The sequence below is a fragment of the Crinia signifera genome, chromosome 6 (assembly GCF_055691185.1).
Source record: "Crinia signifera chromosome 6, ASM5569118v1, whole genome shotgun sequence".
NCBI lineage: Eukaryota > Metazoa > Chordata > Amphibia > Anura > Myobatrachidae > Crinia > Crinia signifera.
Genome location: NC_139222.1, coordinates 136,457,120 through 136,525,933, shown reverse-complemented (window position 1 = coordinate 136,525,933; position 68,814 = coordinate 136,457,120). Strand labels below are relative to the sequence as shown.

Genomic DNA, 68,814 nt, shown 5'->3' with positions numbered 1-68,814 from the left:
TGACATGGACAATCTTTTCTCTTTTTTTTGACTACATTTCTATTGTCCCTAGGCAGCACACCCCACAACCAATTTTGTCTTTGACTATAACAAAGGGGTTCTACAAATATATATAATTCCTACCGTCCAGTGCGATTGGCAAAACCCCCCTTTTCTGTTGCTCGTCAGAACTTGTCCTAAACATAGTAGAATCAGATATATGTGATCACTCACATATATCTAGAGAGCGCCACACCAATGGATGAAATCAATATAAATTTATCACTTTTAAAATTAATATAAATCTCTCAATAAAACGTACAATTCAATAGGTACTCACAAAAATATATATAAAAACACAATGAAATAACAATAGATTTGCATACACTCCTGATAAAGTCAATTTAAGGACTGTGTTTTAGACAGTAGAATGTCCTTTGATTATCCCTTGATAGGGACTTAGAGCTTTTTATACAATTATAGTTTCATTAGGAGTGATAGGGCAGACCTCAATTTCTTTTTATATAAAGCCGATGGAATGTGTTGTTGGCAATCTCTATTCTGTGTGATTAACAGACAGCTCAAGCTCCCCTGTCAGCGGTCGCCGCCTGTTGACGATACCGCTGATGTGATGTTTGTATAGGGGGCGAGCCGTCCGTCTCCAGCAGGCTATACAAATTAGCTGTGTGCCGGGAATCACAATTAATGACACGGTGCGGGACTCACCCAGGTTGGTGGAATTACCAGTCGGACGCTGGCTGTTGGTATATGCTGGAAACACTGGGGAGATCACCGCAGGAAGGCAGAAGGAAAAGCGGCTTAAAGAGTTTTGGAGGCAGGTGGTTGCATCTATCACTCAGTAGTAGCTGTAGGAGATGTATAGCAATCCTTTACGCGTTTCTCCGCTATAACAGGGCAGCGGTTTCTTCAGAAGAAGATTCCCGGCACACAGCTAATTTGTATAGCCTGCTGGAGACGGACGGCTCGCCCCCTATACAAACATCACATCAGCGGTATCGTCAACAGGCGGCGACCGCTGACAGGGGAGCTTGAGCTGTCTGTTAATCACACAGAATAGAGATTGCCAACAACACATTCCATCGGCTTTATATAAAAAGAAATTGAGGTCTGCCCTATCACTCCTAATGAAACTATAATTGTATAAAAAGCTCTAAGTCCCTATCAAGGGATAATCAAAGGACATTCTACTGTCTAAAACACAGTCCTTAAATTGACTTTATCAGGAGTGTATGCAAATCTATTGTTATTTCATTGTGTTTTTATATATTTTTTTTTTTGTGAGTACCTATTGAATTGTACGTTTTATTGAGAGATTTATATTAATTTTAAAAGTAATACATTTATATTGATTACATCCATTGGGGTGGCGCTCTCTAGATATATGTGAGTGATCACATATATCTGATTCTACTATATTTGTCCCCCTACAAACCATCCAATTTGTAATTGGGAGCAGCCAACTACGCTTCTATATACATTGTTATTGGTATCAATACCATTTAAGAATCTATTAAAGTTGTGTGCAATTTCCCTATTTCCATTACCATCCCTATTTCTCCTCCCCTTTTTCTATAAAAGGTGAGGTCACTCATTGCGCCCGATTGGTTTGGTTTCTCCAACCATAGTTGTTAGTTCTTGTCCTAAACATAGGCGTCCCTTAAGGGTGTGTTCTGAGCCCTTTTTTTAACTCTTTGTACACCTCAGATTGTTTCTCAAATTCAGAGTCCAACCTCATTGTCAAATTTGCTGATTATACCACAGTGGTGGGTTTGATCAGTGGGGGAAAGGAAGATCGCTATAGGTCAGAGGTGCAGCAATTAATTGAATGGGGTGAAGGTAATAACCTACTCCTAAATGGTAAAAAGACTAAGGGCAGTATTCAATGAGAAAGTTCTCCGTGTTTTATGGAGAATTTTTGCTTTTTTCGCCTTGGACGGAGCATTTTGCTCTCCAAAAGCGAGCAACCCTATTCAATGTGAAATATTCTCCGTCTTTCTAAGTGATTTTCTCCGTGTCTCTCCGTGTAGCAATTCTCCATCTTTTGATGGGGAGCTGGAATGTGAACTTTTAAACTAAAAGGTTTTTTTTTTAATTTTGGTGTAAAAAAATCAGGTTTTTTTTTCTGTGAAGGGGCATGTTATTTTTATTCATGTGCTTATAGCACATGAATATATATTTAATTTAAAAAAAAATATTTTTTAAAATTTTTTTTTTTTTTTACACAGTGCAGCCAGCAGGGGGCCGGAGCACTCAAGCCGCTCATTAGATATTCATATATTCACTGCACCCGATCGTTAATATGCACGATCGGGTGCAGTGAATACTGGGTCCCCCGCTGGCTATAGGGGGTGGCAGCCTGTGCTGCCTGGGTCCTGGGGAGCCCCCCTCCCCACCACATTCCTCTGGAGCAGCCAGGGAGACTTTAATCTCTCTGGCTGCTTCCGTCCCCCGGCTCCCTGAAAGCTCCCTGCCGCGGACGCTCGTCCGCTGCAGGGGTTAAGACTCGCCGCGAGTGGCGGCGAGCATCAGCCACATTGAATAGTGGGTAAAGTGCCGTGACGGAGAATCTCCAAACATGGAGAATCTCCGCTTAAACACGGAGAGTGCATGGAGAGCGAAATAAAACGCTCTCCATGCACGGAGAACTTTCTCATTGAATACTGCCCTAAGAAGGTGGTTATTGACTTTAGAAGATCAAGAAGGTCGACTATCAACCAGTTGATTTTAAATGGTGAAGAGGGTTACTAATACTACATTTTTGGGTATTACGTTCTCGGAAGATCTGTCCTGGTCCACACATACCGCAATGGCAGTTAGAAAGGCTCAGCAATGCCTTTTTTTTCTGTGAAGATTGTGGGCAGCTGGCCTATGCTTAGGAACTTTTACTGCTGCGTAATAGAGAGTGTTGACTTATACCATTGCGGTATGGTATGGAAATTCAGAGTGCTTTGATCGTTGATTCCTAGACAGGATAGTTAGGACTGCTGAAAAGGTCATGGCCAACCTCTGCCTAGGATGGCAGATATTGTTTTTAAGAAGGGGGAAAGCGAAGGCTAAAAAAATTATTGTAGACCCCCTGCCATTATTTTCTCCCTGTTGCCCTCTGAGAAACGTTACAGGTGCTTGAGTTGCCGTACTAGTCGGTTGTGGAACGTTTTTTTTCCCATCTGTTATTTTGTGTTTGAATTGTGATATATGAATTGTTAGTATTTCTTTCTTCTCTTCCTTGTGAATTTCACTTTAGATTTTTTAATGTTGTACTGACAATAAATTATTATTATTATTAGTGTGCCTTGAGCGGTTCTCAAGTGTGCCCCCAGATCCATAGATGCCGAAACCAGTTTACAGCCACCACCAGTTTAACTGTCATTTACTGGTCTCTCCATGTCATGTAAAGGCCAATGTATTTTATTTTTGATAAATGTGGGGACCAGTGTGATTGTTTTTTATATAGGGGCCAATGTGTTTTGCCCTTTGGGGGCCAATGTGTTTTGCCCTGTGGGGAACTCATGGTGTGCCTTGACAATTTTAAAATCTTATTTAGGGTGCTGCAAGGTAAAACGGTTTAAATTCACTGGTCTAGAGGTTATATCCCCATTTGAGTTGTTCATTTTATTTTGGAACAACTTTGGACAAATTATGATTATTGGTAGATCCCTGGATGTTTTTTTTCCAACAAATGTTTGTCCAACCTTATATTGAAGAATTCATTGTGTCTGCCAACACCACCACTTCTGGAAGAGATTTCCATACTTTTTCTGGTCTAACCGTAAAAAATGTTTTCCTTGCAAAGGTAAGAATTCTTCTCTCCTCCAGTCTGAGTGCATGCCTGCATGTCCTAGTCTCTATCTTCAAAGTAAATAATGTGCCTTAGTACATGCCAAAGCCACCGCTATTCCTCCTATTATCTCTGATCACATTTTGTAAACTAGTCAAATTTTACAAAGGTATGTTGACCTGACCAAGTTGCAGCTCTGCAGAGCTGTAAGGTTGAAACACCCAGAGCAGTTGCCCAGGATGCGCCCAGTGGAATGCACCTTCAATCCTGAAGGTGTAGGCAACCCTGCCACTACGGTTGTACTACGTAAGCCTGTTGAACCGTTGCACGAATCTAACGTGCAATGGACTGTTTTGAGGCCGGACATCTCTTCTTTGCGTCATACAGCACAAAGGGGCAGATGTATTAAGCCTTAACAAGAGATAAATGCATGGGTGATAAGGAGAGATAAACGTCCAGCCAATCAGCTCCTTACTGACTTTTTTCAAACACAGCCTGTAACATGGCAGTTAGCAGGTGATTGGCTGGATGTTTATCTCTTTATCACCCTTGGATTTATCTCTTGTTAAAGCTTAATACATCTGCCCCAATGAGTCTTTCGAACTCTTGCCGTTCTCTGGACCTTGTACACACAGAGCCTGAACCACATCCAGAGACTCTGGAATATCTGGAGAATTGGAACTGGAAGGGACCACAAGAGGTTGGTTCAGGTGAAATGAAAAAAAAATCACCTTAGGGAGAAATGGCTGGTTTGTCCTCAACTCCTCTCTGTCCTCGTGAAAAAGCAAGTAGGGGCTCTTACAGGACAGGTCCCTAGTTCGGAAACTCTACTCCCTCACACCACCCTACGTATTTTCTCCAAATATTATGGTAGTGAGCCGCTGTTACCGGCTTGAGTCATCGTGAATATGACTGAGGCGTGAAGGCCCTTATGAGCTGGAATCTGCAGCTCAACCTCCAGGCCATTAAACAAAGCCGCCCTAAGTCCTGGTAGATGCAGGGGCCTTGAGTGTGCAGATTGCTTCCAAGAGGTAGACGCCATGGGTCCTCCACCAACAAGGCCTGAAGATCTGCATACCATGCCCGTCTTGGCTAATCTGACGCCACTAGAATGGCTTCCACCCTTTGACTTCATACTCGCTTGAGCACCTTCACCAGCAATGGAAGTGGTGGGAACAGATACACTAGGTCGAATGACCACACTGTTGTCAGGCCATCCATGGCCTCTGACCGAGGATCTCTGGTTCTTGAGCAGTACCTGGAAACCTTGTTGTTAAACTTGGATGCCATGAGGTCGATTTGTGGCCAACCCCGTCGATCCACAATGCTCGCAAACACTTAGGGGTTGAGACTCCACTTCGCGGGGTGGAGATGGTGGCAATTAAGAAAATTCGCCTCCCAGTTGTCCGCCCCCGAGATTAAAATGGCTGTGATTGCCGTCACATACAGTTCTGCCCAGGACAGAATCTTGGCAACCTCCCGCATGCACAACCTGCTCTTTGTTCCTCCTTGGCGGTTGACGTACGCCACCGTTGTAGCATTGTTGGATTGTATCTGGACAGCTCGATTTTGGAGGAGTGACCGAGTCTATAGGATCACATAATATACTGCCCTCAATTCCAGGATATTGATATGCAGTCTTGACTCCCACAAGGTCCAACAGCCCTGAAAGGACCTGCCCTGTGTCACTGCTCCCCATACTAACAGACTGGCATCCGTTGTTAGGAGGATCCAATACCTCCTTCCTGCCAACAGGTTTGGGGCATAGGTCCACCACAGGAGCGATTGGCGGGTTTGATGCGACAGGAATATCCTCTTGTGCATCAGGAGGTGTGACCCTGGCCATTTGCTCAGTAAGTCCAGTTGGAATGTTCTGGAGTGGAACCTCCCGAACTGGATTGCCTCAAAAGGTAGCCACCAATTTCCCCAGAAGCTGGATACATTGGTGAACCGACACCTGAGTCTTGGCCAGAATCTCCTCCGAGTCCAGATTCCGAATGGCAATCATTTTCTCTTGGGGAAGAAACACCCTTTGGATTTCGGTGTGCAAGATCATTGCCAAAAAGAGAAGACAGCGTGTTGGCATCAAGGAGGATTTGGGGATATCAAGAATCCATCCATGGTTGGACAGAACCTGTCTGGTTATGACTATGTCCTGTAATAGGACCTATTCTTATCTTGCTTTGATCAGCAGATCGTCTAGGTAAGGGATGATGTTGATCCCTTTCCTTCTGAGTAGCAGCATCATTACTTTGGTAAAAATGTGCGGAGCAGTCGAAATTGCAAGGCTCTGAATTGAAAATGCTCGTCTTTCAGAGCAAGTCTCAGAAATGCGTGATGTGGGCCACAGATAGGGAGGTGGAGGTAGGCGTCCTTTACGTTGAACAACGCCAGGAATTCTCCCTCCTCCAGACTTGCTATTACTGCCCTTAAAGACTCCATTCTGAACTTGCCCACCTTTAAGTAAGGGTTCAGAGTTTTTAGGTTCAGGATAGGTCGTACCGAACCATCCGGTTTCGGTACTATGAACAGGTTGGAGTAATAACCCCTGCCCTGTTCCGCCACTGGGACTGTTAAAATGACCATTGATTTTACCAGTCTGTGTACTGCTTGATGCAGGATCACCTGGTCCTCCACAGCTGCTGGTAATCCTGATTGGAAGAACCTGTGAGGGCGATCCAGGGAACTTCAGTCTGTAGCCGTTGGAAATAAGATCCCTCACCCAGGAATCCAGGTGAGAGGCATCCCACACTTGGCCAAAGTGCACTAACCGACCCCCCACCTCGAGAAGCTCTCTAGGGGGGGACCCCGAGTCACACTGTGGGCTTTGAAGTGGTTGTACCAGGGTTTCGGTCTTGTGGCACTGGGGCTGCAGCCTTTCTGAACTTGCCCTGGCAGCAGAGGAAGCTCCTCTTGCCCTCTGCTTAGGCCTTGTAGCCCAAAAGGACTGAGAAGACGGCCCTGAGAAAAGGCATCTGGTTTGCGGAGATGAGGTCAGAAGAAATGTCGATTTCCCCGCCGTTGCTTTGGAAATGAGCTCATCTAACTCACTGCAAAACAGCTTTTCCCCTTTAAAAGGTAAGATTTTCCACACTATGCTTGGAGTCAGCTACCCACTGGCATAACAAGACCCTCCGACCCAACACCGCCATGGCTGAGGTGCGGGCGTTAATAGCCCCTAGCTCCTTTTGAGCCTCACAAAGCACTTTTGCAGTGTCCTGGATATGGCAGCTTTTCGGTCACTTGTGCCAATGGCATATCTGCCAACATGCCCTCCTGTATTTGAGACGCCCAGGTGTGAATAGACTTTGCCATCCAGTAGCTGGCGAGGACTGGCCTCTGAAACGCCCAGCTTGCCGTATATATGGCTTTTAGGGTGGTATCCAGCTTTTTATCTGAATTATCCTTCAGAGTGGCAGAACTAGGGACTGGGAGTACCACCTTCTTTGACAACCTGGATACTGAAGAATCAACCACAGGAAACTCCTCCCACACCTTCCTACTGACCTGGTCAAAGGGAAATGTGGATTTGAACCTTTTGGACAGCTGAAACAACTTTTCCGGACGTTTCCAGGCTTCCTTAAACATGTCCTCCAAGCCAGCCTTCTCAGGAAAGCCAATATTTGAGAGACAAAAAAGGGGTCACCCTCCTCTGATTCAGCCAGAGGAAGATCTAACACCTCTCTAAGCAATAATGAGAGGCTCAGGGCAACAAAGGGAAGTATGAGTCATTTGATGGCTTCTCATCCTTAGTTTTCCTGTAAATCCTCTTCAGAATCAGGCAAAATGGCGGCTGAGGCAGGCTCGACTTACCCAGGGTAGGGGTGATATTATCCACCCTTGCCGACAGGACGGATAAATCCTACTGCACCTGCTTGGTCTGCAGTGTTTGTAGCCAATTGTGAGGACAGTTTGCATCATGGCTTTTATACCAGTTGCCCACTCAGGCTCCTGGGAGTCTAATTGCAGCGTTCCACTAAGTTGGGGTGACACCCCACTAAGTTGTCGAGACATGCATTGATCACAAGTAATTTGTGAAGTAGACCCAGGAACAAACTTTGTACTGCAGATCACACAGGTTATCTTTCTCACCATGCTGTAGAACTGTAACCTTCCCACAACACACAGAACAACACCATGAAAAATAACACCAGTGTGAAGTGTATAGAAACTATGTGTAAGCATCCAACACTGATGTGTGTACAGCTTTAAACAAGCGTGTGAGGGAGTACTCAGAGAAAACTGAGGGGACCAGCACACCCTTAACCTGAACTCCCAGAATGAGGAGTTGGTTTAGGAGCATACATATCTCAAGTAATATGCATACATATATTGAGCGCAGTGTAACAATCATTTAAGCGCTGAAAACACTTGCTTATCTGCTGCAGATGTCCCTCTTCAATACCTCACCGCTGAGGAGTGTTTGCCAGACAGTAATGGCGCAGCAGGAAGCAATGTTGGCGCCCAGAGCTCTCTAGTCCCGATCTGAGCAAGCCCCACCCCCTGTAATGGTGCTGGGCTTATACTAATGTTTATACTAGCGCTGGCAGTATTTCACAGAGCTTTTATGGGGAACTGCCCTGGTGGTCGTGGCTAGCCCCTAGCATCCAGTCTGTAACCGGGGGCCTGCGTGGTCCCTGTGCAGGGACACAGTGCCTGCCGCCGCCATCTTACCACGCAATAAACCAGGGTACCCAACTGAGGGGACCCTGGTTTGTACTCACCACTGACATCTTCGGACTGAGTCAGGAGTGTGCGGAATGCTGGGGGTGTGTAACACTGCAGCACAATGCCCGCGATGACATCACCCTCTCAGGACAGTGGTCCTGCAGCAGGGACAGCTCGGTACCTTAAGAGGCCACCAACTTAACCCTTCTCCTGACTTCCCACGAAGCAAGTGCAACACAGCAAACCCAAAATAATAAAATAATGTAAACTGAAGACAAACTCTCTGGAGCTCCAGCAGTGTACATCCTCTCTGAGGACACATTTTTCTAAACTGGTTCGTTGGTGGCGAATCAGAGGGGAGGAGCCAGAACACCCAGTTCAAAGTTATATATGTGCCTGTCTCCTGCGGATACTCTCTAATACCCAATGTCTTGAGACCATCCCAGTATCCCATAGGACAATAGTGAAAATGGAAATGCTAATCGTTATTTCACAACAAGACATTGAATTACAAAGCTTTTGAAATTGGCTAGTGTACTCACTACAGATGGTGTGCTTTGACTTGCAGCTTTGTGGGGAAGGTATTAATGAAAGAAACTTTATGTGCATCTACTGTATGTTTCCTATTTAGGTACTTGAATGGCTGGAGAAATTCAATTTGTTTACCTTCAAATTTCTTTCCTGTACCATTTGATCGTTTAGGAAGTCAAATACAAACTGCATTGCTGTATAAACTATACTTTGAATATGTGTGATAAATATTTAAAAGGAATGTAAAATTACCAGTTCCTTTGTAATGGGAGCTGTGTTGTGTTTGTGTTTTCTGCTTACATATAAAGGCTGTGAGCCCTGAGTTGAGATCTCTTCCAACTGAAGAGCGTATGCTGTATCCTGAGGATTGCTTGTAAAGGGGAAAAACTTTTTTTTTTTGTTAATACAGTATAGAATTCTTGACCAAACAAATATCTTGGGCCAGCTTCAAAAAGTGATCAAGTGGAGAGTGATTAACAACCAGCTCCCAACTGTCATGTTAAAATATGTTTTGAAAAATGCCAGTTAGTAGCCAATTGGCTGTTGCTTATCACTCTGCACTTAATCACTTTTTGAAGCTTGGTGCATCAGAACCCTTGTCTTTAAGATAAGTTTTTTTTCCATCCTGCGACTAATAGGAAGTTTTTTTCCATCCTGCGACTAATAGGAATACAACAAAAAACACAGTTCCACCATACGGCCCTGACCCATGACAAGTGGAGATCAACAGTCACCAGTCAGGTAGTTTGTCAGCCACATGTCCACACATACACAGCTGCCAGCAAGTAGGAGCCAGAGTAGAAATGTGGTTCCACATTTCCTGGTGCAGGCAGTGAGGCACATGCGGTCACAGCCTTCATTCTATTACTGAATTTCATTGTTTGCATACTGTATAGATTGTTAAAATACGTTATTCTTTATATTGTATTTTTTTGCTGATTCATTTATGGTGTTCTCCCCCTAAAACTATTTTAGGGGGGCATACACGGGGCAATTTTGGGCTGTTTTCTAAGAGTTCTGTCTAGATAGCTAAGAAATTAAGCACAGACGACCATACCTCAGGTAGGAGCTTGCTTTAGCACACCACTGATTTCTGTTGAAAATATCACGTCAATGACCTTCTTACTTAACCCAACCAAAAATACAAAAACAGCCTTAAAAACCATTCTTGTCCTACAGAATGAATATTTTTTTGATTAACACATTTAACATTGAAGAAATGGTTATAATAATGTGCAGAATTATAACTAAGGAGACATAGAATGTGCTGGCCATTAATGTGTTCACTGAAAGTATTATAATGTACATCATTTACTTGAATAGAACATACACATTATGGCAGGGGGGGGGGGGGGAATAAAAAAAGATACCACCAACATTAATGTAAACCTTTTTATTTTAACTTAGGATCCACAAAATGTTCCCCCATCCATCTCAAAAATAAAAAAAGAAGTTCATGGATTCCCCCAAAACTATTTTTTGTAAACGTGGAATCCTGTCAGCAGAAGGTAAATCCATAATTTCTATTTGTGTCCAAGTCAAATTATTTTTTATTTAAAAAAAAAAAAAAAAAAAAAAAGTTAACATATTGCTTTGTCCATGCTGCTTTTCTAGTAAAAGCTGAATCGAATTCAAAATATTCCTGGAATTTGGCGCATCCGGAAAACGTTTTACACATTTCAAAACAGTAACTTCATCTCTATATATATATAATTTTATATTTCATATATATAAAAAACAGGGCCGGTGAGATAAATTGCAGATATCTTGTACAGTTGCAAGTTCTGATTATCTTAACAAACACATTGCATTGCTGTAGTGTATAAATAGACCATAAACAGTACATACAAAGGGACATTATGAAATTACACAGGCAAATCATAATTGTAAAAGGCAATAATACTTCCAAGTCTATTTTCAAAGTTTGTTTTCTAATGAATACTTTTACCCCCAACAATTTGTTACAGAGCAGTTTCCACAGCAGATTGTTCGGACATAAAAAACAAAAAAATACATAAAATAGGGACCATACTCGATATTTGTAACCAAAATCTGTTTGAACCCAAGCCATCTGATAAACAACTGAGTTGCATTGGAAATAATCAAACCTGCATAACTGTCATTGTTGTTGCAGCAGCAATAATTAAAAAGGACAAACTCTTGCATCTTTACATTAAAATGGCTTTACACTGTGGCATTTTTCTCTTTTGTACATAACTGGAAATCAAGAACCATGATTTAAAAATGTGCATACTGTTGCATGGAGTTGAAAAAAAAAAAAAAAAGTAATTTTTATTGCACAACCAACCCATATGTACACAGACATCTCACACATACAAGAAGAAAAAAAAAATCACCATAATACTGATTTCAAAGCATGTACCCGTTTGAAATGGACAATGCATGTAGTGTACACGTTGTCTACATAGTGGAGCAAGCTATTTGGGCTTTTATTCATCTATTTGTAGAACACATCTTAACTTCTTAGGAACCATCAACCTCACAGAGGCATCACTGTGGTCACTGGCTCCTAGGGAATTGCTAATTGCATTATGTAGGCAACAAACACACTTTAAACACAGAACACACAAAAACATGAGATACATGAATATATTGAAACCCTCTGGATAAAAAAAAAAGAAAAAAAAAAAGTATCCAGATTAAAAATGTAACAAGGTGGAGGTGAAAGTTTCCAACTCACATTTAGGCCTCAATATCCGAAGCATTTATTTTCCCCTCCAAAACATCAATAAAATCACATTAACATTGTATCAAAACATGTGCAACCTTGCTGCATCACCACTATCTCAACTTTCCTTTACTGTATATTTAATGAAGCAAACCATCTCATTTATATTTCATTTAAAAGTGAACCAGTCACCTGCACAAAGTAGATGCAGACATTTAAGAGCTAAACCAATCACAATGCAGCTAATTGACTACAATGGTATCACTAAATAGTTCCTAATGGATGGAAAGTGATTGGTTCAGCCCATAAATGAGGTACACTTTACATCTAAAGGCAACCTGTGTTGCTGCAGCTTTTGTCAATACTTATGTGCAGCATGTCAATTTACAGAAAAAGCCCACCTGTGTAAAAAGCCCTATAGATTTCCCCCCCCTATTGGCTAGTGCATAAACATAAATGACAGAAAAAAAAAAAATGGTTCTTACTTGGACATAACACTATCGTTAACAAAATCGATAACCGACATGTACTGAAAAGTCAGACAAAAAGTATTGTGAATGGATCGCTTAACTTGATTTGCTTATTTTACGAATAAGCATTTTAGATATCACATTTTAGTTTTACTGAATAATAAGTAGTAATGTACCGTTTCATTTCCCTCTTCAACTAATTTTAAACATGAAACTGTCAAACCGTCTAAAAAGTGAAGACCTGGATAAGTGGAGAAGATACCCATAGCAGTCAACTTCTTGCTAGCATTTATCAAACTGCTTAGAAGCTGGTTGCCACGGGCAACTTCTGCAATCATCTTTCTCTCCACTTTTACACATTGTGCCCTATGTTGCTGTTCAGAAGACAAAAAACCCATAAATATTTTTATTTTACAAAAATCCAATGTGGGATAATATAGGGATAAAATAGTCAACAAAATATATGCACTCTACTGTTGTTTACACCCCCCTACCCCACACACAATGGAATAATTAGTCCTAACAGATCAGGGTCAGGGTTCTCCATTTAAAAGATACTTGTACAGTTGTACAGTTAAGTCTTCACAAGTGTGTGTGTGAGTCAAACTAGTTTGTCTAGTCAACTAGATTAAATTGGTTGCTTTTTGCAGCACCTGATCATCAGCTATCTGTAGAACAGTTCACAAATGCTGATTATATATATATATATATATATATATATATATATATATAAAACATTTTTTCTTTTTTTTCTTTAAAGCCAACTACTATCTAAAACAAAGTAGCAAGCCAGGGGGGGTAGAGAAAAACAGAGGTAAAATACAAAGAATGTGCACAATGAACGCAAGGCAACAAAATCAGCTTTACAATACTTTGCCTCTTATATTTTACTTTGCGAAGATTTACTGAGAAATATTGCCAAGCATTCTCTCATAATAAATGATGGAACATGCTACTGACTAGAGCCATTATTTAGAAGGCATCATAATTAATGGCTACACACACTTGTTTGTAGTCACTTCCTATACACTATTCAATTAGCAAATGCTACAAACTGAATCTCCTCTGTGTACAATATTTGCTTAACATGCTTTTAAGATTACATAAATGTAAAAAGGAAACATGAAAGCCAATGAACCCACTGGAACAGCTGAGTACTTTTTTACCTTAAGACATTATGCAAGAAAAGAATTGAGAGGGGTATTTGTATATAAAATAATCCTAATTGTTACAATATGGGTGTGGCACAAGGATGATCAGTCAACAATTTATGCTGAAACGCAAGTCCCTACATTAATAAAGAGTGAAAGTTTGACACAAAAAAAAAAAAAAAAAAGGTACAATGTCAACTTGGCTATTGTATTTGCTCTTAGACCATGAAAGTGTCCACAGGGTTCCACTCTTCTCTATTTATAGAGAAGCAGTATGCTTACTGACGTGGATATACATGTATATTCTTATCTCCATGTGATTGAGCCAATGTGGTTTGCTTGTCTAATACAGAGACAACATAATGAATACTATGCTGCTTACTGGTATACAGGCTGTATTCATTTTATAACATTCTACACATCTATAAAATAATTTGAACACAATGTTTTCTTTTATTATTTTGAACGATATTGCAAAATACATATGTTCCTGAATGCTGCATGAACAGTAAAAATATGAGGTATATCAAAGGAAAAAATAAAGAGAACACTGTACATACATAATTTGTCAAAAATCTTGATAGTAATTTAAGTTTGTTAATTTAAAGCTATTGCCGAGAATATTAAATATATAATGGAATACAGGTTACAGGCATGAACTAGTTTGAAGATAGTTCATGGGACAGCAAGTTTCACGGTTTAAAAGGAATTTTCATATTTTATGTGCCTCAGCTCAAAATTCCATTCCTGAGTCCAATCATTTTTATTCTGCTCTTTTTAATGGTATGACAATGGGCATTTTATCTGTCCATAAAGACATTTGCAATTAAGAGGAAAAATGACTGCCAAGCAGTTCTCTCTGAAATAATGTTTTAGCTACCCTGTTCCCCCATCCCTCCCCCCAACTAACTAATTCCAATTTAAAAAATTAGGTACAGGCTGAACTATCACAACACTTTCATAATATTAATTTAAAAAAAATGGAAAAAAAAATTGCATTGACAGGGCATAGATTACATAATTCTTATTACGATTGTGTAGAAACATTCTAATGGCAGTGTTATCAAAATAAAAAATACACCATGTTTTAAAAGACCTCAAATGCCTGGGCAAACTTACAGCATCACCTGAAGCCTTGACTACTTGATGTCTTGACTCTTGTACTACCTGTTTCATTTACATCAGATAGCAAATTTGTGTACCCTGAGAATTCTGAATTTGAAGTCCTCAACCTATGATCCACACCACCATCAGTGCTATTGTTATATGACATTGGCACCCTGTTACCAGATTTAAATTGGGAACCAAATGCTTGTGCAAAGTTCTCTATCTGGCATGTAACTTGTGGTCTGAGGTCCTTTCGCTGTTCTAAAGGACTGGCCAAATCCTGAGGTTGCAGGTGAAAACCTGAAGTGGACTCCATGCCTTTTTGTTGATCTTTCTGCCCATTCAATTCCTGAGATGAAATCTGGTAGCTAGAGGACGTATCTAAGGTTTTCTGTGACTCTATTTGTTCAGCCAACTCTTGTGAAGGAGTCAACTGCTGATGTGTCGTCTCCAGCGACAATGCAAATCCAGTTTGGGGACTCACCACCATGCCAAAATGTGACTTTGGGAAAGTGGACGGTAATACTGAAGTTACCGACTGACTGAACCCACACTCGAGAGGAGATGTAGTGTAAATTTGTTTGTCGGGAAAGAGAGAATGGTTTGCAAGAGATGAAGACAGGCTTACGAATTGTAAACTTGGCCCCAGTGGGAATGAAGTTGTATGGCTTGTTCTCTCCAAAGCTTGCTGAAGATATTTTGAATACTCCTGAAACATATTGGCCTTATCATTTTGTGTAGACTGAGAATCTGAACAGACATCTTCGTGTACTAAATCATTTCCATCTGCAGTTTGAAGCTCTACATGGTGCTCAGCGATGTTGAACGATACATCAGGATGCCCAACCGATTTATGACTGTAGTGATCCAATATACTCTGAAGAATCTCATCAGGAATGACAGACTTGTCATGACAGTTCTTTATTTCAACATTCAGTGCCTGGGAATCTATAAGTGTTAACGGGCTGTCCCCATCGACACTGGAAACTGCAGACTGAATTACAGACTGTTGTGCCACCATATGCCCTACATTCACAGCATAAGCATTGTTGTTGCCAGCAGCCTGTAAATATCTTCTTTTCTTCAGGAACTGCATTGCATCATCATAATTGCTACTTGTAGAACCTTTGTTACCTGAACCCTGGAGGAGATTCATGGTGTCTACATTGGTATTTCCCACCATGTCAAGAGGGCCATTATTTTTGTTTGAAAGTTTATGAATAACCATGTTGGCAGATACAGACTCCAAGGATAGGTCATGCTTTTCTGCCTGTTTCCGGCTTACTTTCTTGAACACTAATTTTGGCATCTTTGTGTCCAAATCATCCATACCAATTCCAGATGAACCACTACCGGAAGACACATTAGGAACATCCACTGCATAAGCCTGAATGTCTAAACCAGCTGCCATATGTGCCTCATTCAGTTTGTTGCCTTGCTTATGGTCCTTATGTGAGGAACCATTTCTGGATTTGCTTTTCTTGCGACCAGAAAAATTGGAATTTCCCTGAGATAGATCAAAGTTACCAGATAAATTATCCATATTAGGATTTGATGACCCAGGCTCCAAGGCTCCTTTATTCATGGTTTCACCACATGTCCTTTTGTGCTTCAGCAACCTATCTGTTCTTGAGAAGTACTGTCAAAACAAAGAAAAAAAAAAAGGAGAGGGGATTAAACTAAATATAGATTTCCCATTGGGATAGCTTTACTTTGCTTAGTACACAGAGTTTCATTTAAACAGTATATATATATATATATATATATATATATATATATATATATATATATATATATATATATATATATATATATATATATATATATATATATATATATATATATATATATATATATATATTAGCTTTTACTATACCAGTGGTGCCTCTGATAATATTCTGAATGTAATTATTCAAACACATTCTAAAAAGTACATCTCTGAATGCAGAGTTCTTACACCTTTCTGGGGATTAACAGTATATACATAATGGTACTGTCATTTTGGGGATGATTCAGCAGGAGTCTTGTGTAAATACACACCATAAATCTCAAAACTGCATAGATCTCTGCTGCATCTGATGAGGCATCGTCAGATCATTTGCACGAACTTCGGACATAACCCTTAAGTTACTCAGGAGGTCCGTTGCAATCATGCAGCAGAGGCCATGAAATATGCATTGGAAGAAGCAGACATTGGCACGAATACAAAACTGGATGAAACATCCCTGTTGTGTAAACCGTTGACTGAGCCTGCCGCAAACAGCAGCAGCATGTCAACCATACTGTGGCTTAGGAGCACTATCATTGTAGCATCCACTGATCTGTACATTTGCATACAATTCCTAAGGTTATTGTGCACTCGAACCACCACCATGCATCACATTGTGAAGCAGACAGGGGCACCCTGAGTAAGACTGCTGTGAGCAGTTGAAACGGCTGTTGGGCCGTGCGTGCACATTTCTCATATGTTTATGTTAAACCATCCTTAAAACCAAACATAAGGCAAGACATATACGAGAGCACAATGGAGTCAGTAGAATCGCTATGGGGAGAAATCCCAGGTAACATTAAAGGGGCTAAAAAACTTATAGTAGGAACAAGTTATAAGCCACCCAACATAAATACGGAGGAGGTGGGAAAAGCGGCCAGCTTAGTGGACATAATTATGGGTGACTTTAACTACCCAGAAATAAATTGGAAGGTACTTGTTTCCTAGCACGGCGCCCGTCGTGGTACATCGCATGCCTAAGGTTCAGGTACTTAAGGCATGCGATGGACGCGATGGACCCGATTTTCTGTCTTTAACTGGCTCAATTGCCGGTAAAAGTGAAAATCCCCATAGGGAACAATCTTAAAGTGAAAATCACCCGATTTCACATAGGTGACAATGTGAAATGGGCCAATATGGCCCATTTCACATTGAATATGTGTAAAAAGCATGGTAAATGCCCCCCCCCCCCCAATTTTAACGCCACCCCGCTATTGACGCCAACCCGTCCTCCGACCTTTTCATACCCCTACTATCCACGTTGGCGTGGAGTTGAGAATAGAAAGTGTGGAGAGCGCAGCGAGCCACCGAGTCCGAAGCGTGACGAGCGCAGCGAGCCCCGCGAGGGGACGCGGATACCTGTGAAGCCCGCGAGGGGACGCGATACCTGTGAAGGTATCCGCGTCCGCTTGCCATGCTTCGGGCTCGGTGGCTCGCCGCACTTTCTATGCTCAACTGGTGCCAGGGACCATTTTGCATTGATTACAATGTTAAAAATCGGGAAAAATCGCGTCGATCGCATCGCATGCGATTTGGTTGGCATGCGATGGACGCGATTTTTTCCAACGCGATGGTCACAATCAAAATCGGTGGCGCCGTGCTAGGAAACAAGTACCATTTGGAAAGATAGGTCAAGTAGTACCGCTAAGGGAAATGTTTTATTGGATGCCCTAAATGACCACTATTTGTATCAATGTATTGGAAGTTCAACCAGAAATAACAATATCATGGATCTCTTGATAAGCAACAATGAGGACATTCTTACCAACAACCATAAGGTAGACATTGGGGAACAGTGATCACAATAGGATTTAAATTTTAACAAAGATAATTATATTGGAGCAACTAGGTCCTTCAATTTCAGAAAAGCAAACTTTGGTAAGTATATAAAACTGGAAGGAAATATTTAGAGGTATGGATACTACGAAAAGGTGGCAATCTTTAAAAAAAAAAAAATACTGCTGGAGGGCACTTAAATTATTCCTAGGGTAAATAAAAAGAAAAAATTTCAAAAGGAAACCTGTGTGGCTTAATAGCAAAGTCAATTTGAAATAGCTAAAAAAAGGAGGGCATTCAAAGTGTTTAAACAAGATGGGACACCCAAATCATTTTCCCCATATAAAGAATGTAATAAGAAATGTAAAAATACAATCAAGATGGCTAAATTAGAGACTGAACATAAAATAGCCGCAGATAGCAAATCTAATCCCAAGAGGCATTTACAGGTAGGTTGCGCAGCCAGTAATGTGCGAACGCATTGCTGTGTACCGCTATATAAATGAAACTTACTTACTGAAACGCTAGCACTTTAGCAATGTGTCTGTAAAATTTTGAGGGCACTTCGCAGGGAGGGACTCTATTCAAGAGTCCCCTAAGAGTTTTTTATTTTTTAAGAAGCACATAAATTAATGTACACTATTAAATTACTAAAGGGGTACTGATATTTGGAAAAGAATCCCTAACTTGGATAAACTGGACAACAATATAACAATAACTGGATACTGGCTAAAGTCCTGTAAGACCCAACAAGTTTTAATTATATGTACCTGCTGACATGTATCACACTTGTATGGCTTTTCTCCACTGTGTGTTCTCTTGTGTCGCTCCATGTGGTACTTCTGTATAAACTTCATGTTGCATTGATCACAGTTAAAAGGTTTTTCTCCTAAAATACGAACCAAAAAGTCAATTTAAAATTTGTCACTACCACAGAATGCACTAAACCTGTAGTTCCCGAGGACGGTCCTCAAAGTCCCCTAACAGTCTAGGTTTTATGGATACTATGCATGTGCAAAGATGGCATAATTAAACTGATTGAGGTATCAAGTTAGTCACCTATGCTTTAGCATGGATATCTTTAACACCTGGACTGTTAGGGTGCCTTGAGAACCGTGTTTGGGAACCACTGCACTAAAGAGGAGCAGCTGCTACTCTAAATGACTGGATCTGTTCTGAGCTGGCATTCTGGGGCAGATGTATGATGTGTCGATATGGGGGAGAAGGGTATCAGCGCACGTTATGTGCACTGATACCGCTTCTCCCCCATGTATGAAGCGGTCGGGATGCGGTAATGGACAGGGGCGCTATGCGCCCCTGTCCATATCGGCGCTGCTATCAAAATGATAGCAGGCCGAATGTATGAACGGTCAGCATCGCTGACCGTTCCGCACGAAGCCGGGTTTGGCTTCGCCAGCATTAGGCTGACGAAGCCCTATCTAAACAGCAGGGACAGCGCTGTCCCTGTTAGGTCTGGGCTGCGCTGGGGATCTCGCGTGAACAGCGAGATCCCGCGAATGCCCAGTGCGGCCGGCCGGGGGACAGGAGATAGCGCATCAGTATTAACTGATGCGCTATCTCCAGAAAGGGGGAGTTAACGCTTCCCCGCTTCAGCAGACAAGATGTTAATACATCTTGTCGATGTCCCTTCCTGCTTCGCCTCGCTATTGAGGCGAAGCAGGAAGTATCATAGTGGCGCGATAAGCGCTGCTATGATACATTTGCCCCATTATACTTTAATCTTTACTACATATGCCACATCAGCACATCTCATGTCATTGAGAAGGGCAGCCATCTCTGTTAAAGTGCATCACAACCACAGACTATTATAAAAAAAGAGTTGTATCACAAATATTGACAAACAGTCTACAAAAGCAGAAACAGGTCACTGAAGTAATCTACTCTGATGAGCTACATGTGAAATGAATGACCATCTATCCATGCTACTTTGCAAAGAAAACCCAATAAGTTCAAGTTGAAGATGTGACGAAGACTCTTCAATGGTAAGGACCTAAACCAAAAAAGCTTAAAATGTGATAAACCAGAACAAAAAGCAAGCATCCACATACATACCACTATGTATTTTTTCATGCCGTTGCAGCAAATACTTCTGAATGAAACTCATATTGCATTGACTGCACTGAAACGGTCTTTCACCTACAAATAGATAAAAAAAAAAAAAAAACATAGTAGGATGTGAAACAGATTAAGATGCTAGCAAAATTCAGAAAATGTTCATGATTAACATGGAAGTTCACAGGCAAATTGTTAACTGAGCCTACGGCCACACCACCCTGAACACGCCCGATCTTGTCTGATCTCAGAAGCTAAGCAGGGTCAGGCCTGGTTAGTACTTGGATGGGAGACCGCCTGGGAATACCAGGTGCTGTAGGCTAAAAAATAAATAAAAAATAAATAAATAAAAATTTGTTAACTGAAATGCTGCATAACAGCCAAACCAGCCCAGCTCTTACGCATTATTTTTTATTTTTCCAAAACTTGAGAAAAAATTATGCACTACATTAAATATTTAAGTATATTAGTCGGATTTGATAAACCTCACATTAACGCTCTAATGGGCAGTGTTAATTGTGCTTAGCTCTGAAAACGGAATGACCCATGATAGTTGGAAAGACTTTGCTCTATCTTACAACCATTTTATCTCCTCTCATGTCTACTATTGCACTCTTTAGAGAAAAGCTCTTTGATGGACTGGATTGAGGTGCGGGTTGAAAAATTTGGGAAAAGATATTAAAGCTATTACACACTCGCTATCACTGAAGATGCCAACCCCAGAATCCTGACAGCCGGCATCCCAATAATAAGAATGCCAGGGTGACAAAACTTTAGGCTAGGGGCAGTGGGGTGTTACAGTTTAGGCACTAGGAGGAACTTAAGGTTAGATTAGGGAGGATAAGGGTAGGTTTAGGTTCCGCTCTTTCTTCCTCTTTCTATTGGATGGTCCTTTGGATTGCCTTTTGGAAATTGGACGCTGATATCCTGCAGCATTTACTGAACATTCTCACATAAGATTATGCATTGTTATAATTGCTATGCCTTAATGAGGTTATCCATATTGCTATCGGGCAAATATTGTAGTTTTGATGAACTATTTTGCCATTAGCCATTTCTTTACTAAATACAATTTTGAAATATAAATAAAAGTCTACATTTTTATATAAGCAAAAGACCTGTTTAGTCTTTTTACTCTGCTTGGATCGTTAAAAAACGTTCAGTTTCCAAGTGGGCATTTAATAGGCAATGGAAAGAACTTTGTACTTCTTGCTTTGTTCACGCCATTAAACTTGCTTTTAAAATTGTTATCTACTCTAATGACATGATCTACTAATTTGTCGCAATACTGCTGTTGTTGTATAGCAATGTGATCACAATATGCTAGACATTTCTGCAGAATGATCAAGCATTCAAGCACTAGAACGATTTTTTGGCCGATTGTCCGATAGAGCGGCCAATTTTTTTTTATCAATAATCGGATGGTTATTGCTGATTATCGGTAAAAATCGTCCGGTCGGAAATCGGACCAAAAAAAATCTTTCTAGTGTGTGGGGACCTTTACAACTACAAAAGGTGACAAACATGTACAGAAGGGCATTGACATTAAGTGACTGCACCCATGATCAATATAGCCAAACAGTTTGCATATCAATGTACAATCCAACCTCTTTGCCATATAATTCTGTTTTTGTACAGAACCCAATAATGTCACAAGCAAACAAGATGTCACATCAGATCAAATCCATTTGGCCACCGATCATAGGGCGAGTTGATGAAAGGGATCAAGTTGACTGGTGCAAAGTTATTAGGTACTTATGCAAGCATATTCTTAATAGGTAGATTGTCAGGACTTTGAGAACCCTGCTCTAATCTAAAATCAATGGCACTGCTTTAGGATAGGTTTGAAAACAGTTTGCATCTTCCATAATACAGGAAAGTTGATTCCAGTATAAGCTGCTGAGAGAAGTGTGTAACATGCAAGCTTTCAACTACATGTACAGTAGGATAAGATTTCTATAAAAAAATAAAATATACATACAATTATTTTCCAAGCAGGCGGGTGGCATTCATGGGACGATCACTAAGAAAATAAATGGAAACAAGAGTCTCCTTAGCAGTCAAGGTTTTGGTTAGATTAACCTTCCTTAGGAGACTCATGTCCATTTGTTTACCGAGTGATCATCCCATGGTGCCACCCGCCTGCTTCATATACACTTAGAGGTAGACAGACATACCTGTATGTATAAGCACATGCCTGCGAAGATGGTAGGAACTCCTAAAAGCAGCAGTGCAGTGCTCACATATATGTGGTTTCTGATTTGGAGACAGATTAGCAGCTTCACCTTCACCACCTAATGACTGTAGAGAAAACATAAATACCAGTCAGCCCAGCTCCCAGAAAACTGTAATCCTTTAACAATGTAAAAGGAAAGATAAAAAAGTATCTAGACAGTTTGAAGAAAATTCGTTTCCAGGGCAACAGTCACAATACATTTATATATAATTAGCAGCCGCTAACAGAAACAGAAAGCAAGGTCCAGATTATGCTCAATGTTTTTTTGGAAGCATGCTCTTATCATAAGATTTAAGAATTTTTGGCTCTCTGAACCAGATAAATTAATGACAGAACAGTTATAGCATGGACCAAAATGTACAAAAAGGAAAGGGGGGGGGGGGGGGGGGGGGGAGAGACTGTGATACTACAGCGGGCACTTATAAACAAAAGGATCAGCTGCAGCTTGAAGGAGGTGATCAGATCCCATCTCACGGCATGCCAGAGGGGCACAATTTGCACTATATAGTGCAGATCTGCCGCAACAGCATGGCTATCTTTAACGAGGAACTCCCTCACCTAAACATGCTGGAGAGAGTGGATCATTAATGATATGGAGTTTACACACTAGAAGATAAAGTGAAAGATATCTTTTAGAAAGTCCTTTCTGAAAGATATTTCATTTTATCTCCCAGTGTGTATGGGGCTTTAAGGGGTGTACACACGGTGCAATGTACTTGCTATTCAATCCCGATCGAATCGCACAGCGCCATGTACACATTCGATTTAGACTTTATAGTACAGATCTGTAATCCATAGTATTGCCTGCAGAGTCTATTTTTCCATTTGATTTCAATGCCCTGTATCGGGATCGAAACAAGAGTTACATTTAAATTCGATATTGCTTATATAAGCAAAAATCGAACCATATGTACAACTTATTCGAGATAAATATAGGATTTATATAAAAGTAAAACAAATCTAAAAACACAATCCGCAAAGTGCCAATACCAGTGAATATATTTTTTGGTAAACATCAAATGCACCATAGAATGAAGGATCAAAAACATAATTGAGACATGTACTAAAATATTTTTTTCTTTTTGCAATATAGATATATATATATATATATTTTGATACAAATTCACGTGCTTTGTTGGGAATTGTCTCAACTTTAAAAGCCATAAAAAGGTATTTGGCAGGTGAGCTCTAAACCAGAAAAAAAATACATGTTCATTTTAGCTATGATGTGTGTCAGCAGTTGCCAGGTTTCTAAGAGACCAGTTGTTAGTGTAGGACAGTGGTTCCCAAACTGTGTGCCGTGGCTCCCTGGGACACATGCAGGGGTGCCCTTGGTTGGTGGTCCAGGACCAATTCAAATTATTAATGGTTAATTATTTATGAGCAAAACCAGTGCAGGTGGCTGTCAATAATAAAATATGTACAAACAGAAGTAAATCCTGCCCTTTACCACATAACTGACCCTAAGAATCACATATAAACCCAATCTAATATTTTTTTTGGGGCCTAGGGGTGCCATGATAAAAATTCTGATACTCTAGGGTGCCGTGGATCAAAAAACATTGGAAACCTCTGGTGTAGGACTTGCAGTGAAATGGGGTCCCTTGGCAATGGGCTGCAAGCTTAAATGCATTGATCAATTCATGAACTAAAACCCCATTGATTATTTGTATATTAAGGTGAGTTAGTTAATTATGCCGAGTGCTGAGCCCCCTGTATTTGTATTTACTAGAGTGTGTGGTCACAGGTCACTGCAACCATACCTGGGAAGTGTGGGTGCTGTTTGCATCGCATTTGTAGGAATGGCGAGTGTGTGGTACATCTCTATATCTATTTATATACATTTTTGTATATTGATAAGTTTATAGGATGTATGTCCAGGCGTGGATATATACTTTGGTATAGTTACATTCTCACTGTCCTTTTAGACCATGATGATATGATGTAGGTATACATACACAGTATTTTCCATTTAACACATCTCATCAGAAATGTAATTTACTCGACTTCATCATATTTGATTATAGTGTCTCATTAGATATATTAAATAGTTAAGTACCATGTGTAAGGTACTGCCAATTTAATATTTATATAAAATGGACACATGCAAAACCGTACATGACAAACTAATCCTTCCTCTGCCAAAACTGCTGCAGCAGGTAAGCTCTTTAGAACAGGGCTGACCTTTCCTCAGCTGACCTATCCTAAAGCAACCATGTTCCATAGATTATAAAGTCTCCAAAGGGCCTTTTACAGCAACATACACTAGCCACTTTGAAAAGGGCCATACACAGCCACCTTAAAAAAAAAAAAAAACACCTTTGCTTCTAATAGTAGTAGAACTTTCATGTTGGTTTCGTTTTGAAGTTAAGGGACCATAGTTTGCATTAAAAAAAGTTTTAGGTTTAAATAGTAAATAGGGCAGCACGAATGGTGTAATGGTTAGCATTACTGCCTCATAGCATATGTATGCGAGATATAAGAAACTGTTATTAAATATTGACTTCTTCATTTCAAGGTCACATGATTATCTTTAATAAAAAAACCTTTTAAATTTTGTGTATATAAAGTATGTTATACAGTTAAACACAAAAATGTTTTGGTACTTATGTAGTAACTGGGCTGCCGATTTTGAAATCGGGTCCATCGCATCGCATCGCACCCGACCATATCGCATGCGATGCGATGCGATGCGATGGACCCGATTTTTCCATAGGATTCAATGTTAAAATGGACTGAGTCCATTTTAACATAGAATTCAATGGGAAAAGGGGTCCTTTTCATACCCCTACTATCCAAGTGGGCATGGAGTTGGATATAAACCTGTGGCGAGCGTAGCGAGCCACCGAGCCCGAAGCGTGGCGAGCGTAGCGAGCCCCGCGAGGGGACACAGAATACCGTCCCCTCGCGGGGCTCGCTTCGCTCGCCACGCTTCGGGCTCGGTGGCTCACTACGCTCGCCACAGGTTTATATCCAACTCCATGCCCACTTGGATAGTAGGGGTATGAAAAGGACCCCTTTTCCCATTGAATTCCATGTTAAAATGGACTCAGTCCATTTTAACATTGAATCCTATGGAAAAATCGGGTCATCGCATCGCATCGCATGGTCGTATGCGATGCGATGCGATATCGCATCGCATCTGATTGTATGCCTTAACTTAAGGCATACAATCAAAAAATCGGCAGACCAGATACTACATAAGTACCAATGTTTTATATATTACAGCATTTGAACAATTCATGAAGTAGCTGGCAATTTCAGACTTGTCTTGTACTGGTAATAAATAAATAATGGTGTCTCTCTAATAGAGCATACACACTGAGATATGCACTATTTTTCTATTCGATTTTGCTTATATAAGCAAAATCAAATAGAAAAATCAAATGGACATCGAATGGTTTTTCTAGTCTATGCAGATTAGATCCCAATGTGCGCTCCAGGGTAGTGTAAATCGAATAGAAAAATAGTCTTGGCAGCCATGACTATATAGTGGAAATCTAATAGTAGATAGCGCAAATATAATTATAATAGCAAATCGAAAATAAAATAGTGGAAACCGAAAAGGAGTAGAAAAATAAACGTCAGAGCAGATCAAACAGTCCATATCTAACAGAAATAGAATACGGAATCAAACAGTGTGTACGCACCTTCTCTGTGTTGAGCTCAGTCTGGCTAAAGCCTCTACAAGAGAACTAGTGATGAATAGGACTAAAGGGGAGTACACGAGGCGATTCTTCTAAGTCATTTTTTGCTACACTGTGTATTTGCCAGTGGCTCCCAGGGCTGGCAGGATGTTAGCCATCTCTCTGATTGCTAAACTATGTCTTGATAATCACAGGGCTCAGTCCCATGTGTATATGGCTTAAGAATTTTTACTCCTGTTTCGAAAGTCAACTTATAACAAAGATATTTTATTTACCTGTATAACATACTTTAAGCACAAAAAATTTGCACTTTTTTTTTCAGATATTCAAAGGTCACATCATGTGAACTTGAAATGTAGAAGTCAATATTTAAACCCAAAATCTATTTTTTATGAAAACTATGGAACCTTAGCCACAAAAGACCAACATGAAAGTTCTACCACAATTAGAAGCAAAGTTAGGATTCTTTTCAGTTGACATTGCAAGCAATGCATAAATGTAACAATTTTAGTCAGATTTGCAACCATATTCCATGAACTCTGAGGGCTAATCTTTTACATATCAAAATAAGTGATCATCCTATGGAGACTCTCGGGTTGAAAAATTACTTGGTAATCGGGCATGTAGTTGCGTGCCACAGATGCTGCCCATGTGGTGGTGCTTTTCCACCAGCTGATCTCCTGCTGCCATGTATGGATGTCCATGACCTGTGGATTCTATGCTGGTTCCACCTGGCATTATACTCTTGGAATCTGCAACCGGATGCTATTAATTTAGTCTTCAGGTGATGCATAAGGTGGCTACTCATAGCCTGGTACACAACCTTATATTCTGCTTTGTTCAAATGCACCATTTGCTGCATACCGAGCTGAATTTAACCTTTGTTGTATCTGTGTCCTCCATGTTGATGCGACCTTCTGCTGTTCTGCTGTCTCTCTCTAATGCCACTATATGATCTCTACTTCATCTGTTTCTTTCCGGTCTCTAACTTCCCAGGCTCATTTTGACTGTAGCTTATTTACTGCTGTATTACTCAAATCTTCTATACAAATCGTATTTTGTTGTATGTAAAGTACCTTCCGTTCTGCTGGAGAATGGGTGCTACATAAATAAAATCATCATCATAATGAATGCAATTGCATCTATTTTAAACCATAAGCATCTTGGCTTAGGACAAAGTAATTATTGATGTAATATACACTGTAATGTTGAGTCACGGGATAGGTGCCTAGCATAATGTAGAAACCTCCTTTAGCCCGGCAAAGTGCAGCAACTCAACATGACAGATATACAGCTGGTACCCTACTGCATTGAATGTGGATGGGATTCGATCCAATGTCACATGTTTGTTACCACCGATTAATCTGGTTTGACGCTGATGGTCACGGTCATCAAACCCCTGTGATCAAACATTGCAATGTCCAAGGTGCATGGTAAAACTTTCCATTAGGTATTCTCGGCACAAACAACACTGAAGATCAAGAAATGCTGAAAGTGCAAACAACTTCAAAAACAGAATGGAATGTCCCACCAGTTGGGCACCCAATATCATGCCTATTAGAACTCTGGTAATTGACGCCACTTTGCCATGAGTAACCTAGACGGTATGCAAACTGACTCAAAAATATGTCAGACAACGGATGCATGTCTGGGCATTTCTAAAATATCACAGGACCAAGACGTAACCAAGCATTATATACTACTACCCCATAACTTGTCACTACAATGAAAGGTTGGCTTTGGATTCCGACTCAGACGATTGAAGGCAGACTGCCAAATTGTAGATGGAAATGGACAATATTCCGACCATTTGACGGAGCTGAACCAATGTAGATTCAAAGGCTTCACTGAATCTGTGTTTTTCTGGGACAAAATGTAATCTTTATGGGCGCTCTGATTCAACAATATTACAGTGATCTCATAGTGGAAGGCTAAAAAAAGTTGGGTAGCAGCTTTTATGCCAAGTGACCTTTAAAACTGTGCAGCATTGCACATACTGGACAGCCAGTGTACTTAACTGTATGAGTCGTTTTAGGCAAGGATTTCTATTGGTCAAACCCTAATCAGTTTTGTTAACCCAAATTAGATTACATTCTTTGAGAAATTATGTTTTATTCTTAAAAAGGCTATTTACAACATTTGCCGCCATTACATTTAATGAGCTTTTGCAAATCTAATTGATGTAAAGTTCATACGACGCAGCTAAAGAAAAGTATCATGGAGATACCAGGACATGTTTTGGAGCACAATAAATTGTTTCATTATTTGATTCAATTATTGCAATATTACATAACGTAAACTTAAGAGAAAGGGATGTACTTATGCTGGATACTGATAATCGCTGCTTCATAGGACGTGAAAAGGAGTTCTCACAGCTTCAGGCAATTTATAAACAGAAATCAATGATTTCCCATGTGGGCCTGTGATTTCCAGAGTTGATCATGTCACCATAGTACATTATGTGGACTGTGACAAAACGCACTGTAGAAAGCTGTAATAAGTTAGGATCAGTTTTTGATGTAAACAATTTTATGATGGCATAGGTTAATTCTTACTCCTGGTGGTATATTTAATGAACCAAATTTTACTTATTTATTCTGCACCTTCTTCACTTCCATAAACCCCCGCAATTTAGTACTAGATCTCCATTGCAATGTACTGCACAGCATAGTATACAGGGCGCATTATTTGCTTTAACTGCCCAGTTTGTAGTATTGGGGAAATATTTACTGCACATTTGTGGTCTCCACAGCCTGCATAGTATACTCTTAAAGTGACACTTACACAAAGCATTACAACAACTGGCCAGGGCTTGTGTTGGGTGAGGTTTCAGGATTGATTTAGTGTTCATTCTAGCACTCGCCATCTTTGAAAACCCATGCAAACCCAGATCTAAAATTTACTATAGCAATGCATTTTTAGTAGAATTTAGCATTCAGAATACACTAAGCGGGTATCCTGTTTGTTTCATACATCAAATACCCCTATTCCTCCGAAACACACAGGCAGAGACTCAATTGTCTGCAAGGCAGCCACAAGTTGGCGCTTAACAGAGCTATTAAATGGTTTCTCCGTCCTGGCTAAACTCTCTGGACACAAGTGCAATAAAGAAAGCACAATTATAGCACCTAAACAATTGAATTTCGCCCATAGGGTCCACCAGAAGCCACATAGCTATCGAGGCTAATAGGATAGCCTGTCGGCAGTAATTAGCTGCAGTAAATTAAAGCTATTAGGGTACCGCTCTAAGCATTACATACCTAGTAACAGAAAAACATAACATTTGATGGCACATAAACACTTGGACCTTCAAGTGAGTCCCAGGTTTTAAACATAGTATCCTCAAACCTTATTTGAACATTAGTTATTTGTAAGGATATTCTTATGTCTATCCAAAGAATGTTTAAATTGCTCTACTGAAAAATATTTTAAATTACTCTAGCGGGAGGCTTTTCCACTAACCTTTTTGTGAAATAATTTATCTCCAAAATTCCCCTAAACCTACCTACCTTCCAGTTTCAACGCATGTCAACGTGTTCTAATACTTCTCTTCCAGCAGTATAACCAGCAGTACTAATAGTGATAGTAGCAGGACCGATAATGGCTATATAACGTTTAACTACATCTAAATTAGCCTTTCCCATATACAATTTCTGGGAACCAACAAAAACATTTAATCAATTACAGGGAGAGCATGTGTGCTCTAAACTGGCATGTGTTTAAAATCTGGAATGAAATGTTATATTGGATGCCCCAAAAGAGTAATATAGGCTTCTTACATACATGTGTCGCCAATCGGTAACTCATTCAGCGATCCTGTACTCACACATGACTGGGAACCACTATTAGTGGGAAATAAGCTAAACTACATTTTTGGGTTAAATTTTAAAACAATGAACATATATACCAATCGACTGAAAAGCTAGTCTGTTTTGTTTTGTCCCTGGAAGTACAGCATACAATTTTGATCAGATTAGAATATTAAAATAGTTGAAAAGTTAAAAATAAATAAATAATAATAATAATAATGTTCCCTAAAATGTTGGTTATGTTTTCATTGGGCACGGATGGTGTAATGGCATCACCCTTACCACCTTATAGCACTGAGGACATGTGTTCGAATCTCAACATGGCCCTAACTGCAGAATTTTTATATTCTTCCCATGTTTGCGTTCGTACTACCCGGAGGAAACTGTTTCCTCCCACAATCCAAAAATATGCTGATAGATTAATTAGCACCCAACACTTCGGCAGGGACTGATGTGAATGTCCAAATACTCTCTGTAAAGTGCTGCGGAATATGTGGGCGCTAAACTGGTAATAAACCACTGTGTAAAAGTAGTATTTATCGCTTTTCAAAAATGGAAAAAAGTACCATTGTTTTCAGATTATCAATATTTTCCCACTGCAAGTTATCCCTCTGTATTGGCACCTTCGCATTAAGGCCCTGATTAATAGGTGAAAACTATGGGCTGAATACAATTGACATATGGCACATGATCTCCCGCCTAAAGTGCCAGGAGATTGCAGTGTGACATGCAAGTGATCTTTTTCTGCGCTGATCATGCTCATTATGGTCAGGGTTAGCTCAAACAAACCAATGGGTGTGCTGCAAAAAGTTCAGCTTAGCAGCTGGAATGCTGGCACCGGCTGCAGGGGTAGAAAACATTGAACATGGCCTTATGTAAATGTTTTGGGCAATTGCGCATCGATTGGTTACCAATGACTGACTTAACAATAAATTGGATAAAGAGGGATTGATAGTCTATGTGCATTTATGGGAGGTAACAGGGGTTGGATAGTCAAATGCAGGCATGTTGCATCCAATACTTTGGCATGTCGAAGCTGCACTGGACCCAGAAGCTCAGTTCCAATGGACATTGCGAGCAACCATAGAGCTACTGAGAGCTTCGTTTGTGTACTTTGTACGCAAACACATAAGAGATGCAGAAACATTCATCTCTGCACACATTCCAGCGGCTGCAGCATTAGCATATATTCACATTACTGCTACACATGAACACGCAGTTGCAAATGCAATGGCGTGTACCACTGAACCAGGCACTAAATAGGGAATTACATAGAAGATAGACATAGAAACAATGTTTTCAGAACGAATTGCATGCAGTGTCGAACACACATAAGCAAAACCTGATCATAAAGCAAAGTACCTTAGGCTATAGAAAAGACAAACTATTCCAGAACGGGAAACTACTTGAAAAATTAAGGGGCCAAAAAAATAAAAATTAATTAAAGTTAATATACCAAATGCTCCATGAGTAAGTAAGAGAAGCCCACGCGAGCACAGTAAGGCTCTTACTTTAGAAGAGTCAGTCCGCCTGCGTTTGGATTTTGATTCCTGAGCTTCTGAGCTTGGACGCCTGGTCTTCTTCATGGATGGACTCTGTTTTGGAACGCAGCCATTTTTTTCGGTTCTTATTAACAGCTGTGAGAAGATATGTGTAGGATTAGGCTTAAAAACACTGATTGAGCCATTAGCACTCTTAACCCAATATATAGTGAATAACCCAGTATATCTATATGTAGGAAGACCATAATTAACTAGTTAAACATTGTAAATAAAGTGCTAGATTAAGGATTTTAGTAACATTATTAAAAAAAAAAAATAATCTTGAGCCTTTCAAAATCTGTATTTCTTGCAGAGTAATGTGAACCTTAAATAGCATGTTCTAGCAAGGCGCCAAAGCCGGACAGATTTTTAGAATGACAAAACGCACCCTGCCCCTTTAGCAGTGCCCTGCTAAAACAGCCGGCCCCTGGGTCCCAGCCGCCATGTGAATAGATGCTGTGTGCATGCATACGGCATCTATACACATTGACAAGAATTAATATGGTGCTGGACACCCATCAGTGATGGCGGTGGCTGACAGCGATGTCAGCAGGCCCAAGCTGCCCGCTTTCCCCTCGCCCTGATCCTTGAGGAATCACAAAAAAAAAAGTGCCCATTTGTCTTATAGAGAGCTTCATATATTCCCAGGGTACCTAATATTCACTTAATACAGAAATACACAACACACACACATATATCTATCTATCCACACACAGTATCTCAAATTGAAATGAAAAATTATTATATATCTATAGATATATATCTATAGAGATAGATAGATAGATAGATAGATAGATAGATATCTATAGATCTATCTATCTATAGATCTATCTATCTATCTATCTATAGATCTATCTATCTATCTATCTATAGATCTATCTATCTATCTATAGATCTATCTATCTATCTATAGATCTATCTATCTATCTATAGATCTATCTATCTATCTATAGATCTATCTATCTATCTATCTATAGATCTATCTATAGATCTATATATCTATATATCTATCTATAGATCTATCTATCTATAGATCTATATCTATATATATCTATATATCTATATATATACAGAGAGAGAGAGAGAGAAAGATACAGATACACAGAGAGAGAGAGAGATACAGAGAGAGAGAGAGATACAGAGAGAGAGAGAGAGAGAGACAGATACACAGAGAGAGATACAGACAGATACAGAGAGAGAGAGATACAGACAGATACAGAGAGAGAGGGAGAGAGAGAGAGAGAGAGAGAGAGAGAGAGAGAGAGAGAGAGAGAGAGAGAGAGAGAGAGAGAGACAGAGAGAGAGAGACAGAGAGAGAGAGACAGAGAGAGAGAGACAGAGAGAGAGACAGAGAGAGAGAGAGAGAGAGAGATACAGATACAGAGAGAGATACAGATACAGAGAGATACAGATACAGAGAGAGAGAGATACAGAGAGAGAGAGATACAGAGAGAGAGAGAGATACAGAGAGATACAGAGAGAGAGAGAGAGAGAGAGAGAGATACAGAGAGAGAGAGAGAGATACACAGAGAGAGAGAGATACAGAGAGAGAGAGAGAGAGAGAGAGATACAGAAACAGAGAGAGAGACAGAGACAGATACAGAGAGACAGAGAGTTTAAATCAATAGATCGACAAGCATTAAAAAAAAGGTGTGTACACACGGCTAGCTTTGATGGCACGGCATGCTGTCAGTGGCAAAATTTACACTATATAGTGCAGATCTGCACTATATAGTGTTGCCTGCCCTCTCTATCTGACTGCCGACTTGCACTCACACGGGAGCGCGCATCGGGCTCGCAAGCCCTAAAAAATAATGCGATCTGGCTTCACAATATCGGCAACATCGGAAGCCATATCGCCCCGCATGTACACACTATAAGTCTACAGGTACAAGAGGTTGGCATTACACTGCTCAGCACTACTTTGTCATCCTTAACCATCCACATAGACTACACCTTGGAATAGTAGCCTGTGCCGAGCGCAGCTATATAGCCAGACACCTTGCCCAAAGTGTAGTGAACAAATGTGATTAACCAATTGGGTTACATGTTATTTAACATGTGCTTTACGCAGCTAAAGCTGGTATGTTTGGGCGTGACAAATGCAAAAAAAAAATAAGCTGCATGTGAATTGCATCCCCTCATCTCATTAAATGGGAGATTGGGGGCGTAGAAACATTTAAATGACCCATTTTAGAAAGGGGCTTGTCATATTATTTCATTAATGCTAGGGACTATTTATGCAGAAATAATTCATATACAAAAATACTGTATAATTATCTTACTTATTTCTTCAAAACGCAAAGAAAATCTGCCCTCAAGGTCCATATACACCAAGCAATTTTGAGCTGAAAGCAGCTCAGTTCTGTTTGAGCTCAAAAGCCGCCTAGCATGTATGGACAGACAAAGCGCGCTATTGCATGCTCCAGCATAATTTCCAGAGCATTACTGTGGACAGCCGTTAACAGCTGTGACAACAGTGATGTTGGCTGGCCCAGTCAGTCCCCCTTATGCTGCCCCTGTGCAGCAGTGACCTGCCCGCTACAGTTCCTAGAAGGAACAATGGGGCAGATGCCTTAACAAGAGATAAATGCAAGGGTGATAAACAGAGATAAACGTCCAGCCAATCACCTGCTAACTGCCATGTTACATGCTGTTTGAAAAGAGTCAGTAAGGAGCTGATTGGCTGGATGTTTATCTCTTTATCACCCTTACATTTATCTCTTGCTAAGGCTTAATACATCTGCCCCACTATAAGTATTTACCACACCTAAAAAAATAAATATAATAATAAATAAATATATATATATATATATATATATATATATATATATATATATATATATATATATATATATATATATATATATATATATATATATATATATATATATATATATATATATCAAAAGCACCTAACCATGCAGTCTATATTTGCAATCATTTGTGATACTAAACGGGTCGCTCTGAGCTTAATGACTTCAAGCATTGTGCTGTGATAGGATGCCACCATTGCAATAAGACTATTTATGAAATTTAATCCCTGCCTCAAATTTCACAATCAACTGGAAGTGATTATTAGAAAGTGGGAACGTTTAGGAACAGCAGCAACTCAGCCACAAAGCGATATACAGTATAACGTAATATCACAAAGTGAGGCAAGACTGCTAAGGTGCGTAAAATTTACCAGCACTCTGCTGTTTACATAGCTGGAGTTCTGAAATTCCACTGGCATTAATGTAAGCAAAAAAATAAAATAAATGCAGTGAGTGCTTAATAGGATGTGTTTCTAATGCAAAGCATCGGATAGAATGGTGTAAAGCTCAACACTGGACTATGAGTGAAAACGTGTTATGTGGAGTAATGAATTACGCTACTAACAGGAGTTAAGCATGAGTTTTGCGGATGTCGGGAGAACATTACATGCCTTACTGCATTATGCCAACTGTGAAGTTTGTTGGAGGGATGATGGTATGGTATCCGGATCATAGATCTATAATTTACAGGTCAACAGTCAATATGTTGATATTTTCAAGTATCGAGCGATTTTTTTTTTATACTTTAGCATCTAACTGGACTTCAGGTGGGAAAAGAAAGCGTGCCAATCACAGTGAGTCACTGAGTCACAGTGAGTGGCCTGAAGCACGCCGAGTGACGCAAGCCATACTAATTAGGGGTCCATGTGCTCAGGTGCCGACATGGATACCTAAAAGCTGTGAGAAAAATTTTTCCTTGACCTTTTACATGATGATCTTTTCCAATATGACCTATACCTTAATAGTATGGGGCTGTTTTTCAGAGTTTGGGCTAGGCCCTTTAACTTCTGCAAACCAATACATTTTGAACAATGCTATGCTTCCAACTTTCTGGCAACAGTTTAGGGGAAGGCCCTTTTCTATTCCAAAATGACTTCGCCCAGTGCACAAAGCAAAGACTATAATGGTTTGAGGAGTTTGGTTTGAAAAAGAAAAACTTGACTGGCCCACACAGAGCTTTGACCTAAACACCATCTAGCACCTTTGGAATGAAATGGAACAAAGACTGCGAGCCAGGCCTCCTCGTCCAACATCAGTGTCTGATCTCAGATGCTGTACAGAATCAGAGGGCGCAAGTTCTCACAGAAACACTCCAAACTCTTCCGAGATGAATGGAATCTTATATAGCTGCAATAGTGGGACCAAGTCCATAATAAAGTACATGTATTTGAATACAATGTCATTACAGTCCCTGTTGGCATAATGGTGAGGTACTGAATACATTTGTCTATGTATAGTGTGTGTGTATATAGATAAAGTTTTAAAACGGCAATAAGAATTAACATCAAACAAGTCTGGTTAGCATTCATTATAACCATTTCAAAACAAAAACGGCCAAATGTTTGGCAAACCACAGCACAGTATAAATATACTCCTATGTAGAATACTTAGGGCAGGCATGTCCAAACTGTGGCCCTCCAGCTGTTGTGAAACTACACATCCCAGCATGACTTGCCATAGTTTTAGCATTCCCCAATAGCAAAACTACAGCAAGGCATGATGGGACTTGTAGTTTCACAACATCTGGAGGGCCATAGTTTGGCCATGCCTGACTTAGGGCATACCCAACTGGGCACAAGGTTTGCCTGCAAAAAAAAAACCTCTGCCACCTCTATTCCAATTTTGGATATCTGCTGATATGGCCACTCCTGATACATACTGTAGTATCCAATTTTTTTTAAACTGCAGTTTTCTGATTTGAAAAGCCAGTAGTGAAAAAAATGTAAGAAAAAAATAAAAGCCTGATACTTACCTCTCTCTGTTCCACTTGCCATCTTTCCAAACTGAGAGTGTGTGCGGTTTAAAAACCATTTTAGGAAAAATCAAACTTGCTCTGAGGCGGTAAAGAAGAAAAATCACTGCGGCTCATTTTTTCACCTTTAATTGTGCCACAGGGTTTTTAAATGAGTACACATTTAAATATGCCCCCTAATGTTACAAAATAGCTATTCTGTGATCGAATACATGCATGTTTCATGGAATTTTCTATATACCTGTAGTAGAAATCCAGAATTTGAGCCTAAATTACAAACATCATGGCATTTTACTTAGAAATTTCATAAGAACATTTCAATCTCTTACACACTAGAATTTACCACCACGCTACTGAAACACGATCAAAACCAAAAACTGCGTAAAAAAAAAAAAAGGGGGGGGGGGGGGGGTGAACCTCTTTTAAAGTAATACAAAATAAAGCGGTTGACTTTGCTTTTAACAAATCTGCATATGCAGGGTCTTTGCCTGCATTGAAACTTCATTCTGTTAGCAGCACAGTGGGAGACTGCCAACTGATTCAAATCCAATTGAAAAAGATTTATTGATGAACAGGGCTTTACAATGGCTGGTTTTAGGTCACTATTCAAGTCTTTGTTTTAATTGCCTAATACTAAAGTTTATATAAGAAAAAGATGAAGATAAAATTTCAGTGGTTTCTGCTATATGTACATGTTCCTAAAATAAATAAATAAAAATTGGTACTTATATGTTAGTTGGGCACCCATTAAGCTATTTGCTTAGTTTTCCACATCCCCTCGCGGGGCTCGCCACGCTATATAAAATCAACTCCATGCCGACATGGATAGTGGGGGTATTAGCGTACTTACCATAGTGGGTGCCCAACTAACATATAAGTACCTAAAAATTAAACACACACAGGTCGAGTCTCCAATATCCATAGATCTCTTATCTGAAATAGTCCAAAAAACGTGGGGTGTTTTTTGTCGTCCCCCCCCCCCCCCTTTTTATCACTTATCAAGTCCCCTGATGTCCACACTGACCTTCCGGATCTTCTTCAGCGGTGCCAGGAGCGCATTGCGTGAGTTCGCGGGCACGTTGCTGACGTCACTGGTGCATCCGCGCAATGCACTCCTGGGACCGCTGAAGAAGTTCCGGAAGGCCGGTGTGGACATCAGGGGACTTGATAAGTGAGAAAAAGGGGCAAGGGGGGCGGGGGGGGGAAAATAAAGAATTCCGAAATATTCTTAAAAAAAAAAAAAAAAAATTAGAAAAACACCACGGTTTTTGGAATTTTTCAGGTAAGAAATCTATGGATATGGGAGACTCGGCCTGTAAAATTATATATAGATATTTTTTTAAGCAACATAAATTACAACCACCACAGCTTGTACTCTTTCATTCACTGTTACAGAAATGTGTCCCTGTAGTCTACTAGTTAATAATTTACCAGACTATGTTTGGAGATTAGGGTAAAACTACCAAGATGTACACATCAAAGTTACAGAACACATGTGTAACCATTACGATCACTCACCTTAAAAAGGGTGAAGTCCATTACAAATGTATTGCTAACAAAATTTGGTAACAACTTTTTGGTTTCTTTAAAGCTTTTAGGAGGGTAAAGTCTACATAGAGATAAAACACTTACCAATCTGCTTTTAAATCCCCGTACACATTGGGCGACGAGACCCGGAAGTGCTTAAGCAAGATCGCTCAGCACACATCGCGAGACACCCACGATGTGTGCTGAGAAATCTGCATTCAGCTGTGCTTTGCCTATGCTTATTTTAGCATGAAAGACACAAACACACTTTCACTGCGGGAGATGGAGACGCGCTGGACTATGCATAGTCATTGCTGGGGGCATACACACAGAGCAATCAGTGCTAAATTTCTCCATCTAGTCAGATCACTTAAAAAATGGGGCTGAAATTTCCCTGTGTACATGGGGCACTAATATACCAAATAGCTTTTCTTCTGGACTTACAACTTGGTGGGACTGCTATACTATTACTGGTGCCTGTCCTTGTGTTTCCCTTATATTATCCCTATAGATTGTAAGCTTGCAGCAGGGCCCTCTTACCTCCAAGTCTGTCTGTTACCCAGTTTGTTTTATCACTGTCTACAATTGTAAAGCACAACGGAATCTGCTGCACTATTTAAGAAACTGTATATAAAATAAAAATGATTACAATTGTACTACTATATACATAGTGAAACAGGCAAGCACAGTAGGAGTAATAACCACTGGGCCTACAAAGTTACTGCCCCAGCAATTTGTACGATGTTTTCATATGTGCACAGCATCAGTTTCCAGACTCAGGCTGGTGCTGGACAGAGGCTGCGGTAGGGGAATTCAAAGAGCTCTCTCCTGCTACTGTACATCCATAGGCTTAAAGCTTCTCTTTACAGGGTTTACTTCATTGGTGGTCAGATCGTAGTCCCCATTGATAATACAGGGGACTACGATCTGTAGTGCTAATTAGTATTTCTGAGAAATCTGTTAAATTATGCGATTAGTACATAATCAAAACTATAAAATGATGCAGAAGCTTAATAAATAGGTTCCTTTGTATGGGATAGGCTTATGGGGCATTTTCTAAGCGATCTCACTAGATTGCTCCATGTATAGGGACATAGACGGTGATGAGCGTCCCTGTGCGACGCTATCACCCCATCGATTAATATCTAGCACACTGGATAACGCTATAATAGCTGATGTCTGTGACAACACTGGCCCTGACAGATCACTCAGCGTCAGATCACTGTGCGCTAAGCGATATAGCATCGCTCAGCTCCCCTTACCACTACGTGTGTAGTTTCTGCACCATATTGGCACCTTTTAATACGAAAAAGACAGATTTCTTGGTTTTGACAGCATGCATACATTCAAATGGAACAGTGGCAATACACTATGGCACAATGTACACATTACATAAACATAAAACTGTTCATATTTTATTCAAAAACAGTTATAGATCATTTGAAATAAAAAATAAAATAAAAAAAGTTTACTATTCTTATCAAAACAGGAACTAATGAAAAAGCACCATACACTCATGCCCAGAAGGGAACAGCTCATGAAATTCCCCAGTGGTGTCTCAGGCTCCTACTGAGATTCCCTAGTAATGGCTCAGGCTTCTACTGAATACATAAGGCTGCATTCTCATGAATATTGGTTCATCTTACAAAATGGCTGTTCAATGAGGTCAGTAGTTGCAGGGAATCAATTCACTAGGAATCTCATGAATATAGATTTGGACTACAAAATGGTTGCTTCCACTGTATTTGGATGGTAGGAACACTTAAAAAAAACAATGTTAAAAGAAAAATGCATGAAGCCGACAACTGATTTCTTAAAAAAAAAAAAAAAACACAAGTAAACATGCATCTATCCATAAGACATTGTATGCATGTTATTTACAAACTGCAAGGTGGCTAGCTTCTTTGTTCAGGACTTTTTTTTTTTGTAAAGTCCTAAATTGGGAATACAAAATGAACATCTATTGAGCAAAGGAGAAATCCATAGAGCATAACCTTTTCAAATTTTACCCACAATTCTAATAGATATGAATGACATTAGCAGCAATTGTATTTCAGGTTCTGTGATCCTTTGTCCTTAAATATCACAGATTATCTACCTTAATTTCAAAATAGTGTTTTTATATATTTTAGAAAGGAGAACTGCAAAGTCTTCATTTGTGGAGTTTTTTCAGGCTGAAAAAGGTGACAACTGTACGTGCATAGAACTTGTATAGAATTCTCTAAATCACTCACGCATAACAACTATTTCTGTGTCTCCTGGACCAATATGTGAACGTTAACAAAAATTTTGGTACTCGTTTCCTAGCACAGCGCCCCCGATTTTGATCGTAGTACATCTTATACAATCACATCGCATGCAATATAGCGGCATGCGATGCGATTTTTAATTGTACAAGCACCCATATGGGTGCACCCCCATTGTCAACGCCACCCCCACTATCAACGCCAACCTGAAGCGTGGCGAGTGCAGCGAGCCTGCGAGGGGCGGCGGTACGCATCCTCCGACCTTTTCATACCCCCACTATCCACGTCGGCGTGGAGTTGATTTTAGATAGTGTGGCAAGCGCACGCGGATTACTTTACATGTATTCCGCGTCCCCTCGCCACGCTTCAGGCTTGTATTACGCGTGCGCTCACCACACTATCTAAAATAAACACGCCGACATGGATAGTGGGGGTATGAAAAGGTCGGAGAACGCATACCGCTGTACTCGCCACGCTTCGGGTTGGCGTTGACAATGGGGGTGCATTTAACATTGTAAGCACCCATCAGGGTGCTTGTACAATTAAAAATTGCATCGCATGCCATTTGCTCGCATGCAATGCTATGCGATATTTCATTGTACAAGCACTCCTGTTAATTTAATGGGAATATCGCATCGCACACCACTAAGTACGGTATGCGATGGGCGCCGTGCTAGGAAACAAGTATCAAATTATTTTTTTTATAAATCTATTTTCATATGTCAACTGTTCAGATGAAGGAAAAAGAAACAAGCCTACCTACAAATGAGTGACACGATTTTCATGACAAATAATACAATTAAAAAGTGATGAGTCTATACAACGGAGATATGAGTGTCAAAATAAAGGCAGACAGAAATTGGGCAGCAGGTACATGCATGTAGCAATAACTTGAAGCCTACTCCCTGACACAGCAGCATGGGGAACATGATGAATGTCTCTGCACTAGTCTGGGAGGGTGAGAACAAAGAATGAATAAGACAAACAGAACTTTGGACAATGCTTTTCCCAGCCACAATACAGACTCAGGAGTAGCATTGGCTCTGGTTACAGGCCTTGTCCTATGCTGCACATGGTCACAAAAGCGGACAACAAAGCCCAGCAGTAACTCCCGCTTAAGGCCCCTGTGTGCAGGTGAGGATTCTGCCCTCAGCCCTGTGTGCCCGGGGAGGCCACACTACGGCCTGCTCACGGAACTCCCTCCATTTTGTGTTTACAAACAGCCAGTGCCCGGCATGTACTCACCTCCCCCCGCCATGTTGTGCCCGGGGAGGATGCGGCGGCGCTGCCGCTGCCATAGCTCACCTCTCTGTTCAGGCCCAGCTCTGGGATGAGTCCCGGGCTTCCCACCGTCACCTCCAAGATCTCGGCCTGCCTCTCCCCGTAGTAGTGATGGTGGTGGTGGTGGTACTGCTCGTGCTCGCCCATCTTCTCCTGCTTGATGCCCGTCAGCCCCTGCAAGAAGTCCCCCGGTTGAGGCGGGGAGCCCGGCTCCTTCTTAAGGATCATGTCACCCGGGCCCGGTAACATCGGGGGCTGCGGCGGGGGCAGCAGGTCTGAGCCCAGGCGGGCGAAGGTGGTGACCGGCGGGAGGTGACTGAACATGAGCATGCCGGGGGGGAACGTGGGCTCCATTGTGCGCCCCGGAACCCCCGTGAAGGTGAAAGCGAAGAGATGAGAGCGGGTGGTGCTGAGGTAACGGGCCGGGGCCGGCCGCTACCTGGGATCGGGGGAAGCAGCCGACTAGGTCTTCACACGCTCGCACATCCTCACAGTACCGCTTCTCCCCCTTCCACCGACCCCGCCACCGATCGCCGGGGGCCCTCGGTGGGAAACAATACCGTCATTGACCACAGGCCTACGGAGAAACACGACGCCCGAAAGGTCCACAATAGAAGCTGTTGAAAATTTAGTCTGCGCAGGCGCATAGATCAGAAAGTCTTACACTGCGCATGCGCTATTGCTACGGCGGCGGCTACGCTTGTACTCTGCTTCTTTGTGCATGTTACGTATGCGCGCCCAGGCATTTCCCTGCAACCCGCTCCTGCGCCTGCGTTTGATTCCGATTTCCGACAGCTTGTTGTCACTAGTGCGCATGCATCTTGGGTGATGCTGCAGGGCTCTGTTTATGTAACAATAGCATGCATTTATGGCTGTGAAACAAGTTCTGATACCCAGTAATGCCAGGATTTAAAAAACTTTTTAAATTCTAAAAAGGACTCACAAACCTCCAGCGGCTTCCAAAAGAAACTCCCAATCGGTTTACCCCAGGACTGTATCCCTAAGGACTCATGCCCGTTCCAGTGCAGGTTATATCATACAAATATTGATATTCCACCACACCTTGATTTTAACCCCTTACCGCCGCAGCCTGTTTTTGCCTTCCTGACAGAGCCCTTTTTTTCAAATCTGACATGTATCACTTTATGTGGGGATAACTTTTTTTTGCTTTTACTTATCCCAGTGATTTTGAGATTGTTTTCTCGTGACACATTGTACTTCAAGTTAGTGGTAAATTTTGGTCGATACAGTCTGTGTTTTTTTGTGAAAAATACCAAAATGTCGTAAAAAAATTGAAAATTTTGCAATTTGCAAAATGTTAAATTTTCTGCTTCTGAGACAAATAATCATACCACTCAAAATAGTTAATAACTAACAAAGACCATATGTCTACTTTATGTTGCCATCATTATTTCAACCTCCTTTTAATTTTTTTGGACACTAGGAGGCTTAAAATATGAATAGCAAATTCTCAAATTTTCAAGAAAATTTCAAACACTGATTTTTTTAGGGACCAGTTCAGTTCTGATGTGACTTTGAGGGACTTGTATGTGAGACACCCTCATAAATGATGCCATTTCAAAAATTGCACCCCTCACAGTATTCAAAACAGCATTTTGGAAGTTTGTTAACCCTTTAGGTGTTTCACAGGAATTAAAACAAAGTGTAGGTGAAATTTCAAAATTTCATTTTTTTTTGCAGATTTTCAATTTTAATACATTTTTCTAAGGAACACAGTAGATTTTACTAGAGAAATGTGACTAAAAATTTATTCCCCCAATTCTTTTGTTTTCATAAATATCCTATATGTGGCCCTAGTGTGCACGTTGACCAAACCACAGGCTTCATAATAGAAGGAGCACCTACTTGATTTTGGAGCCTCCTTTTTATGAGATAATTTTTTAGGCACCATGTAGGTTTCTAGGCACCATAAGATGCTAAAAGTTAGGAACCCCCCCACAAGTGACCCCATTTTGCAAACTACACCCCTCAGGGAATTCATCTAGGGGTATAGTGTACATTTCAAACCCCCAGGGGTTTCACCAATTTTGGTACAACTGGGCTGTGAAAATGAAAAATTACATTTATTTACACAAAAATGCAGTTCTGGCTCAAAATTTTTCATTTTCACAAGGAATGAAGGAGACAAAGCACCCCAAAATCTGTGCCGCAATTTCTCCCGAATACGGCAATGCCTCATATGTGACCAAAAAATACCATTTGGGGTGCATGGCAGGACTCAGAAGGGAAGGAGTGATATTTGGATTTTGCAGCACAGATTCTGGTGGAATGAATGGTGGGTGCTATGTCGCATTAGCAAGACCCCCGAAGCACCAATACAGTGGAACCCCCCACAAGTGACCCCATTTTGCAAACTACACCCCTCAGGGAATTCATCTAGGGGTATAGTGTACATTTCAAACCCCCAGGGGTTTCACCAATTTTGGTACAACTGGGCTCTAAAAATGAAAAATTACATTTTTTTACACAAAAATGCAGTTCTGGCTCAAAATTTTTCATTTTCACAAGGAATGAAGGAGACAAAGCACCCCAAAATCTGTGCCGCAATTTCTCCCGAGTACGGCAATGCCTCATATATGACCAAAAAATACCATTTGGGTGCATGGCAGGACTCAGAAGGGAAGGAGTGATATTTGGATTTTGCAGCACAGATTCTGGTGAAATGAATGGTGGGTGCTATGTCGCATTAGCAAGACCCCCGAAGCACCAATACAGTGGAACCCCCCCACAAGTGACCCCATTTTGCAAACTACACCCCTCAGGGAATTCATCTAGGGGTATAGTGTACATTTCAAACCCCCAGGGGTTTCACCAATTTTGGTACAACTGGGCTGTGAAAATGAAAAATTACATTTTTTTACACAAAAATGCAGTTCTGGCTCAAAATTTTTCATTTTCACAAGGAATGAAGGAGACAAAGCACCCCAAAATCTGTGCCGCAATTTCTCCCGAGTATGGCAATGCCTCTTATGTGACCAAAAAATACCATTTGGGTGCATGGCAGGACTCAGAAGGGAAGGAGTGATATTTGGATTTTGCAGCACAGATTCTGGTAGAATGAATGGTGGGTGCTATGTCGCATTAGCAAGACCCCCGAAGCACCAATACAGTGGAACCCCCCCACAAGTGACCCCATTTTGCAAACTACACCCCTCAGGGAATTCATCTATGGGTATAGTGTACATTTCAAACCCCCAGGGGTTTCACCAATTTTGGTACAACTGGGCTGTGAAAATGAAAAATTAATTTTTTTTACACAAAAATGCAGTTCTGGCTCCAAATTTGTCATTTTCACAAGGAATGAAGGAGACAAAGCACCCCAAAATCTGTGCCGCAATTTCTCCCGAGTACGGCAATGCCTCATATGTGACCAAAAAATACCATTTGGGTGCATGGCAGGACTCAGAAGGGAAGGAGTGATATTTGGATTTTGCAGCACAGATTCTGGTGGAATGAATGGTGGGTGCTATGTCGCATTAGCAAGACCCCCGAAGCACCAATACAGTGGAACCCCCCCACAAGTGACCCCATTTTGCAAACTACACCCCTCAGGGAATTCATCTAGGGGTATAGTGTACATTTCAAACCCCCAGGGGTTTCACCAATTTTGGTACAACTGGGCTGTGAAAATGAAAAATTACATTTTTTTACACAAAAATGCAGTTCTGGCTCAAAATTTTTCATTTTCACTTGGAATGAAGGAGACAAAGCACCCCAAAATCTGTGCCGCAATTTCTCCCGAGTACGGCAATGCCTCATATGTGACCAAAAAATACCATTTGGGTGCATGGCAGGACTCAGAAGGGAAGGAGTGATATTTGGATTTTGCAGCACAGATTCTGGTGGAATGAATGGTGGGTGCTATGTCGCATTAGCAAGACCCCTGAAGCACGGTTAAATGATGAACCTAATAATCCATAGATGTGTGGTATATTTTAAAACACTCCTTCATACATAGGCCGGGTTTGTCGGGGCAAGTTTCACAGTGGAAAATAGTTTGCTTTCTTATTCCCTTTTTATAGCAAACTTTGCACCTTTTTTGTGTCCTGCCCTTTTTTCCAGTGGAGGGGATTTCGTTAGGAAAATGCTGCCCTGATACAATACGGGGGCCAGTACTAGAAGTACTGGGGCCAGTACTAGAAGTACTGGGGCCCTCTGCCTGCTGGTTCCCAAATATTAGGCCCTTTATGACTTCCTCTTGAAAGTGCATAAATGTCCCCGTCTGGCTGGTAGAACGGAATAGTACGTAAGCGTTATACAGTGCCATCTGGATGATATACACGGCAAGCTTCTTATACCATATTTTTGTTTTCCGCAGGGCACTGTACGGCTTCAGTACCTGATCTGAAAGATCCACTCTGCCCATGTACTTTTTGTAATCTAGGATACAAATAGGTTTTGAGGTGTGGGTACTGGTACCTCGTACAGGGACGGAGGTGGTACTGTCTCTGTGAATTGTTGTCAGTATAAGGACATCCCTCTTATCCTTATATTTGACCAACAACATATTTTCGGTGGATTGTGCCCTGCTTTCACCCTTTCTCAGTAATTGGGCAACGTGCGTTTTTGGGGGGCCTCTTTGGTTCTTGCGCACAGTACCGCAAGCTGCTGTACCTCTTGAACCAAGGGCCTTAAACAGGGGGATGCTGGTGTAAAAGTTATCCACATAGAGGTGATAACCCTTATCCAGGAAGGGGTGCACTAAATCCCAGACAATCTTTCCACTAACACCTACGAGGGAGGGGGGGCATTCTGGCGGTTCAATTCTTGTGTCCTTCCCTTCATATACACTAAACCTGTGGGTGTACCCTGAGGTACTTTCGCACAGCTTATACATTTTTATGCCATACCTTGCCCTCTTATTGGGAAGGTACTGGCGGAATTTAACACTTCCTTTAAAATGTATAAGTGACTCGTCTACACAAATGAATTTTTCGGGGATGTACATCTCAGCAAATTTGGCGCTGAGATGATCAATGACCGGCCTGACTTTGAATAGCCGGTCAAAGGTGGGATCATCTCTGGGTGGGCACTGTGCATTATCGTTGTAATGCAAAAATTTAAGGATCGTCTCAAAACGAGTCCGGGTCATGGCCATACGATGAAGTGGGGTGCTGTACAGAACATCTGTACTCCAATATTGCCTAATTTCTGGCTTTTTAACTATTACCATATGTAACACCAGACCCCAAAACGTCATCATCTCTACTGCATCTACAGGGGTCCACCTAGCAAATGATGATGTGGGGTTTTGGGCAATAAACTGCTGGGCATATAAATTACTTTGGTCCACCATTAAATTTATAAAATCATCAGAGAAAAAGACTTTGAAAAAGTCAATTTCTTTGAGGCCTGTAGTATCAAATTGGATTCCTGGGTTGGCCAAAAACATAGGAACCTGGGGCTCAAAATTGTCTGGTGGTGGGGTCCATACGAGATCAATCATTGGGGGGGGGTCTCAGCTGCTCTACGGGGGCGTCTTTGAGGGGGTCCCTCATCACTAGAGGAGGAAGAGGAGCTTAAGACGAATACAAATTCATCGCTTACTTCACTGGCTGTGTCAGTGTCAGAGGCAATAAGGGCATATGCCTCCTCCGCTGAAAACAGTCTTTGCGATGATTGGGACATTTTTATTATTTTTGTGTTTGTGTAAGTGTAGTGTTTCAACACGTTTATAGTGTAGGGGGGGGGGGTACAAACTTTATTTCAACACGTGGGGTATGTAGTGTGTATGTAGTGCTTTAACACGTGTAAGTTAAAAGAAAAAAAAAAAGCTCCTGCGCCAAAAATTGAGCACAGATGTTGGTCAGTAACGTCCGTCACTGATCAGCGCTCAGCGGCCACAGGACACCAACAAAATCACCGTGGGTGTAAAAAAAATAAAAAAAAAAAACCCCCACAGCACCCTCCAAAAAAAATTTTTTTTTAAAAAACTGCTGATGAGTCAAAGGCAACAGGAATTTGATCCAAAAAAAAAAATTAGATCAACCCTGTGCCAAAAATGCTGATCAGTGATGTACGTCACTGATCAGCGCTCAGCGGCCACAGGACACCCACAAAATCACCGTGGGTGTAAAAATTTTTTTTTTTTAAAACCCCACAGCACCCTCCAAAATAAAAAAATAAAAAAAAACTGCTGATGAGTCAAAGGCAACAGGAATTTGATCCCAAAAAAAAAAAAATTAGATCAACCCTGTGCCAAAAATGCTGATCAGTGATGTACGTCACTGATCAGCGCTCAGCGGCCACAGGACACCCACAAAATCACCGTGGGTGTAAAAATTTTTTTAAAAAAACCTCACAACACCCTCAAAAAAAATAACACTGATGCAACACTGATTAGCAGTGAGGGGCAGCAGGCACACAACTTTTGGTGCAACCTGACGGGGTATATATAAAAAAAAAAAACCTGCACCCCAAAAAAGTTGCTGATCAGTTCATTTATACTGATCAGCACAAAAGGGGGGCAGCAGGGGGCAGCAGAGACAAAATTATATTATACAATATTATGTTCTATGACACAATGACGCTGCAGCAGCAGCAGCACAAGCACCAGGAAGCAACAGCAACCAGGAAGCACCAGCAGCTGGCAGCACGGATGCCACCAACGCTGATCAGGTCAGTATAAGGGGACAGATGGGCACGGAGACCGCTCTGCACGCTGTTCCTGACCGGAATGGCGGCTGCAGGGCTGTCTCCGTTATTTTCTGTGAGGTGTAATGGCTGTGATTGGTCCGTCGGTCCGACGGACCAATCACAGCCTTGGGGGCAGGTGGGGTGAGGTGGGGTGACCACCAGTGACCCCTTTACACCCGGTGGTGATTGGTGCTGTACTTAACAGCACCAATCACCACCGATCCCTGTGTTACTGAGCGACGTTATTCGCCGGTACACAGAAAACGCTGTAATTGGCTGTTCACATTTGAACAGCCAATCACAGCGATCGCCGATGGGGGGGGGGGGGCATCGCTGCCCCCCCTGGGCCACGAGGGAAGATGGCTGCTGGGCATATAAATTACTTTGGTCCACCATTAAATTTATAAAATCATCAGAGAAAAAGACTTTGAAAAAGTCAATTTCTTTGAGGCCTGTAGTATCAAATTGGATTCCTGGGTTGGCCAAAAACATAGGAACCTGGGGCTCAAAATTGTCTGGTGGTGGGGTCCATACGAGATCAATCATTGGGGGGGGGGGTCTCAGCTGCTCTACGGGGGCGTCTTTGAGGGGGTCCCTCATCACTAGAGGAGGAAGAGGAGCTTAAGACGAATACAAATTCATCGCTTACTTCTCTGGCTGTGTCAGTGTCAGAGGCAATAAGGGCATATGCCTCCTCCGCTGAAAACAGTCTTTGCGATGATTGGGACATTTTTATTATTTTTGTGTTTGTGTAAGTGTAGTGTTTCAACACGTTTATAGTGTAGGGGGGGGGGTACAAACTTTATTTCAACACGTGGGGTATGTAGTGTGTATGTAGTGCTTTAACACGTGTAAGTTAAAAGAAAAAAAAAAAAGCTCCTGCGCCAAAAATTGAGCACAGATGTTGGTCAGTAACGTCCGTCACTGATCAGCGCTCAGCGGCCACAGGACACCAACAAAATCACCGTGGGTGTAAAAAATTTTTAAAAAAAAAACCCCCACAGCACCCTCCAAAAAAAAAATTTTTTTTAAAAACTGCTGATGAGTCAAAGGCAACAGGAATTTGATCCAAAAAAAAAAATTAGATCAACCCTGTGCCAAAAATGCTGATCAGTGATGTACGTCACTGATCAGCGCTCAGCGGCCACAGGACACCCACAAAATCACCGTGGGTGTAAAATTTTTTTTAAAAAAACCCCACAACACCCTCAAAAAAAATAACACTGATGCAACACTGATTAGCAGTGAGGGGCAGCAGGCACACAACTTTTGGTGCAACCTGACGGGGTATATATAAAAAAAAAAAACCTGCACCCCAAAAAAGTTGCTGATCAGTTAATTTATACTGATCAGCACAAAAGGGGGGCAGCAGGGGGCAGCAGAGACAAAATTATATTATACAATATTATGTTCTATGACACAATGACGCTGCAGCAGCAGCAGCACAAGCACCAGGAAGCAACAGCAACCAGGAAGCACCAGCAGCTGGCAGCACGGATGCCACCAACGCTGATCAGGTCAGTATAAGGGGACAGATGGGCACGGAGACCGCTCTGCACGCTGTTCCTGACCGGAATGGCGGCTGCAGGGCTGTCTCCGTTATTTTCTGTGAGGTGTAATGGCTGTGATTGGTCCGTCGGTCTGACGGACCAATCACAGCCTTGGGGGCAGGTGGGGTGAGGTGGGGTGACCACCAGTGACCCCTTTACACCCGGTGGTGATTGGTGCTGTACTTAACAGCACCAATCACCACCGATCCCTGTGTTACCGAGCGACGTTATTCGCCGGTACACAGAAAACGCTGTAATTGGCTGTTCACATTTGAACAGCCAATCACAGCGATCGCCGATGGGGGGGGGGCATCGCTGCCCCCCCTGGGCCACGAGGGAAGATGGCTGCTGTCAGGGACAGCAGCCATCGTCCCTCTGTCACCGCGTCTATAGACGCGGTGACAGTTTACAGTCATGACGTACATTTATGCCATGTGTCGGGAAGTACATCCCGACCATGATGTAAATGTACGTCAAATGTCGGGAAGGGGTTAAACATTTTACTGTTTATTGTTCTTTCTCATTCCAAACTGGAGTGACATTTATTTTATATGTGCCATTCAATTTTTTATAATGTTTCTAACAAATATTGGGTTCACTTGTTATTAACAGCTATAATTGAACAGCGCTGCTTATCTGTTTGTTTCGGAATCAGCGGTTGCTTGGGATATTCTAGTTACTTGGGATATGTTTGTCTGCTCCAGGTGGAGCCACCGCAAATCACCAAGTAAATGCGGTGGTGATGCGGAAAATGAAAGAGCCCACACCCGTCGGCATTACTAGTACTAATAAATTATTTGTACTAGTATGCCTACGGCTGTCGGCCCCACCGCCGGTAGTTCTGCCTCTGGATGTCACTCTCCAGGCTATTAGTTATGTTGTAGCACTACAAGACCCAGTGCTGGGACTTGTGGTTCTCCAAGTCCCTGCATGCTGGGGAGGTTTGCTGGGACTTGCAGAAGGCTAGCAAGGCCTGGTATTTGAAACCCACTGTAGGTTATAATGAGTGGGAGCAGGATTGAAAATCTCACCCAGTGTATATCTTGTCAGTTGTATGTACAAGAGTAGTCCCTTCAGGGTGCATACCTCTTTGTGAGATGTGAGAAATTCGTCTCTTTGGAAGCCCAGGCAACTGATCTAAAAGGCAGACCATTTCAACATTGAAGGAGGTTGCTAATCTTGAGAAAAGTTTGCAGCTTACTGTTGATGGTGAGCCAGGAAAAACAGACATAGGGCAGTATTCAACGAGAATAATTCTCCGTGCATGGCGAGAGATTTTTTCTCTCGCCATGCACTCGCCCTGTTCCGGAGGGCTCGCTGCCACTCCTGCTCCCACTATTCAATGTGGTTAAGACTCGCCGCCACTCGCGGCGAGTCTTAACCCCTGCAGCGGACGAGCGTCCGTGGCAGGGAGCTGGCAGGGAGCCGGGGGACGGTGGCAGCCAGGGAGATTAAAGTCTCCCTGGCTGCCCCAGAACATATGTGGAGGGGAGGTGGGCTCCCCGGGACCCAGGCAGCACAAGCTGATCCCCCCCCCTATAGCCAGCGGGGGACCCAGTATTCACTGCACCTGATCGTGCATATGTAATGATCGGATGCAGTGAATATATGAATATCTAATGAGCGGCTCGAGAGCTCCGGCCCCCTGCTGGCTGCTCTGTGTAAAAATAAAAAAATAAATTAAAAAAATATATTTTTTAAATTAAATATATATTCATGTGCTATAAGCACATGAATAAAAATAACATGCCCCTTCACAGAAAAAAAAATCCTGATTTTTTGACACCAAAATTAAAAAAAAAAACCTTTTAGTTTAAAAAGTTCACATTCCAGTTCTCCATGAAAAGATGGAGAATTGCTACACGGAGACACACGGCAAAAATCACTTAAAAAGACGGCGAAAATATCACATTGAATAGGGTGGTTCACTTTTGGAGAGCAAAATGCTCCTTCCAACGCGAAAATAGCACAAACTCGCCATAAAACAAGGCAAATTTTTCTCATTGAATACTGGCCATAGAAAAGGATGCACAGTTAGGCAGTTGGGTAACAGTTAAGAGGGAGAAAGAGGCAGGCCATCTCTGAGCTGAGCAAACCCAGCAGATTTGGCCATTAAGATGAAGATACAGGTCGAGTCTCCCTTATCCGTATATTCCAAAAACTGAAATATTCCAAAAACCATGGCTTTTCTAAATATTTCGGGGGGGGGGGGGGGGGGGTGTTTGTTTAATTTCCCCCCACATTTTTTCATACTTCCCTCATCCCCCGTGTCCATGGCGGCCTTAGGAATCCTCTTCAGCGGCATCGCTGGGCCCAAGGGTGCAATTCGCGAGTGTGCTGGCATGCTGGTGATGTCACTGGCGTGCCCGCACACTGTGCAATGCACCTCTGGGACCAGAGAGGACACTGAAGAGGATTCTGAAGGCCGCCATGGAAGCCAGGGGACACTGTGGACGTCGGGGGACCATCGGGGTACTGACGGAACCAGGTATGTATGAAAAACATAATTATTCCAAAATCCGTAAAAATCTTTATCCAAAATGCTCGTGGTCCCGAGCATTTTGGATAAGGGATATTGAACCTGAACTGTAAATGGCAGTTCAGAGTTCGTTGAGCTGGTTGAGACTGACTCCTCTAACAAGCAGAGGAAAAATCCTTCCCGTATAGAGGGGACTAAGGTTACTCAGGCACCTAGGCTACCAGAACTACGATTGCCATACAGTGTGTTTTCTTCTGGGTTCTCAGGTACGATATATTGTGGATCAGGTCGACAGATTGTTGGGAGGGGCTGGGAATGACCCAACAGTGTTGGTACATGTTGGCACAAACTACCGAGTTAGAGGTAGATAGGGTGTTCTTAAAAATTATTTCAGGGATCTTGGACACAAAATTAAGGCAAGGTTATATTTTCAGAAATACTACGTGTGCAACGTACTAGCTCAGGGAGAAAGAGGAAGGTTAATATAGGGCTAAGATGGTATTTGTGTAGGAAAAGGGTACCGATTCCTTGGAGAAGGCATTCCCAACCACGGTCCTCAAGGCACACCAACAGTGCAGGTTTTAGTGATATCCAGCCTTCAGCACAGATGGTTTAATTAGAATCACTCAGGTTAGTCACCTGTGCTCAAGCCTGGATATAACTAAAACCTGCAATGTTGGTGTGCCTTGAGGACTGTGGTTGGGAATGCCTGCCTTGGAGGATTTAGCAGATTTCTCTGTAAGTTGCCATCTTTATAGTTGCTATGGCTTGCACCTGAACGAGGAGGGGGCTGCTGTGTTAGGAGACAGGATAGCTGGAAGGTTGAATAGATTTTAAACTAGGCTCCAGGGGGGAATAGCAAGAAATATCGGATAGACATGGAGAACAGCAAGAGGGGGGTATGAAGTGTCAAGAGTATGGAAAGGCAGGAAGGGGAAGCATAGCAATAGAGAAAAGCCATTGATAAAGCCAATAAGTAAAAATATATCACCACAAAAAATTACCATGAATAGAGACAACAGCCTAAAATGTATTCTTGCAAGTACAAGGAGTTTCAGGTAAAATGGGTGAATTAGAACTAGTATCAATGAACAAACAATATTATAGTATAGGTATTAACCCCTTCCTGACGCAGCATGTTTTTGCCTTCCTGACAGAGCCCTTTTTTTCAAATCTGACAAGTATCACTTAAGTAGGGATAACTTTTTTTTGCTTTTACTTATCCCAGTGATTTTGAGATTGTTTTCTCGTGACACATTGTACTTCAAGTTAGTGGTAAATTTGGGTCGATACAGTCTGTGTTTTTTTGTGAAAAATACCAAAATGTCGTAAAAAAATGGAAAATTTAGCAATTTTCAAAATGTTAAATTTTCTGCTTGTGAGACAAATAATCATACCACTCAAAATAGTTAATAACTAACATAGACCATATGTCTACTTTATGTTTTCATCATTATTTCAACATCCTTTTAATTTTTTTGGACACTAGGAGGCTTAAAATATGAATAGCAAATTCTCAAATTTTCAAGAAAATTTCAAACACTGATTTTTTTAGGGACCAGTTCAGTTCTGATGTGACTTTGAGGGACTTGTATGTGAGACACCCCCATAAATGATGCCATTTCAAAAACTGCACCCCTCACAGTATTCAAAACAGCATTTTGGAAGTTTGTTAACCCTTTAGGTGTTTCACAGGAATTAAAACAAAGTGTAGGTGAAATTTCAAAATTTCATTTTTTTTGCAGATTTGCAATTTTAATACATTTTTCTAAGGAACACAGTAGATTTTACTAGAGAAATGTGACTAAAAATTGATTCCCCCAATTCTTTTGTTTTCATAAATATCCTATATGTGGCCCTAGTGTGCACGTTGACCAAACCACAGGCTTCATAATAGAAGGAGCACCTACTTGATTTTGGAGCCTCCTTTTTATGAGATTATTTTTTAGGCACCATGTAGGTTTCTAGGCACCATAAGATGCTAAAAGTTAGGAACCCCCCCACAAGTGACCCCATTTTGCAAACTACACCCCTCAGGGAATTCATCTAGGGGTATAGTGTACATTTCAAACCCCCAGGGGTTTCACCAATTGTGGTACAACTGGGCAGTGAAAATGAAAAATTTATTTTTTTACACAAAAATGCAGTTCTGGCTCCAAATTTGTCATTTTCACAAGGAATGAAGGAGACAAAGCACCCCAAAATCTGTGCCCCAATTTCTCCCGAGTACGGCAATGCCTCACATGTGACCAAAAAATACCATTTGGGTGCATGGCAGGACTCAGAAGGGAAGGAGTGATTTTTGGATTTTGCAGCTCAGATTCTGGTGGAATGTTGGTGGGTGCTATGTCGCATTAGCAAGACCCCCGAAGCACCAATACAGTGGAACCCCCCCACAAGTGACCCCATTTTGCAAACTAGACCCCTCAGGGAATTCATCTAGGGATATAGTGTACATTTGAAACCCCCAGGGGTTTCACCAATTTTGATACAACTGGGCTGTGCAAATGAAAAATTACATTTTTTACACAAAAATGCAGTTCTGGCTCCAAATTTGTCATTTTCACAAGGAATGAAGGAGACAAAGCACCCCAAAATCTGTGCCCCAATTTCTCCCGAGTACGGCAATGCCTCACATGTGACCAAAAAATACCATTTGGGTGCATGGCAGGACTCAGAAGGGAAGGAGTGATTTTTGGATTTTGCAGCTCAGATTCTGGTGGAATGTTGGTGGGTGCTATGTCGCATTAGCAAGACCCCCGAAGCACCAATACAGTGGAACCCCCCCACAAGTGACCCCATTTTGCAAACTACACCCCTCAGGGAATTCATCTAGGGGTATAGTGTACATTTCAAACCCCCAGGGGTTTCACCAATTTTGATACAACTGGGCTGTGCAAATGAAAAATTACATTTTTTACACAAAAATGCAGTTCTGGCTCCAAATTTGTCATTTTCACAAGGAATGAAGGAGACAAAGCACCCCAAAATCTGTGCCCCAATTTCTCCCGAGTACGGCAATGCCTCACATGTGACCAAAAAATACCATTTGGGTGCATGGCAGGACTCAGAAGGGAAGGAGTGATTTTTGGATTTTGCAGCTCAGATTCTGGTGGAATGTTGGTGGGTGCTATGTCGCATTAGCAAGACCCCCGAAGCACCAATACAGTGGAACCCCCCCACAAGTGACCCCATTTTGCAAACTACACCCCTCAGGGAATTCATCTAGGGGTATAGTGTACATTTCAAACCCCCAGGGGTTTCACCAATTTTGATACAACTGGGCTGTGCAAATGAAAAATTACATTTTTTACACAAAAATGCAGTTCTGGCTCCAAATTTTTCATTTTCACAAGGAATAAAGGAGACAAAGCACCCCAAAATCTGTGCCCCAATTTCTCCAGAGTACGGCAATGCCTCACATGTGACCAAAAAATACCATTTGGGTGCATGGCAGGACTCAGAAGGGAAGGAGTGATTTTTGATTTTGCAGCTCAGATTCTGGTGGAATGTTGGTGGGTGCTATGTCGCATTAGCAAGACCCCCGAAGCACCAATACAGTGGAACCCCCCCACAAGTGACCCCATTTTGCAAACTACACCCCTCAGGGAATTCATCTAGGGGTATAGTGTACATTTCAAACCCCCAGGGGTTTCACCAATTTTGATACAACTGGGCTGTGCAAATGAAAAATTACATTTTTTACACAAAAATGCAGTTCTGGCTCCAAATTTTTCATTTTCACAAGGAATGAAGGAGACAAAGCACCCCAAAATCTGTGCCCCAATTTCTCCCGAGTACGACAATGCCTCATGTGTGACCAAAAAATGGCAGGACTCAGAAGGGAAGGAGTGATATTTGGATTTTGCAGCACAGATTCTGGTGGAATGTTGGTGGGTGCTATGTCGCATTAGCAAGACCCCCGAAGCACCAATACAGTGGAACCCCCCCACAAGTGACCCCATTTTGCAAACTACACCCCTCAGGGAATTCATCTAGGGGTATAGTGTACATTTCAAACCCCCAGGGGTTTCACCAATTTTGATACAACTGGGCTGTGCAAATGAAAAATTACATTTTTTACACAAAAATGCAGTTCTGGCTCAAAATTTTTCATTTTCACAAGGAATGAAGGAGACAAAGCACCCCAAAATCTGTGCCCCAATTTCTCCCGAGTACGACAATGCCTCATGTGTGACCAAATAATGGCAGGACTCAGAAGGGAAGGAGTGATATTTGGATTTTGCAGCACAGATTCTGGTGGAATGTTGGTGGGTGCTATGTCGCATTAGCAAGACCCCCGAAGCACCAATACAGTGGAACCCCCCCACAAGTGACCCCATTTTGCAAACTGCACCCCTCAGGGAATTCATCTAGGGGTATAGTGTACATTTCAAACCCCCAGGGGTTTCACCAATTTTGATACAACTGGGCTGTGCAAATGAAAAATTACATTTTTTACACAAAAAATGCAGTTCTGGCTCAAAATTTTTCATTTTCACAAGGAATGAAGGAGACAAAGCACCCCAAAATCTGTGCCCCAATTTCTCCCGAGTATGGCAATGCCTCATATGTGACCAAAAAATACCAGTTGGGTGCATGGCAGGACTCAGAAGGGAAGGAGTGATTTTTGGATTTTGCAGCTCAGATTCTGGTGGAATGAATGGTGGGTGCTATGTGGCATTAGCAAGACCCCCGAAGCACGGTGAAATGATGAACCTAATAATCCATAGATGTGTGGTATATTTTAAAACACTCCTTTATACATAGGCCGGGTTTGTCGGGGCAAGTTTCACAGTGGAAAATAGTATCCTTTCTTATTCCCTTTTTATAGCAAACTTTGCACCTTTTTTGTGTCCTGCCCTTTCTTGCAGTGGAGGGGATTTCGTTAGGAAAATGCTGCCCTGGTACAATACGGGGGCCAGTACTAGAAGTACTGGGGCCCTCTGCCTGCTGGTTCCCAAATATTAGGCCCTTTATGACTTCCTCTTGAAAGTGCATAAATGTCCCCCTCTGGCTGGTAGAACGGAATAGCACGTAAGCGTTATACAGTGCCATCTGGATGATATACACGGCCAGCTTCTTGTACCAGATTTTTGTTTTCCGCAGGGGACTGTACGGCTTCAGTACCTGATCTGAAAGATCCACTCCGCCCATGTACTTATTGTAATCTAGGATACAATTAGGTTTTGAGATGTGGGTACTGGTACCTCGTACAGGGATGGAGGTGGTACTGTCTCCATGAATTGTTGTCAGTATAAGGACATCCCTCTTGTCCTTATATTTGACCAACAACATATTTTCGGTGCATATTCCCCTGCTTTCACCCCTTCTCAGTAATTGGGCAACATGCGTTTTTGGGAGGCCTCTTTGGTTCTTGCGCACAGTACCGCAAGCTGCTGTACCTCTTGAACCAAGGGCCTTAAACAGGGGGATGCTAGTGTAAAAGTTATCCACATAGAGGTGATAACCTTTATCCAGGAAGGGGTGCACTAAATCTCAGCCAATTTTTCCACTAACACCTACGAGGAAGGGGGGGCATTCTGGCGGTTCAATTCTTGAATCCTTCCCTTCATATACCCTAAACCTGTGGGTGTACCCTGAGGTGCTTTCACACAGTTTATACATTTTTATGCCATACCTTGCCCTCTTACTGGGAAGGTACTGGCGGAATTGAACCCTTCCTTTAAAATGTATAAGGGACTCGTCGATACAAATAAATTTTTCAGGGATGTACATGTGATATTACCCAAATCACGTGTAGGTGTCGGTGTAGGTGGCCGGTACCTGAAGCTCCGGACTCCTCTTCTGGCGCTGCTCCTCTGTGCCTTGCCTGCTTCACTCGCCTGCAGTTCGGAGGGTGGAGGGACAAGACTCCCCGGGGAAGACAGTACTTCAAAACAACCCCACAAACCGGTCAGTACACGTTAGGGCGGTGATCAGAATATCTTATTAAACTGCGTCAAAGGTCGAAGACCACCGCTATAACCAAAATGATTAGTCAGTATAATGACAATAGAACCGGTAATCAATAACAAATACACAGTCTGAACAATAAATTGGGCAGATATTACAAGAATAATGGAAGATACCTTATAAAGATATTGTGTGCAATGGGGCCGGCTGTAATACCCGTAGGCCACAACTCACACAATATTCCGCTTCAACGATACCGCTAACAATCTGTTCACAGCAGAAAGAAAGGGTCACACATCAAAAGAGTTTACAAATGACTTAATAATAAAAAAACTGTAACACTTTACACTTAGGATCAATGATAACAAAAGGTCCAGAGATCAAATGGCACTATGAGTCCCTGAACTGCGCAGCTCACTTCTAAGGATAAGGTACCTGTTGGGCCTAGGTGCACCGTCTCTTGGGGAGAATACTAAAGGAAAGTAACTTGTCCTCCAAGGCAAAAGCGTCCCTGAGTCTTGGCACTGAGCCAACAAACACAATTGTCACGCTTGTAGTCACTGGGTCAACATGGCGGTGAATTGGTGGTCACCACCCAATCACTGGAGAGGGAATGAGGCAGTAAGCGATGAGGCAATAGGCAGAGTATCCCTCACAAGTTTTCCCAATAGGGAGGTAGTAGGCAATAGGGCAAAAGGCAGGGGAGTCCTCCAGAGTTTCCCAATGGAGTGGGATTAGGCCACCTGTTCAGTTCTGCGAGGCCTGTGTAAGACTGGGTGTGGGGGACTGGGAGTCTTGCTGCTGGGTGGCAGTGGTCCAGGGGGGCCTGGAAGGGCCGTGGGGAGGGTAGGACCAGGGTACCTGAAGGTCTGCTGCAGATGCCAGCTCCTGCCAGTCACGGTCTCTCTCCCTTCTCTCTAGCAGCTGGGGTCTTCAGGGGGTTACACGCTCCTGCGCGCCGTTTCTCCCTTCTCCCTCGGTCGGCTGGGGTCAGCGGGGGTCAGCGGGGTCACGCGCTTCTATGCGCCGTCTCTCTCTCCTCTGCTGCGGCTGGCTGAGGGTCAGCGGGGTCACGCGCTTCTATGCGCCGTCTCTCTCTCTTCTGCTGCGGCTGGCTGGGGGTCAGCGGGGGTCGCGTGCTTCCGTGCGCCGCGTCTCTGCTGCTGACGGGAGTCGCGAGGTCAGCGGGGATCACACAGACGTCGCCGCCCTCACTTCGGTCTCTCCTCTGCTCGATGCTGCGGGCGTCCTGCCTCAGGTCTCTCCTCTCCTTCCCTTGTGCTGCTGTCCCGCTCTCCACTCTGCTCACACGGGGCATCTTCCTCTCCTTTTCGCGCCACCAGCACTCTCCTCCCCTCTTCGTTCCCGCTCTTCCCGCTGCCAATCCCAGCAGGGTTCCAAGGTCAGTCCCTCCTGGTCCCTGAGCATCCGTGGCTCCGGGCGGTTTGGTTGCTTGGCAACCCTCTGTTAGAATGGCCGTCCGCCATTTTAGTTAAGGGCACCACTGCCCACCAATGTTACACAAAGCAAACCCCTGGCGGGGCTCAAAACGGGGCACCCCCAGTTTCTGGGGTGCCACATGCCTCCCTGCCAGAAAAATGCCAGTCCGCAGGCATTATGTCGGGGGTGACAGTAGTCCAGTTTCAGTCTCTTGGTACAGGACAAAACATTTAAGGCCTGGGCTTTTCTGCATAAATAATAACTGTATATTCAGGTGAGAAATGTTTAAGGAACAATTTACAATCGTACAATATCATCAAAGAAAAGTACTTTACATTCTATACCTCAAGGGTAGGATACCCTTGGTTGTACGTTCCGACCTGCGTGGCTGCACCACCGGTGGACGGACCTCAGGGGAATCGTGACCGGACACTGACGGGGGTTCCTCCGCCACAGGAGTGGGGGATACCCCTGGAAAGAGAGGTGCTGGGGCACTCATGAAGACTAACATATCGGTGGGGCTGTCCCAAGGCATGCCCCCCCAGGTCCCCTGCCCCTCCACCTCAGGCGAGACTCTCGATTCCGCTGAGACTTCGGCAGTGCAAAGCTTGAGCTGGTCCCTTGCCACCACGCTGATGGGTCCTTCAGGGGTCTTCCGGATCTCGTAGGTGTATCGGTCACCCGCGGGCGTTCTGACGACTGTGTATGGTTCATTTTCCCACATGGCGTCGAGTTTACTCGAGCGGTGATTCCGTTTCTTCCATACGGAATCTCCTACTTTCAGGGGTTCGGGCCGGTTGTTAGCGTTGTAGTCCTTTCCTTGCCGGCGCTGGGCACCTTCCATCCACTGAGTAACGACTCCTCTAGCAGCCTCAATCCTCTGCTGATGCTCACGGACCCAGTCGGTCTGGGGTCGGATTGGTGGGCTTTCTATCGGGGCCAGTTCCAGGTCTTGCGGCAGCTTGCCCTTGCGGCCGAACATTAAGTAGTATGGGGTGAAGCCGGTGGAACAGTGTTCGGCGTTATTGTAGAGATACGCCAGTTCGGGGAGTAGGGTCGGCCACTTATTCCGATCTCCGGCTGACAGACTGCGGAGCATGCCGATGACGGTCTGGTTAGCCCGTTCGCAGAGCCCGTTCCCCTGGGGGTGGTAAGCCGTGGTCCGGATCTTTCGGCAGCCGTAGTAGGAGCAGAGCTCGTGGAAGAGTTGGGACTCGAAGGCGGGCCCCTGGTCCGTGAGAATGCAGTCGGGGTAGCCATAGGGTCGGGCGAAATGCTTGAGGAATTGCTCCGCGGTGGTCCTGGCGGTGAGATCTCGGACTGGAACGACCACCAGGAATTTACTGTAGTGGTCGGTGATGGTCAAGGCATATTGATGGCCACTGGAGCTGGGTTCGAGCTTGACGTGGTCGAGGGCCACGATCTGTAGCGGGCGTTGGGTGGTGATGGAGTGCAAGGGGTCCCTCTGGGAAGCGTCAGGGGACCTCTTTAAGCTGCAGGGGACACAGTCTCGGCACCATGTCTCCACATCCTCCCGCATACCCACCCAGAAATATCGGGTGCGCAGTATGGCTTCAGTCTTCTGCACCCCGAAATGGCCGGACTTGTCGTGGTATGCGGTCAGGAGCACTGGGGCCTGTCTTCTGGGGACAATTATTTGAACCACGGGGTGGTGCGTGCCGGGATCTACGCTGTCCCGAATCAGGATACCTTCCTCCTCACGAAATCTGTCGCGGTGCCTCAGCAGTTTCACAAGCTCAGGGTCAGCGTCTTTGCGTTGGTTCCTGTCTAGCTGACGGCGTTGGCGTAGTAGCACCAGGAGCTCTTTCAATACTGGGTCTTGGCGTTGAATCTTCCCCCAGTCGACTGTAGGGGTGTCTAGCAGCCCACCTCTCTGGAGACGTGGCTCGGTGACGGACAGGGGGTCTGAGGTGACCACATTCCTTGTTTTGTACGTCCCGAAGGAGGGCATCTCCACCTCTTCGCTCGGGTCCCCTTCCTCTTCCGGGGCGTCGATGACAGGCAATCTGGAGAGAGCATCGGCATTAGCGTTGGCCTTGCCGCTGCGGTAATTTGTCGTATACCTGTAGTTAGCGAGGCGCGACATCCACCGCTGTTCCAGGGCTCCAAGTTTGGCATTTTGCAAGTGGACTAGCGGGTTGTTGTCAATCATGACCACAAACGGGGTGGCAGCGAGGTAGTGCTTGAATTTTTCCGTCACGGCCCACACCAGGGCAAGCATCTCTAGCTTGAAAGCACTATAGTTTTCACAGTTCCTTTCGGTCTTGCGAAGGCCTCTGCTGGCATATGCTATTACACGTTCACGCCCATTCTGGGTCTGGGAGAGCACAGCACCGAGCCCGCGGTTGCTGGCATCCGTGTAAAGCTGGAACGGCTTGTCGTAATCGGGGTAGGCCAATAATGGGGCGTCTATCAGGGATCTTTTCAGTTGGTCGAAAGCCTGCTGCTGGTCTTCTCCCCAGGCGACGGAGGCCGACCCCCTTCGTTCCTGGCCCGACTGGCCTCTCAACAACTCATGCAGGGGGGACGCTACCTTTGCAAAATTCTCAATGAATCTTCGGTAGTAGCCCACGAACCCCAGGTAACTGCGGACCTCCCTGACGGTCTTGGGCGCTGGCCAGTCTTTGACGACAGTGATTTTCTCTGGGTCGGGCATCACGCCTTCCGCGCTAACAACATGTCCGAGGTACTGTACTCTGGGCTTTAGCAGGTGACATTTGCTGGGCTTCAGCTTCAAACCGCTCTGTATCAATCGTTTGAAGACCTCGTCCAGGTGCCGCAGGTGGTCGTCATAGCTCTTCGAGAAAATTATCACGTCGTCTAGATAGAGGAGCACCATTTCAAAGTTGTGCTGCCCAAGGCAGTGCTCCATCACACGCTGGAACGTGGCGGGGGCGTTACAGAGTCCGAAGGGCATCCTGTCGAACTCGAACAGGCCCATTGGCGTCGTGAAGGCCGTCTTCTCTCTATCTTCTGGGGCCATCTGGACCTGCCAGTACCCGCTGGTCAGGTCAAGGGTCGAGAAGTATTCCGCCGTTTTCAGGGCCGTGAGCGACTCCTCGATCCTAGGGAGCGGGTAGGCGTCCTTGTGTGTTACGGCGTTCAGTTTGCGGTAATCCACGCAGAAGCGTAGACTACCGTCCTTCTTTTTGACGATCACAAGGGGGGCCGCCCAGGGGCTATGGCTTTCTTTGATGACACCAGCCTCCTTCATTTCGGTGATCATGTTCCGGACGGGCTGGTACATGGCTGGTGGGAGGGGTCGGTGCCTTTCTTTGACCGGGGGAGCTGATCCTGTAGGGATGTGGTGGTACACCTTTTCTGCTTTGCCGAAGTCGCTCGGGTGTTGACTGAACGCGGCAGCATTCCGTTCCACAACGCGGAGGACCCCCTCTCGCTTTTCGGCCGGAGTGTCCCCATCTCCGATCTGTATGGCTGCGTGCCAGGGGGGTTCGCTGTCGTCCCTCTCTCCTTCCATCACCCCTTGTTGAGCCGCCACGGCGCTTTGCCCCAAGATGTCCTGGAAGTCCACCCAGCTAATCCTGGCCACTTGGCAGTACTTGTATAGTTTGACTGCGTATGGGTGTGGATTCAGCAGCCTCACTGGTACTCTCCCTTGGACCACCTTCGCCAGGGTCCTGGCAACCGCGAATGGCTGTCGACCGTCGGAATCGCAGGGTTCTACCAGGGCTTCGTAGTCCCTGCCTCCTGGGCCCGTCCTGGCCTTGCACCAGACGACTTGCTCTGAGTTTGGTCGCAGGAGAATCGGGCGGCGGTCTGCGATTCGGGCCTTTCCCACTTCTCCTTGTTCGTTGATGAACTTCTGCTGACCCGTGATCAGTCGCACTGTTTGCTGCAAAGCCTTCCTCTCTTGGGGGGGGGCTGTTCTCATTTCCCACCGTAATGCTTCCACTACTTCACCCGGGCAATTTCTTAGCACGTTCATGCCCAGTATTACCGGCGGTAGGTATTCATTGGAGTTAGTGGTGACTAGGAACCCCTGTTGGTCCAGGGTGGCTTTTCCCACTTGTACATCAGTTTCAAAATATCCTTGGAAGGTGATGGGCTGGCCGTTGCTGGCTAGTAGGTGTAACCAGGTTGCGGGGGGAGACACGATGTCTTTCTGTGCCCAGTGCTGTAGGAAGTCTGCGATCCTGATGGTGGACACCTGTGACCCTGTGTCCAACAGGGCTGTCAGCTGTACCCCGTTCACCCTGATGCTCAGGTGGGGGCATTCCCCGACGTACCGGGGCCACCATTCTGCTGGCGGTGCCGGACCGGTTAGTGAATCTCCTCCCGAGGGTCGGTCCCTTGCCTCGGGGTCCCCTCGTTTAAAGTCGTTTCTGGGCAATTTCTCTCAATGTGTCCGCTCAGCCGGCACCTTCGGCAGATTGGTCGCCCCTGCTGGTCGAATTGATCAGATGATCTTCGGCCGGACTCGCGGGCGACTTCCCATCTTGGGCGATTCCTCGGGCCACGGTCTTGTCGCCATTCCCCTTGTCGACTTCTGCCTTGGTTTCTGTCTAAGTCTTCTAGCTTCTGCGACATGCGCGTCATATTATTCGTCAGTTCAGACATCTGGCGAGTCAGCACATCAAGCGGGCTTGGTTCCGCGGGGGTTTGTGCCTGTTGGGTAACGGCCCTGTTCGGGTATAGAGCGTCCGTGATTTGCCCTTTTGGGGCCTGGTAGCAGACTTCTCCTTCCGTCGAATCCTCATCTTCATCCCGGCCACTCTGGTTCATGCCCAGGATCTGCAGGGCGGTCTCTTTAAATTTGGCGAAGGAGCTGTCAGGTTGTTGCCGCCTCCACATGCGTAATTGTGACTTGACTGCCTCCTCTCTCGCTCCTTCGATGAAGAGGTTGGTTAATGTTTCATCTGCCAGTTCCTTCGGTGTCTTTTCCCTCAGCTGTATGGCCTTCATGGCTTCCTGCAAGCTTAGCGCGTATTCCCGCAGAGGCTCGTTCGGTCGCTGCTTTCTTGAATACAGGCGGCTCTTCAAATCGGCTATCGTCTTTGATTCGAAGATCTCCCGCAATTTTTCAAAGATTTGTTCTGCCGTTTCTTTTTCGTTGGCCTCCCACGTCCTTACTTCCCGTAGCGCTGGGCCTCTCAGTTGCCCCACCAATATTTCTACCGCTTGTTTGTTGCCGAGCCGGTACAGCTGCGTCATGGAAAGTACCTGGTTTTTGAATTCCTTCAGCGTGTGCGTCCCTGGGGTGTTGTTTCCCGAGTACGTCGGTACCCAGGGTGCGCCAAAGTAGTATGGCATGGTGATTGGTGCCGCTGGATTTCCTTCCCCGGGTGATGCAGGGAGTCGTCTTCTCCTTCTGGTTGATGTGGGCGCCTCCGATTGGTCCGAGTCCGACATCATTGAATCCTGTTCGCGGACGCCAAATGTGATATTACCCAAATCACGTGTAGGTGTCGGTGTAGGTGGCCGGTACCTGAAGCTCCGGACTCCTCTTCTGGCGCTGCTCCTCTGTGCCTTGCCTGCTTCACTCGCCTGCAGTTCGGAGGGTGGAGGGACAAGACTCCCCGGGGAAGACAGTACTTCAAAACAACCCCACAAACCGGTCAGTACATGTTAGGGCGGTGATCAGAATATTTTATTAAACTGCGTCAAAGGTCGAAGACCACCGCTATAACCAAAATGATTAGTCAGTATAATGACAATAGAACCGGTAATCAATAACAAATACACAGTCTGAACAATAAATTGGGCAGATATTACAAGAATAATGGAAGATACCTTATAAAGATATTGTGTGCAATGGGGCCGGCTGTAATACCCGTAGGCCACAACTCACACAATATTCCGCTTCAACGATACCGCTAACAATCTGTTCACAGCAGAAAGAAAGGGTCACACATCAAAAGAGTTTACAAATGACTTAATAATAAAAAAACTGTAACACTTTACACTTAGGATCAATGATAACAAAAGGTCCAGAGATCAAATGGCACTATGAGTCCCTGAACTGCGCAGCTCACTTCTAAGGATAAGGTACCTGTTGGGCCTAGGTGCACCGTCTCTTGGGGAGAATACTAAAGGAAAGTAACTTGTCCTCCAAGGCAAAAGCGTCCCTGAGTCTTGGCACTGAGCCAACAAACACAATTGTCACGCTTGTAGTCACTGGGTCAACATGGCGGTGAATTGGTGGTCACCACCCAATCACTGGAGAGGGAATGAGGCAGTAAGCGATGAGGCAATAGGCAGAGTATCCCTCACAAGTTTTCCCAATAGGGAGGTAGTAGGCAATAGGGCAAAAGGCAGGGGAGTCCTCCAGAGTTTCCCAATGGAGTGGGATTAGGCCACCTGTTCAGTTCTGCGAGGCCTGTGTAAGACTGGGTGTGGGGGACTGGGAGTCTTGCTGCTGGGTGGCAGTGGTCCAGGGGGGCCTGGAAGGGCCGTGGGGAGGGTAGGACCAGGGTACCTGAAGGTCTGCTGCAGATGCCAGCTCCTGCCAGTCACGGTCTCTCTCCCTTCTCTCTAGCAGCTGGGGTCTTCAGGGGGTTACACGCTCCTGCGCGCCGTTTCTCCCTTCTCCCTCGGTCGGCTGGGGTCAGCGGGGGTCAGCGGGGTCACGCGCTTCTATGCGCCGTCTCTCTCTCCTCTGCTGCGGCTGGCTGAGGGTCAGCGGGGTCACGCGCTTCTATGCGCCGTCTCTCTCTCTTCTGCTGCGGCTGGCTGGGGGTCAGCGGGGGTCGCGTGCTTCCGTGCGCCGCGTCTCTGCTGCTGACGGGAGTCGCGAGGTCAGCGGGGATCACACAGACGTCGCCGCCCTCACTCCGGTCTCTCCTCTGCTCGATGCTGCGGGCGTCCTGCCTCAGGTCTCTCCTCTCCTTCCCTTGTGCTGCTGTCCCGCTCTCCACTCTGCTCACACGGGGCGTCTTCCTCTCCTTTTCGCGCCACCAGCACTCTCCTCCCCTCTCCGTTCCCGCTCTTCCCGCTGCCAATCCCAGCAGGGTTCCAAGGTCAGTCCCTCCTGGTCCCTGAGCATCCGTGGCTCCGGGCGGTTTGGTTGCTTGGCAACCCTCTGTTAGAATGGCCGTCCGCCATTTTAGTTAAGGGCACCACTGCCCACCAATGTTACACATAGCAAACCCCTGGCGGGGCTCAAAACGGGGCACCCCCAGTTTCTGGGGTGCCACATACATCTCTGCAAATTTGGCACTGAAATGATCAATGACCGGCCTGACTTTGAATGACCGGTCAAAGGTGGGATCATCTCTGGGTGGGCACTGTGCATTATCGGTGTAATGTAAAAATTTAAGGATTGTCTCAAAACGAGTCCGAGTCATGGCCATACGGTAAAATGGGGTGCTGTACAGAACATCTGTACTCCAATATTGCCTAATTTCTGGCTTTTTTACTATGCCCATATGTAACACCAGACCCCAAAACGTCATCATCTCTACTGCATCTACAGGGGTCCACCTAGCAAATGATGACGTGGGGTTTTGAGCAATAAACTGCTGGGCATATAAATTACTTTGGTCCACCATTAAATTTATAAAATCATCAGAGAAAAATAATTTGAAAAAGTCAATTTCTCTGAGACCTGTTGAATCAAATTGGATTCCTGGGATGGCCAAAAACTCAGGAACCTGGGGCTCAAAATTGTCTGGTGGTGGGGTCCATACGGGATCAATCATTTGGGGGGGGGGTCTCAGCTGCTCTACGGGGGCGTCTTTGAGGGGGTCCCTCATCACTAGAGGAGGAAGAGGAGCTTAAGACGAATCCTTCAAATTCCCCGCTTGCATCACTGGCTGTGTCAGAGTCAGAGGCAAGCATGGCATATGCCTCCTCCGCTGAATACATTCTTCTGGATGACTGGGATGACATTTGGGATGACATTTTTATTTTTGTGTTTCTGTAAGTGTAATGTTTCAACACGTGTATAGTGTAGGGGGGGTACAAACTTTATTTCAACACGGGGGGTATGTAGTGTGTAGTGTGTATGTAGTGCAGAAAAAAAAAATACTTTATACAGGAATTTGATCCCAATAAAAAAAAAAAAATGAAGGGGTTAAAAAAAAAAAAAAAAAAGGTCCTGCGCCAAAAATTGAGCACAGATGTTGGTCAGTAACGTCCGTCACTGAACAGCGCTCAAAGGCAACAGGACACCCACAAAAGCAACGTGGGTGTAAAAACAATAAAAAAAAAAAAATACCACAGCACTCTCCAAAAAAAAAACAATTTAAAAAAACTGCAGCAAAAAAATTATATCAACCCTGTGCCAAAAATGCTGTTCAGTGATGTACGTCACTGATCAGCAGCCACAGGACACCCACAAAAGCAACGTGGGTGTAATAAACCACAGCACTCTCCAAAAAAAAAACAATTTAAAAAAACTGCAGCAAAAAAATTATATCAACCCTGTGCCAAAAATGCTGTTCAGTGATGTACGTCACTGATCAGCGGCCACAGGACACCCACAAAAGCAACGTGGGTGTAATAAACCACAGCACTCTCCAAAAAAAAAAACAATTTAAAAAAACTGCAGAAAAAAAATGATATCAACCCTGTGCCAAAAATGCTGTTCAGTGATGTACGTCACTGATCAGCGGCCACAGGACACCCACAAACGCAACGTGGGTGTAAAAACAAAACCCCACTGCAATCCCCCCAAAAAAAAAAAAACTGCAGATCAGTGATGCAGTGATGCGACACTGATTAGCAGTGAGGGGCAGCAGGCAGACAACTGTGGGTGCAACCTGACAGGGTATATATATAAAAAAAAAAACCTGGACCCCCAAAAAGTTGCTGATCAGTTAATTAATTTAAACTGATCAGCACAAAAGGGGGGGCAGCAGTCAGTTGCACAGGCAGCACAACCTTTGGTGCAACTGACAGGTATATATATAAAAAAAAAAAAAAAAGTTGCTGATCAGCACAGATATACTGATCAGCACAAAAGGGGTGCAGCAGACACAAAATATAGCACTCTCTATCACTCTCTATCACTCTCTGTCACTCTCTGTCACTATCTGTCACTATCTCTCACGATCTGTGACTCTATGACACTGCAGCAGCAGGACACAGGAAGTCACAAGATCCAGGAAGCATCCAGCTGCTGGCAGCACGCTACCAGCGGTGATCAGCGGTGATCAGGTAAGTATCAGGCAAGGTTCAGGTATGTATAGCACGACAGAGTGGCCGGTGACCGCTCTGCACGCAATTCCAGACCGGAATGGCGTCTGCAGCGCAGTCACCGTTAGTTTAAATGACGCGCCTTGGCTGTGATTGGTCCGTCTGTCCGACGGACCAATCACAGCCTTGGGGGCAGGTGGGGTGAGGTGGGGTGAGGTGTGGTCATCACCGGTGACCCCCTCATGCCCCCTCACACCCGGCGGTGATTGACACCTGTGTTACCGAGCGTCTGATTCGCCGGTAACACAGGAAAACGCTGCGACTGGCTGTTCACATTGAACAGCCAATCACAGCGATCGCCGACGGGGGGGAGGCATCGCCACCCCCCCTGGGCATGCAGGGACATGTCTGCTGTCAGGGACAGCAGACATGTTTAAACTGTCACCGCGTCTATAGACGCGGGGACAGTTTAAAGTCATGACGTATATATACGTCATGTGTCGGGAAGTACATCCCGGCCATGACGTATATATACGTCAAATGTCGGGAAGGGGTTAATGATACAAGGT

General features: G+C 43.5%; 1 protein-coding gene and 1 non-coding gene across 4 annotated transcripts; one reads left to right on the top strand and one right to left on the bottom strand.

Annotated features, from left to right (window-relative positions):
* Positions 1-10,354: 10,354 nt before the first annotated feature.
* On the bottom strand, positions 10,355-41,780 carry ZNF281 (zinc finger protein 281). Of its 3 annotated transcripts, none has more exons than XM_083147313.1 (6): positions 41,051-41,780; positions 31,215-31,340; positions 22,189-22,312; positions 20,012-20,095; positions 18,709-18,827; positions 10,355-16,033 (listed from the first exon to the last, which is right to left on the bottom strand). In XM_083147313.1, exons 1-6 carry the CDS (start codon positions 41,438-41,440, stop codon positions 14,411-14,413), a joined length of 2,466 nt encoding a protein of 821 aa, XP_083003439.1. In that variant the 5' UTR covers positions 41,441-41,780; the 3' UTR covers positions 10,355-14,410. The 3 variants fall into 3 exon arrangements, with proteins under 3 accessions (XP_083003439.1, XP_083003440.1, XP_083003441.1); XM_083147314.1 differs by having other exon boundaries at positions 41,111-41,778; XM_083147315.1 differs by lacking the exon at positions 31,215-31,340 and having other exon boundaries at positions 41,111-41,779.
* LOC146016051 (5S ribosomal RNA) lies at positions 20,215-20,333 on the top strand. The gene has a single exon (XR_014448954.1). It is a non-coding gene; the product is annotated as a 5S ribosomal RNA (ribosomal RNA).
* Positions 41,781-68,814: the final 27,034 nt, after the last annotated feature.

Coding starts and splice junctions, on each gene's coding strand:
- ZNF281 (XM_083147313.1), bottom strand. CDS start 41,440: ATGGAGCCCACGTTCCCCCCCGGCATGCTCATGTTCAGTCACCTCCCG. Junction 22,313..31,214: donor GGCGGACTGACTCTTCTAAA/GTAAGAGCCTTA, acceptor TTTTCTCTACAG/TCATTAGGTGGTGAAGGTGA. Junction 16,034..18,708: donor AGTGTGATACATGTCAGCAG/GTACATATAATT, acceptor TTGTTTTGACAG/TACTTCTCAAGAACAGATAG.